The following is a 72,089-nucleotide window of genomic DNA, read 5'->3' on the forward strand; positions in this document are numbered from 1 at the left end:
CGCTGTTGGAGCTGACATCATCATGTGCACGATGACGTCAGTTCCATCAGGGCTACCAGCCAGTCAGAATTGAGCTCAAGGATCTCACATCATGCACACATTTCCAGCTGGCCTGGATGCTCAAATGCGAGAGGGAATGGCTTGGCAGCAATGGAGAATTTATGTTCAGGGCACTTGAACGGCAAATGGATTATCAAATGGCAGCAATGGAAACACTCAGCAGTACTTTAGGTTCAGAATAGTAGCAATGGATTATTTATGTTCAGGGCACTCGAACGGCAACAATGGATTAGTTATGGCAATCCGGCCAGAAAGAACTTGGCAAGTAAGAAACCTGGAGTGTGTGTGTGTGTGTGTGTGTGTGTGTGTGTGTGTGTGTGTGTGTGTGTGTGTGTGTGTGTGTGTGTGTGTGTGTGTGTGTGTGTGTGTGTGTGTGTGTGTGTCTAAATTTGTTTTCTGTTTTGCTTAGTGTTAAACATAGCATTTTATGCACTTATCAGCTCATACAATCAGTCTTAAAGTGCTTGGAAAAGTGTTAATATAGTTAAATATTACTGTGACACAGTGTTGCTGTACAAAGACTGTCATCAAAAGTTAAAATAACCTGTCAGTAAGAGGTGAACTGGAGATTATGTACGTATATTACTACTTAGAGCTTCTGAATGATATTTGGAAGTATATTAATGGAATTCCTTCTAAATGTGTATGCAATTTCATGCAGTATAGGCAGCACACTTTACAGAGTATCATAAGGAGGCATTTATCAAACTTGGAGTGTTGTTACCTGAATCTTTGCTATTTTTAACTGAGGATTAGTACCCTATTACACAGTTCTTTCTTCAGACAATTACTTATAGCACCTTACTATTTAAAGCTAAGCAAATCAGTGTGTGAAGCAGTTTGATAGATAATATAATATTTCAGGGATTGGCTACATAGAAGTTGTTTGAGGAGATGTAAAAATCTTGCTATGCTGACTATGGACAGTTTGATGTTTGAATGTGATAAATGCATATGTACAAATATATCTGCCTGATAATATTATATGAGATTGCTAAAATTCAAAAAATCTGAAATGAAATGGATAAATCTAAATGAGATTAAAGATGCTATTATTAAGTTGCATACTTATGCTAAATATGGTCATAGGAAAAAATAAACATGATACAGACAATGAGAGTCTAAAAGCAAATATGTGCAGAAGCTAATAGGTAGAGAATCAAATGTTAAAACTTCATTTAGACATATACTTGATTTTTTTGCAAGATATGGTCATGCTTATCAAGCCTGATAAAAGTTTAGCTCTCTCTCTCTCTCTCTATATATATATATGTGTGTGTGTGTGTGTGTGTGTGTGTGTGTGTGTGTGTGTGTGTGTGTGTGTGTGTGTGTGTGTGTGTGTGTGTGTGGAAAGATGGTCATGCTACTGGTTTGAGTGTGTGGGAAAATGGGCATGCTGCTGGTTTGTGTGCGATGAAAGATGGGTATGCTGCATGTGTGTGTGTGTGTGTGTGTGTGTGTGTGTGTGTGTGTGTGTGTGTGTGTGTGTGTGTGTGTGTGTGTGTGTGTAAAATCCCAAGGAGTCAAGTCCACAAGTTTCACAGAGTATCTGGAATATTTGGCTCATACTTTTGGTCTGTGTTTCTCTTATAATCTGTGATTGTCTGGCAAATCATTGAGAACTGAATTCACTAATTAATTATAGCTGTTTAAGTTTCAGTCCTGAGATCCCTCATGCAAGATTTTATTCAATTTAACAAGTGATATGTGTGTAAGTGTCTGAAATCTTTGTCAGTAGACTGCAGAATTCCCCAAAGTGTTGAAAGTTGTATTTTATTGGACTGCTGAACATTGGTTATTTATTCTTGATTTTTCAAGGGTCTTTCAAAAACCTGCCTAGGTACAGGAGTCTGTATTGAGCAGATACTTCATCTTCACATTGGTGGGTAAGCAGTGCAGTGAGTGGGCAAATAGTCTTTCACATCAGTGTCCTGGAGCTTGAGTAGCTCACATTTCTTCTTAGCACATTGCTGGTGGTTTGGCACTTGAAATGGGGAGGAGTCGGGCACTTTTTTTAGATTAACTGTGAAGACATGAGAATCAGTGAGTGGACTATTCCATTGTATGTCTTTCTCATTGCCAAATCATTCCTGGGTCCAAACTGACATGTGCTGCTACATTAAGGATGAATATTTATAGTAGTTTTGTATTGGTTTCATAATAAAATGTTTCTGAAGACTTTGACGTGTGTTACCAAAATCTGTGTTGTAGGTATTTTACAGCCCTTGAGTAGAAATAGATTCTTCATCTGGCTTCAAAAATAAGGCTTCTGGTTTGTCTTTTAATTCAGGATCAATTTATCCTTGCTTTTTAACCTGATTCCTCTGCTTGGTTAGTACACTGCTATAAAATGTAAAAATAAAATCTAAATAATCATTGTAGAAGTAAAGCAGTATGCAGATTAGTGTTTATGGTAAATGGGGCACAATAGCCAGGTAATGGGACATTGGAATGGCTGCAGGGGGAGTCTGGTGCCATATTTTGGTTGTCTGTTCTTTGTTTTATGTTTGAAAGTCGGTATCCCACAATTCCATTGGAATAGGCAGAGTTAAGTAATTATGTATGGAAATTTTATGTTAATCAGCATACAGATTTGTACCTATTTTTCATGGGCCTTGTCCAGATTGTTGATGTTTCCAGGTTGAGAGGTATGGTGGTGAGCCATGAAGAGCCTGTGTCGCACCTGTCCCATACAGTTGAGTTCATGCAATTGTAATGCTGCTGACATAATGCATGGGTGTAGAGTTCTGCATACCTGCCTGTCCGATCTGCAGGGGGATGTGTAGTCATACTATGACAACCATCCCACAGGAGGTCATAAGTGGCTTTCTTCACATATATGTCTGTATTGTCTGTAAGGGGGGGGTCATGCTGATAGTTCCAAATAAAATGATATGGTCCAGATTCCACCATTTAGGACCTCACAATGGGGGGCTGCAGTGGTCACCCATATTGGTAAACACATGACGCAGTATGTTGGTTTCCCATGTGGGGATGTTACGGCACTGCTCCAAGGCATTGTAGGTAAGGACCTGGACTATCCTTTGGGCAAGTGAGCCGCAGCAGGAGTAAGCAACATATGGTCTACATATTACACTTGCCTAATGTGTTTGTCTGTGCTCTGTCCAGACACATTTCATGACTCTCTTCCTGCAACATACTGGCATTAGCTTCAATGCTTACATGCACAGAGGACAACGACCATGTAGTGCAAAGCAGTGCCTCCAGATCTAGTCTTGTCACCTGAAATGCCATGATAGGGGTTAGCATGGATACATGCACTACCACTGTTGTACACCTACTGTCACTAGACCAAGCACTGTTACCTTTGCTGAAGGCCAGATTATGCCTACTGACTGTAGCTGGCAGAGCCCATTGACTGTTACACTTTGCAATGGATGTTAGACATAAATCTCACTCCACCAACCATGGTCTGACATAAAGTATGACAATATTATGCAAGACGGCCATGCTAGAAACAGTGTACATCATATACAGAGTGTTATATCAGCTGGTGGATAGGCAACTGTCTGACAGTTATACTCAGGGAACATAGCAGTGGAAGACCTATGCTTCATGACGCCAGTCACCAGTGGAGTTCATTACTGGTGTACCCCTTCTACCTATTCTCTCTCTGCAGTCACAGCCACTGTCACTAACCTCTGACAGAGTATATTAGCAGGTGAGTGCATATCAGGAGCTGTCACAAATTCCCACACAAAACCAACAGTTTTATGCAGGATGGCCTAAGAGACCGCTAGTTGTTGTCTGAGCCACTGACAATGACTAAATGCCAATGAATGCACAATACTATTTCATCCACCCCTGCAAAATATTGTAGTGTCTACACACCACACACTGTTGTGCCATTACACATGAAGTTATGGACACAGAGATTAATGTAGCCTTTGAATGTCACTCGTTGGAAATATGTGGATGCATTTACTGTTGTACAACCAATATCAACAAGTTTGGGATGTACATCCCAGACTGTCACTGGTATACTGAATCTGGCAGTCATCATACGTATCATTGTGTGCAATGGCATTCTTGCCATGTCACTATGCAGGTGTATTGTACAACTGTAGCAGCCACACAGGTTCCATGATACTCCAATACACAGTGTAGATAACATGTCTTATGGAGTCCATGCCATGACCGTACATGTGTAATCTGTCTCCAAAATGTTTTGGAGGGGATGTGCAATGCTTAATACAGGGAAGTGTCAGTTTTCACTGTGTACCTTCCACGTATCCATGACAGGACTAACACATGTTTCACCTGTTCTACACACCTACAACATCAATGTGGTATGCATAGTACATGCTGGTGAGACAGGTATGTAACACAAGCAGTACACCTTACATGAAACAGGCCTCTCCATGCATGTAAAGCAGACATTTGCTGTGACACACATCATTTGCAGGTTACACAGTGGGGTGCAGAAGATGACAATCATAACTATTGTTGGGCAACTGTTGGCACTGGAGACACAAGATATATGTAGATGGGTCATCTCCATCAGCACAGCTTGTAGATGTGTTAGTTCTCAAAACCCTGGTGGTACTTATCAATGGTAGTCTCACATATTAAGGATGCATGAGTACACTGAATGCTGCCATTGTCCTTGTTAGCCTCTTATACACATATGAACCTATGGAGCCATGCACTTATAGTGCTGTACCTTGCTGATGACATATTACTGCTGTGCTGTCATGCCATCCTGAACTGCTGTACTTCCACTGTAAATCCAGAGGTTATCCCAACACAGAAACATAAACATGCCCTTGACGCACTTGTCATTGGGTAACTGGTTACATTCAAAACATCTAAAACTCATAACATCTAAATTCAAAGCATCGAGGCCACAACATTTAAAACCCAAAACATTTAAAACCCATAACATTGAATTTCATAACATCAAAACTTTGGATCATAACATCAAACACTACAAATCCCATAAAAATAACATCTTCTCCACCTATAACAACACCAAACTAACAAACACACTTTTTATTAACTTTCTGCAGGAGGTGAAGCCCCCCTGACCACCACGTGGGGGTCTCTGCCCCCACGCCCCCCATAAATTAAATATACCAACTCCAAGATCACACAACATTGTGAAAAAATTCATTTCCTAACCCCACTGCATAGCGATCACCATAAAGAATGTACACATAATGTCTATATCACTTACCTGTATATCCTAAAAAAACACATACAGAGTGGAAAAATGAACACTATACAAATAGTATAAATTCCTACACTATATAAATAATAACTATATAAATAAAAACTACAACATCTCATACTGATACCACAAGAATAACATATTAAACTATAACATTTACATATTTCATGATACACTCTGCCATATTATACATTTTTGATGTTATGAAATTTGATATTATGGGTTTTAGATGTTTTGGGTTATAGATGTTGTGGTCTTGATGTTTTGAATTTAGATGTTATGAATTTTAGATATTTTGAAGTGTAACCGTGTAACCATACAACCAATACAACATCATACGACATAAGGTACACAAATGTATGTCGTGTACTCATGACAAATGCCAGCATACAGTATATGTCGGTAATCACTACAAGTGACCATGGCAAACCAACTCTGCATTACACAAGTACGTGTTAATTAATATAGTCACTCTGTGCATCACACACATAGCTTCATTTCCTTGCACCGATGGTGAGGATGACAGGGATGTGGTACAGGTATCATCACTTGAACAGTGTGTTGGGTGGGAGTGCAGGAGGCCTAGGCTGTTCTAAACTGTAGACAGCATGTGAGTGAGTCAGGAGGGGAGCATGTTAGATGGACCATGGAGAGGTGATGTGTGTGTCTGTAGGTGACCTGCATTTGACAGTGGTGTGTGAGTATGTGCATGTACACAGTCAAGCTCAGTGCTAGCACTAAAAGTGTGTATGGGGACAGCTTTGGACCATACATGGTAGAGTTGACAGTTCACCTGGCTCTACCAGGAGTTGCATTGGCACCTCCATGCCCAAGGAAAGAAGATGGACCATGTCCCCCAAGAGACCACCCAGGGCCACAAGCCCATGGCCTGCCATGTTATGGTGTGAACAGCACACTCTCAACTGTAGCTCTGGATGTACTGCCACTACAGAGGTGTGAGAATTCATGGGCATGTGGACCCTCAGCAGATGGGGTTGCTGACCTACGTCCACACGTCCAACTCTCAACTCCAAGCACACATTCCAGCACAGACAATGTGCGGCCCAAGACAGGCACTGTCTCAGACCACTGTATGTCCACTGCATCAGTGAAGCAATCCAGGATGTCCCCAGTGTGGTGGAGGTAGTCACTGATGTTAGACTCTGCTGCATCCATAACCCTAAGCAAACATCTGGTGTTCCATTCAAAATATGCCTGTGCCTCCATGATGGCCTGAAACATGTGTCGAGTGACCCATGATATAACACCTTCAACAGCTGGTGGATGGATAGCAGGCCTCCAGCAAGCACCCCTGTCAAGCTGCCTGTGTAGGACTTTACCAGCTCTCTAGCTATGGCCAGCATCTACACTCACTGGAGGCATAGTTGACACACATTCCTGTTCAATGTCCCCACCTTCTGACTGTCCAATATCGGTGGCCTCCAGGGACAGAGTATGTATGGGCATACAGACTGTGTGCAGCGACAAAGGGGGCAGAAGATGGATGTCTACCTCTGGGACAGATTCAGCCCCAACAAACCCACCTGTGCCTCACTGTGGCCACTATCTTCATCAGAGACCAAAGAGAAACTGACATCAGGTTGTGTAGGGGACAGACACCAAGCCCCACGGTCACCTGCAATAAGAAAGAAAAAAGCAGTACATTAATATCTGCACTATTGTGTACGAAAAGCCTGCAAGACTCCTAACAATGAAGACCCACAACTGGATTAGTGGTCAAACAACTTTCTTCTCCACTTTCATCCACAAAACATTTCCTCGGATCAAAATGCAAATTCAACTCAGGATCTTTGTAACAATCATTTGAAGTAAATCAAATAAGACATGACCAGTAATATTTACCTTTTAATTAATCAATATGAGACTATACTTGAAAAAAACAACACATAAAAACCCAGTACAACTTCCTTAACAAATATATGGAAATTACACATTTCACTGTCTAATGTATTTACCTTCAACCTGTTGTATTTTAAAAGCCATTTTCAATTAATTGCCTCATTTAAACCAGGCATCTTATCTGCTCTTAACTATAACTGCAAAAGTATATCTGTGCTGAGCTACACTCCTGTGAATACCCCTTCTCGAAGCCTTAGATACCTGTTCCAGACTGAAATGTAAAACCATTATATGCTGTTTATACACATAGTTATGTTTACATAGGGCATTAACTGTACTAGAATATAATTGTTCCTTAACAGAACAAGTGTCATGCTTACCAGGAGCAGGACCACCACCTTGAGCAATACCTGATGGACCTGTGAAAAGTTAATAGTGGGGTAATGTCAGTACCACCACATGTTGCAGCACAACAAGGTAATATGTCTAAATAACTCAAATTTACAGTAGCTACTGAGTTACCTGTATTGGTCACAATCTGTGCATGAGTGTATAACTGAGGTTAACTGCCCCCCCAAAGAACAAAGACCTGACACCCACATAAAAGGGGTCTGTATTATAACATCAAAGTTACAGAACATCGAATACAATATGGTCAGCACCATATTGTCAAAGTTCCGTAACTTCAAAAATGAAAAAAAAAATCAAAACTTTAAATTCTTACCCTAATGGGTTTAAGCAGGGGGGCAAGCCCCCTGCACCACCCATGTTGGGTGCTGCACCCCCCACACCCCCTGCTACTTAAATATACCAACTCCAAAACCGCACTACATTGCAGTAAATGGAAATCTCCCCTTACGGAAAGTTCCGTTTACATGCTTGAGATTCTGAGCATTCGATATTCTCGGGCAGACAATGTCAGATTCAACATTGTCTGCTTTCAAGAATATAATATAGACCCCATAAAAGTATCTACAGCCTGACACACTGACAGCTACAGTATTACAATGCTGATCTCAGTAAGCTTACCTGCATGCTCCTCAGCTGTGGAAACTGTGGCACCCACCTCCATTATGTATGGTGTGATGGATGCCTGGGAGCTGTTGTGTGTGCCAAGGTAGGCCAGGAATTCCTCAGTGTCTGAAAGTGGTTGGTCTACTGCAGGACCTCCAACAGTGACAGCACGATCCCTGGCTGCATCTGCTGTCCTTCGCCATGCAGCATTTATCATGTCAGTTGCCTGGTGTCAAACCTGCTCATATGTCCTGCCCTGCTGGCCCTTGCCATTCAGATTAAGGACAAGGTCATCCCACAATGCAGCCTGCTGTTCCTTGCTTTGTCTCCCCCTGGATAGTAGGATGTGATGATGTTGCCTTAGTGCTTGCAGTATAATTTCATTCTCTGCATTCAAGAAGTATGTGTGGCATCTATGGTACATAATTCCTGAAAGACAACAAAAAGGGAACACATTACAGTATTACATATTTGGACATACACTATGTACAGATACAGCAAGGCCAAAATGGCTGGCACTAACCACTGCTTGCTCACACATGTCATACTCCACAGTGTGCAAACAAAGTGTGTGGATACAACTGAGATAGTAGCAATAGTCAGGTATTCTCATGTGTGCCATGACAGCTACTGCTGTATTATTATACACCCAACACTTTAGGTCTTCTGTGGTGTGTCTCCTATGGGAAACCCCTTGATAATATGTCATCAGAGCAAAGCCACATGAATAGCAGTGTGCTATTACAACCACTATAAAGGGACAGTCACACAAGATCAGTGTGCCACAATGACAAAAGAGAAAGCACCCTTCATGTTTTGTACATCATGTGTAGGTGTAGGACAGCAGGAGGTCACTGGCATGTCATTATCACAGGTCTAAGACAGCCTTAATGCCATAATCACTAATCCCCATAAGTCTATTCACCATCTGCAACCTGTTGTACACAAAAACAGTTACATACCTGATGGAGTGTAGTACTCCTCTGTTGATATATGGTGATAGTATAGTTGCCACAGTGGTATGCTCTGTGTGAGTAAGGTCTCATACAGAATGGTTTCACATAGCCAGCTGCTTGCTTTTTAAATATGCTTCCCAGCAGCAGGTGATTACCTTTAAACCAATCTGTGGTTCTAAAATACTAATTGCAGCCAAGACAGCTGATTTGCACTATCATCAGCCAATGACGTGCAACCCCTGTAGAATATATAAGACCTTCATATAGATTAGGGCCCCTTTCTCATATGTTGTGCTGGACATTACTGGGGTGAGGAGATTGCATCATCTCAGAGGGTAGGTCTGCAGCAGACACCTTTACATACAGATGGGTGTGTTACAGGCTGCAGCTACTGATGCAGTAATAGGCATAGGCAGAGAATGTGAAGACTCTGGTGGACAACAAACTGTAGGAGTAACTGTGTGAGCTGTTTCAGCCTTGTTGTAGAGCCAGGCCCAGAGTGAGATTACCCTCCACACTCAAATGAGGGCATGTGTCTAAGGTAAAGTATGCTAGGTAACACTATCAATAACAGAGTACTAGGCAACATGTTTGGTGTGTCCTTGAGCAAGATGGAGTGTATATATATATATATATATATATATATATATATATATATATATATATATATATTATATTATATATATATATATATATATATATATATATATATATATATATATATATATATATAAAATGTGAGCTTAGCAAGGCTGTGAGACTAGGTGCACCACACAGCAACAGGCTAAAAAATATAAAGAAAAGAAAAATGGGGAGATAAGAAAGTTGCAAAATGGGGTGCAAGCAGGGGGAAAACATAGTATAATGCAGGTAGGAATGTGCAGCAAGGGTGTAGTAAAGAACCATAGTTATCCATTTCTTGTACAGCAACAAATGTGCACTTTGACAGAATATGTAAATGGATTTGAACTCTCACCCACAGAGAGAGGGGTGAGGACAACATAACTGTGTTGTCAAGCCAATTAGACCAAATTACGTGTGTCCAGTGAACACGTGGGTGAAATGGAGAGCTATGTATGGGGCGATATTGTTTCTTGGGACAGGTTCCCATTTTTTTAAGGTGTGAGTGGAATGTTGGGGAAGGGAGATAGATATGTGTGGTAGAGGTAAGCTGGGTAGGTGAGGATGCATTTGCAGGCAGACAAGACAGACAAGAAAGCAGACACAGGCAGTGTGTGATACATGAAGGGGCTTAACACCTTAGATAGGGAGGGTGTTGTAGAATCCAAGTCCCATTTGCCAGACAGCAGCAGTGTGATTCACATCCTCACACATGGGGCTGTTGACACTGCTCCTTCACTGCCCCGAGGTTGGCAGTGCTGGAGGCTGGGCACCGGAGTGAAGATGCCCCACCAGGTCGACCAGTATGCCCTCAATCTGGCACAGGCAATGGTCAAACCCACAGCAAACATTGGTAGCCTTTAGCAGAAACTACTACACATAAGGCCGTAACTCAACCCATTTGGCTACTTGCATGTTATGAAAACTAGTATACCTTCACATAAATTAATAGGTTACCTGTTAGCATTGCTGACCACCACACCTCTCCACACAAACATGTGTAAACAAACTTATAAAGAAATAATTAATTACATCCGGTTTCTATTTTTAGATGCCTGGCAGGTGTAGGCTAGGTTTGTATAATTGGTGCTCAGCTCTGCACCGGTCCACACTGGGCTGCGCAAATGGCAATTGTAAAAGAAAAATTACAAAGGAAAAATAAAATAATTAATTGTGATAATTGATTACATCCGGTTTCTATTTTTAAATGTGTAGCAGGTGTCAGCTGTCCATATGTAAGCATGGCCTGGCATTGCTGCACTCCATGCCGCACCATGCAAACATGCAAAAAAAAAAAAGAAAACCATATAACCTATATATTGTACATTTAACACAATTAACAGCATTTCAACAGTGGTTGGGTGCATTTCTTGGAGCCGCACCCTCTACATAATATCTGACCAGGCATCCACAACTATAGGTAACCTCTACACATCTCCCTTAACTGATTCAATATCCCTGTTCCTATGCTCACACTCAGCAGTGCATCATCATTAATATGCATGGTGTGTTGCCGAGGGGGAACTGTGGCTGTGTACACAGATGCTTTCCATGTAGGCTCTACACACTGCCTACACAGAGTTTATTAAACCTCGGGAAAAGTCTTTACATTCATATATTTTTTGCTGCACTTAAGATTTATTTTAATTGCCTTTCTTTTCTAATTATCCAAATTTTCCAGGGATAAATATACTAACATTCCCTCATTACATGTTCATACCAATCTTTTCTATTCTTTTGTACATTTTCTATTTTTAATTTCCATAATGATATCTTGTTTTGATACTATTTAGTCTCACTATTAGCATTTTTCTTCCATCTTTTTCCACATCTTAGACTTTCCCATACATCTTACTTATTTTTCAATATATCACTTATTATGCTTTTATTTTCTTATTTTATTCTGCATAATGCTTTATAGAAATTCAGTGAAGCTGCATGAACTATTGAATTTATTAATCCTAATCCTCCTTCTTCTTGCTTCACATACAGAACTCCTCTCCTCACAGGATTTAATCTTGCACCCCAAAAAATTAAATTATAATTGATATCAATTATTTTTCATACTTAAGTGGAATTATGTATACACTTGCTAAATAGGCAATCTTACCTCTCAAAATAAAATTTATTAAATATACCTTTTTAATATGATAAACTATATGATCTCTAACACATACACATTTCTTTCGGTTTTTGCATCAATCTTTCCAATTGTATTTTTTTCCTTATATTAAGCCCAAATGTTATTCCTAGAATATCTACTTCTTTGCTATTAAAATAAATACCTTCTAATTCACCTAAAAAAATTCCTTTACTTTAATCCTTATTAATGCTTAGACCAATCATACTCAAATACTTAATTAAGTTCCTAATTCTTTGTTCCATCCATCTCTTACTCTTAGTGATTAACACTACATGATCTGCATATGTAAGATTATCTGGAGCATATATTTCTTCTATTATTCTGTACCTTGTCACTTCCAAATCCCTATGTATTGTATTCTAATCACATTCATAACTAACACAAATAAGATACTACTTGCAGGACAACCTTGTCTTATCCCATATTCTAATTTTATTTATTTATTTAACCATCCATTTAAAATTATTTTTATCATGTTATTCTCTTATACTTATCTTATAACTTTTATTATTTTATCACTTATAATATTTTACTATATTTCACCACAATTCCTTATATTGTATTTTATCAAATGCTTTATCCATGTCTTCAACTAATATTTTGGCTTCCACTTTTTTATTTATAATACCATCTATTACCTCTCTTAATATCCAGAGTGAATCCTGACTTCCTTTCCCTTTTTTCCAAAAATCATAGGCTCCATCTACCTCTCCACATACTTCCCTAATTTTTTCTCTATTATTTTTATAAATAATTTATAATCTGTATTATTTAATACTATTGGTCTCCAATTCCTAAATATCTGATCTTTTCCCTTTCTTCCATGTGAATTCCATGACAACCATACATATTTCCTTGTTAGTTATCCCTTTTTCTAACCATTCATTCAGTACTTCTACAAAATATACCCTTTGCTATTCTTTCATGTTATAATACATATGAGATTCAGTTTGATCTATTCCTGTAGCTTTCTCCATATCTATATCTTTTAATATTTTGTCAAATTCTCCTACACTTATATATTTTCCATAATCTTATTTTCTTCTTTGCTTAATTTTTTTACCACCCATATTTGTCTCTATTTAGTCTCTATCTTCTTTAATGTATTTCTTATGTATTGTTCTATTACTTCAGCTATTTTTCTTGTGTATTTACTTTTTCTCATTCATTACTTTCCAGTTCTCTTATTACTCTCTCATTTTCTCTTACCATGTTACTCAAATATGGAGCCATGTCTTCCTTTTTTCCTTGCAGAAAGTATCTGTGGCTAAATAACATTTTTGTTATACTTTCTTGATTAATCTCATATATTTCCTTCTCCTTTCCATAAAAAAAAATCGTATTATTTCTTGCTATGTCTCTAAGTACTGTTTGACTTAGCCTATATTTCTTTTTTCTTTCTTTCTTTTTATCATCTGACACTCTAAAAGCACTTTTTATATTTTCTTTTAAAACTTAACCACCAGTCAGTCCAGTTTTCATAAAATATTCTCATTTTACATGATCTTCCCATAATCTATCCATTTTATTTCCTTCCTCTTCATCTAAATATTTTTCATTTAATCTTTTAATACCTCTACCTATCCTTATATATTCTTTTTCTTTTACTTCTACCCATATAGACAAATGACATGAGAAATATGTTTCCTTTGTTCCTTCTAAAATTTTTAAAGTATCAGATATTATAAAATAAGCAATCTCTATTTTATCTAATTTCTTTTATAAGTCCAATGTACATTATTCTGTATGCATAGTATTCTGCTTTCATTATTTCATATACTGTCCTCACATCATTCCCTACTTTTTTCCTTTTTGTTAAATCACAATTAAAATCTCTGACTAATATTATGTTTATATTCACTCCTACATAGTTTAGGATTTTTTTAAACATTTCTTCTCTTCCTTTTTCGTGACATATGAATATATTGCAATCATAATATATACATCTGTTTTATATCTTATATCTATTACTGCTATTCTACCCAACTCAACTAAGGTATAATATAAAACTGTAAACATTTCACTGCATAGCGCAGCAATTCCTGAACATGTATCTTTCCCCATGTTCTATACAGTAATCACATGCCATACATTTTCCATCTACTTCCTTTCTTCTTACATCAACATTCTTGTATCTTCCAAAATGATTACATGCATATCAAGTATCCTACACCATTCTACAACATGTAGTCTTCTTTTAACATTTTATGCTGTTAACATTTATTAATAAAACCTTCAGATTCTTTTAATTTTATTATTTTCTATCTTAACTGTTATCATTTTTTATTTTCTTTCATAATCACACTTTTACATTTTCTCTTCCTATCTCTCACTCTTCTCCCTATTGAACTTTTTCACTTTTATTTTCAACCTACTATCTTCCTCTTCACTTGTTTCCAGCACTGATTGTTCTTCATTTTTTATTTTCTTTATTCATCATGTTTTTATCTTTTTTCTGCACAATATTCTGTGTTTCATACTCATTTTCTACATTATTGTTTGCATCATCAACATGTTCTTGCCTCTGTTCTTTTAGTTTAACGTGTAAAGGTTCATTACAGTTAATTGAATCATGTCCCATTTTCCCACGTTTTTAACACTTCAAATCATATATCTTTGCTTCATGCCCCACTCCCCCACAAACAAAACATTTTCTGTTATCACAATTACTTATTAAATCATCATTTTTCTTGCACAAAAAAGAAAGTTTTCACTTGTCCCTTATATTTTACATATCCTCTATATCCCCCCACATTTATTACAGTCAGGATAATCACAATAGCATCATTTTCCATCTTCAAAACCATCCCACAATCCCATCCCCCAGTCCACAAGCCTCTTTCATCATATACTTTTGTAATGTCCAACACTTCTTTATAAATAGTTCTTAATAGTCTTTTAATGGTTCCATATCTACTTCAGTTTGAAATTGCATAGCAATCCTCTTTTTTGTTTCTCTATGTAAAGTCTGTGCCACATAACAGTTTCACAGACTACAGTCCTTCTTTTTTTCAATTTTTTTCTAAAAACATTCCATGTATTGCCAGTCTCAAATATAATATCACAGCAAGTCTCTCTATTAATATGAATGAAAGTTCTTACCTCATTAGGTAGTCTCCAAGGGTGCAATAACTGTGTCCAGTACCTTGTATCTTTCTAGTTCTTTTTCTTTTTTACCACTAATCTATACAACAAACTTCTTCTTTTGGACCTTGCTTCCTCCTTCTCTTTTTCCTTCTTTCACCATTGATGCATATGACTTTATTTCTTCCAAAATTTCTGTCATGTCTTCTTTCTGAATCCTGTCCATAATATCGCCCCATGATGCCTCTGCTTCACTCTCCAGTTCACTCTGCATTACCATTTCTTTTAAATAATCATCATGCAATCCTCCTGATTGGAGGGTTGTAACTACACACTCTAACCTACACCCAGAGAACAGATCTTTTTGGAACAAGTACTCTGAATCTTGTGAAGGTTTTATTACCTCCATTCCAGCATCCTCCTTCACTTCAGCTACCTTCTCCTTTTGCAGCAATTCAACCATTCCGTCACCTTTGATTTCACTCTGCAAACCATTTTCTGACTCCATTTCCTTCTGCGATCTTATCTCCTCTTTCTGGCACTTGCCAGCACAAATACTCACTGCCTCCATCTTCCTTCCAGTTTCTTTAAGCTGCCTTTGTGCTGGAATGTAATCTGGAAGTGTAGCAGAAAAATAGCATCTCCTCACTCTCTGAAAAGAGTAGGAGAAGTTCCTTGCTGCCCTGGCCAAATTTCCCCTTGCAGTACAAATAATACATTGGGAATCCCCTGAAAAGGGGCTTCCAACCTAGTGGGACTGATCTAGTCGGGAAAAAAAAAACAAAAAAATACTTGTTTTCCGCCTTTCTGAACTAGTATAGTCCAGTTTACAGGTTATTGCTGAATCCAGGGCTGTGTTACAAGTTTCTGTGTTGTCCATACTTTACTTGGATAGAAGGATGCTTCTGTGTTCACCTGTGAGAGAGGGGAGCTTTGAGCAGCCTATCTGTCCCTGGAGGAATGGTTTCAGCCCAGAAGTTAGTAGTTTATTGGCCAATTTGGGCTCATTTCTATCTCTTTCACCTCCCTGCTATAAAAACCGCATTTGCACAGTTTTTGTGCTTGTATTCTACTCAGCAAGTGCCTTCCAGGTATTCTGCAGAGTCTACAGCAGCAGACAGACAAAAGAGACCTTGGAGTGATTACGTATCATTTTCCTGCTTTTTTTGCTGTCTTTTTTTTTACCGTTTCTGTGTTTAAAAAAGTTGTGTTATGCTACATATTGTACTTATTTGTGCTGTGCACTTGAATTAAGTTTTTGTGTTCAAATAATCTGTTTAACATTTAAAGTGTTGTTTTGATTGTATCTGCTCTATTTTTTTGAAAATATATATACTTTTTTTGTTTCTTTCTTGACTAGTGAAGTCCAGTTTTCATTTTAGCTTAATTTTGATTGTATCTGCTCGCCTATCTGTCTGGGCATTTCTGACACTGGGAAATAAGGCACTCTATGAGCATCTGCAGGAATGCCTAAAGGGCCCATAACCATACCAGAAGAATGTAGGGTCCCATCAATCACTGACAGACATACAGCTTCAATGGGAAAACTCAGCCTCTCTACAGGCTACTTGCCCACAGAGTGGTGCACAGCAACAGTTCCCCCTCCATAAAAGGTGGAGCCATAGCGGACCCTGGGAACTATCACCCTATAAGCCTGACCAGCCCTGGTGTGCTATGCTATGGAGCCCATCATCATGGAACTCATACACAGAGAACCTGGGAACCTCCAAGCCTGGGAGTTTACCTTTCTTAAGGGCAGAAGGGCCTCTCTCCCCTCCTGGACTTCTTGGGTTTGAGACGATGGGTTGCCAACTGGCTCATGGATAGAACCCACATGTGAGAGTTGCAGGCTCTATGTCCCACTCGTTACAAATGGCGTCCCCAGGGCTCAGTCCTAGACCCCTCCTGTTGATGATATATACTTTTTTCAGGACATAGGAGGACTATGAGAGATGATGGACATTGATTCTCCGGCTGATACAGACACCCTCCAGAAGGGTATCACTGAGACAGATACCTGATGTCAAAATCATGGCCTCAAGCTAAATGCCAAAAAGTGTATAGTCATCCCCTTTGGAAAAAATAAAGTACCCGTGAACTACCACATAGGTGGTAGTCCCCTAAATACAGAAAATGTAATAAGGGATCTGGGGACCCAAGTAGATAGTAATCTCTCCTTTGATAATCATATTGCCAAGGTGGTTAGAAAATCCTTCTGTGTGGCCCACCTAATCACAAAAGGGTTCGCATCTAGAACAAAAGAGGTTATTGTGCCTCTCTACTCATCACTCATTAGACCCATCATAGAATACAACGTCCCATTTGGGATGTACCTTACAAGACACTTGCAACAGCTGGAAAGACCACAAAAATACCTCACCAAGAGGATTATTGGCCTCAAACAGATGCCCTATGCAACCTGACTCAAGAAACTCCAGCTGTACTCGGTTGCATACCGCTTACTCAGAAGTGATCTCTGCCTGTCATACAAGACCATGTCCAACCCAGAACTAATGGACATGCTCTACCTAAAAAAAAAACAAATCCCGGAGAAGCACACACTCTAGAGATATAAACCTCACCTCAACAATAAATAGGACATGCTGGAGGGATAGATTCCTGTCCCAGAGACTCCCCATGCTTTGGAACAGGATTACACTATACATCAGGCAGAGCCCCTCACTAACACTCTTCAAGAGAAACCTTGATGGGTGGATGGGAAACAGAAAATTTACCCCGGGGATCACTGCAGTGGCTCTGCAGGACAGTGGTGCAGGGAACTAATGGCTCTGCTGGACAGAGGCACAGGGAACTAATCTAAGGGGGAGGCAAAAGTCAACACATTCTGGCTAGGCTTATAGATGCCCTCGAGCAGATAGCCTAGTACTTACCTATGAACCTATTACAAAGAAGGTCAAGAGTGGATATGCAGGGCAGCACAGAGAAGTAATATGGACTGTGATGAGAAAATTAAAAAATAGTTGAGTTCTTCTATGATTTCAACATAACACAGTCAGAAGTAAAACCCTGAAAGGGAATTTGATAGTTTAACATTTTTCACACAGGGCTTAAATTCACTTCAATTATATTTAGAAGATTTTATGCAGATAGCTGTTTGATGTCCTCGCAGAATAAACATTTAGCTTTTTTAATAGCATTATTGGGACCACATCTAAGATACAGACGTGATATTGGCAGTATTGTTTTATTTTATTTAACATTTGATAACCGGGATAATCCGACTGGACATGTGTCCCTTTACAGCGGAGATCTGGGGAGAAAAGCTCCAATTCTTATACAGAAATAGCCAAGAGAAAAAAAAAAGTTCTACAAGGCTTATGTAGAATATCTAACAATGATTATAAAGATATTATTTTTACATACAAAAACTGTACCGCAACTTAACAATTAGAATCAACATGTTTTTACACGTCTTATATTTAAAAATAAGGATGAGGCATGCTTTGTACAATATTACAAAGAAAACAGAAAAAAATAGCAGGTAGCAGGTCATTTGTACGTTTACTGGTTTGAAGACAAGAGTTAGAGAAAATTTACTCAAAGAGTAGAGAATTACTAGCAGTGAGAGTTCCTGAAACTAGTTACAGAAACAACAGGATTTGCCTATTTTATCGATGTAGAGTGAGTTCCTGAGTGCATGGTGACACAGGAGATTGTATCTACAAAGTAATAAGTTGTTTTGAACATGTTCATTAAGTGAACCAGGAATTAAATAGGTGTGTCTTGAGATGCTTTTTGAACAGTAGAGCTGAAGAAGCTGAGGTCAGGGAAGTAGGGAGGTTGTTCCAGTTTCTAGCAATTTTGTGGGAGAAAAGAGCTTTTCCTGCAGAGTTATTAGCTTTTTCGATACAGAGGAGATTTTTTTCTGAGGAGCGGAGTGGGCGGTTTGCTGTGTACCTGGTTAGGAGTATGTTTACAGATGGAGTTGGATCTGTGCCCTCATAAACTGTCTGTTCTCATATTCTGTTGAAATAATTAGACATGCTGTTTGTTTCCTGTTTAGCTGCACTTACAGAGCTTTCTGTCTTCAACTGCTGCTAATTTCTCATCTCTTTGATTGTTTCATAGTTTCAACCCCACCCCTTCCAACATTACATTAAGTACTGCTCTCCCTGCAGCTGCCCCATGGTTACTACAGTAATCACAGTTCCCCTGCCCCCACTGTAAAAGTTAAACAGTTATTAAAAAGTTATACAGAGAGAACATTTGAAAAGGCTTTCTGTTACTCCTTTTTCCCTTTCAAAAAAAAAAAAAAATTTTATTTTGCCTGAATCTCCTTGTGTTCTGACTGTGCTTCTCAAACATTTTGGAAATATAGAGTATATTTCAGAGCATTTATTATAACTGTAATTGCCTTAATATTGTTACAACTCAAGTGCTCTAGGTTGCACTGCATCTGAAGTGTTTGTATGTTTTAGCTGCTTTTCTGTATATATAGACTTCTCGGTATATGCAGACTAGCTACTTATTCTGCTGTGTTACTTCCTCTTAAACTGTTTTTCAGTTGTGCACTTGCTTCATTTAAAAAAGTTTTAAATTGCAAATTTTGTAGAGTTTTAATTGCATTTACTGTCTAGGACTACACACTCAAGTGTGTTAGCCTTTTCTGTGTTTATTTACTGCATTATTGCATTGTTTAGCCTGTTTCAACAAAAAAATAAATAAATAAATACTATCTTGTTTGCTCGTTTCCCACCTTTTCTAGCCAGTACATATCCTAAGCTTTGCTTGTCTCAGGACTTTATTTTCTGTGCTCAGAGCTATCCAGACTTTGCATTGGTAGAGGGAAGTCCTACTGCCTACCAGTGGGACTGGTGAGCATTGTACTGCCTATCTAACGCTAGAGGAGTGGTTTCCAGCTCTGAAATTGTAATTTTATTAGCCTTTTGGGCTGATTTCTATCCCTTTCAACTTTCTGGCTTAAAAACGCGTGTGTTTCCACATCTTTCACATCGTGCAGCACTGCAAGGCTACATTTAAAGTATTCTTAAAGATCACTTAAAGTATTCCAGGTGCCAGAAAGTCTGCTCTTCAAATTTTCCCTTAAAACTAGCTGGTTTCTCAGTAGTAGCACTAAAATCTGAACCCCTGTCACTAGCACTTACTCTAGAACCTGCTGGAAAGCACTAGGAAGCCTGAAACTGATACAAGCACTCAGCTTGTCAATAAGGAGAAATTAATCATAGGCACTAAACAGCCTATAATTGCAAAGTACCTTGCAAAGGTAAGGGAAAACAGCTCTTAAACTTTATATAAAAGCACCTAAACATGCATGTCCAAGGGTCAGCTTCCGGTGATTTCTCCTGTCCACCTGGTGAATCTGGGCATACTGGGGCAATGTGGCAACTGCCTCATGTACACAGACAATCCTCTCCTCCTACCACCCAACACTACAACCTGCGAGAGATGCACTTACATAGCCAAACTGCAAGCAAAGCTCTCTCCGGCCAGGATTGTGCTAGACAGTCAAGAGAAGAAGGTTAACACCTGCATCACACCTCAAGCAACTCATAGCCCTTCAAAACCCACACCATCAACACCCACACATAGCAACACTAAACCCACATATGCGGAGGCTCTTAACATTAACCTGCCCAAGCAACAAGGACCTCCGAGCGAAACACAAACAAACACCAGTCACAACCAAAGTGACACGTAGCTCACAACACCAGTGTACCACCCAACAACAGCCCCTAAGGCAAGACAATGTACCCAACACTTTAGTCATAGGTGACTCTATAGTCAGGCACGCTGATGTCCCACTCACCAGACTGAACAAAGAGAAAATTACAGTCAGCTGCCTGTCGGGTGCCAGGATCCGCCACATAATGCATGCACTCAAGTCACTCCACAACAAGTACAGATATGGCTCTGTCATTGTCCATGCTGGAGTGAATGACTTGAGACGTACCTCCCTGGAGTACATGAAAGAGATATGGAAGAGCTCTTGGATCATGTGACCCAGGCAGGTATGACCCTAGCCCTGAGTAGCATCCTGCCTTCGCCCAGAATGATACCACAGTATAAGGACAAAATGATTGACTTCAACAATTGGCTAAGCTTCTGGTGTCATTCAAAGGGGATCCAGTATTTGTCTGCTGCCTGGGAAGACATGATCGACAAACCACGATGTTTTGCCAGAGATGGTCTGCACCTGCCACCCCTGGGATTCAGGTTACTGGCTAAAGCTCTTACCACCCCTATAGTGCCTTTTTTAGGCAAGGTTCAAAGGATAAAACCACCACTGTAACAGATAGAAGCAGGCAAATTCTGAAGGCAATGCTACTCAATGCTAGAACTCTAAACCTCAAAATGCACTCTCTTGAGGCACTCCTAAAATGGAGAACATCGATATCTGTGCAGTAACTGAGACCTGGTTTAAGGCTCCAGAGAGCACCCCTGCAATACCAGGCAACAATTCTTACCACACTTTTGGGCCACAAAACCAGGACCGAAACATTAAAGGTGGAGGAGTGTCCATATTCACCAAGGATATTCACACCTCCAGGCTAGTTGCCCAACACAATGCATCTGAAATTCTCCAGGTGCAACTAACACTAGGTAAGACGGCAATCCAAATTGTAGCTTGCTACAGATCCCCACCCATGCCCCAAGATTCTCACTACACCTTTCTAAACATACTGGAAAATATTAAGATACAACCAAACAAGTATTAACTGGGTGATTTCAACTACCCTGCCATTAATTGGGAAAACTACTCAGGTACCAACTCCTTTTCCCAACGGTTCTTGGAATTCATAAATTCCAACGCCCTGGATCAATTAATCCATTGTCCCACCAGGGCTCCAATATCCTAGACCTGGTCATTACCAACATGGGAGATAGATGCTCCACACCAGTGGTCACCTCCTCATTGGTCAGGTCTGACCATAAGCAAATTACCCTTGACATCCACATCCCACCGCCACCCCACAGTAAGGAAACCTCCTTAAAAAACTTCTCCAAAGCCAACTTCAAGCTACTGAAGTCAGAAGTGACAAACTTCACAACACCCACGCAGACGGGATCTGGAAGTTCGACTGCAGAATCCTACACTAAGGCGCTGTACGAGCACATCCACTCGTGCATGGATCGTGCCATCCCAAATAGAACCAAGATGCTCTTCTCCAAAAAAAGAAAGCCAATCTGGTGGTCCCCTGCTATAAACAAACTCTACAACAGAAGGAAGAAACTGTTGCAAAAAATAGGAAAATCCCAGGATGCAGAAAACTCCATCACCAGCCTCAGTAAGAAGATGAGATCCCTCATAAAATCCTCAAAAGCTAGTTACGAAAATAAAATTGCCAAAGATTCCAAAGACAACCACAAGGCATTCTATAGTTATGTCAAGAATCTAAATGGCAATGCTCAGATCTGCTCTGAGTTACAACAGAATGGCATTAAATATACTGATCCCAAGGATATTGCCAATATCCTGGCAGATCGATTTAGTGCCAACTTCACCCCACTCTCACCCCTAAAGGGCCCATCTCAATACCAAAAGATTGCCAAATTCCGATAATCATGGCCACACAGGTAGAAACCGCACTCTCCAAAGCTAAGAATACAACATCCATGGGACCAGATGACATCCCAGGTTGTGTACTACATGAACTACAAAATAAACTGGCACCTCAACTAAGTGTCATGTTTAATCATAGCCTCACCTCAGGCTTCATGCCCACTGAGTGGTGCACAGCTACAGTTATCCCACTCAACAAGGGAGGATCCACCTTGGATCCTGGGAACTACCGTCCCATCAGTCTGACAAGCCTGATTTGCAAGGGCATGGAGCACATTATCATGGAACTTATAAACAAAGACATTGGCAACCTTCAAACACTGGACCCCACCCAGTTTGGGTTTGTGAAGGGCCGATCTTGTCTCCTGAATCTGATTGACTTCTTCAAATCAGTCTCCAGAGCTGTGGATGAGGGTAAGGCAGTCCACACAGCCTATCTGGACGTCGCCAAGGCCTTTGACACCATCCCCCACTCTGGAATCATAGATAAACTTATTAAGCTGGGCATAAGTCCCTACATCACTCGATGGGTTGCTAACTGGTTTACTGACAGAACCCAGACAGTAAAAGTAGCTGACTCCAAATCCAGCTCCAGACAAGTGATAAGTGGAGTACCTCAGGGTTCAGTCCTGGGACCACTCTTGTTTGGCATCTACTTCGCTGAAGTACAGGCCAACACTAAGGGACTCTGGCTAACAAAGTTTGCAGATGACTGCAAACTGGGAGCCATTATTGAATCCCCAAATGATGTGGATATTCTACAAAAGGGCCTTACAGAAACAGATGCCTGGTGCCAGAGCCATGGGCTCAAGCTTAATGCCAAGAAATATATAGTTATCCCCTTTGGAAAAAAACATGTATCCATGAATTACCACATAGGTGGCAGGACACTAAACATCGAAAGTGTGATGAGAGACTTAGAGACACAGGTGGACAGTGGTCTCACTTTCGATAACCACATTGCCACAACAGTCAGGAAATCCTTCTGTATGGCACACCTCATTACTAAGGGCTTTTCATCCAGAAAAAAAGAGGTCATTGTCCCACTGTACTCATCCCTCATTAGACCCATTATAGAGTATAATGCCCCGTTTGGTATGTACCTCACAAGACATCTGCAACAGATGGAAAGGCCACAGAAATACCTCACTAAAAGAATCATAGGCCTAAAGGAGATGCCATATACTGACTGTCTAAAAAAACTTCAGCTATACTCTGTCGCATATCGTCTACTCAGAGGCGATCCCTGCTTAACATACAAGGCCATGTCAAACCCTGAGCTGTTGGATATGCTCCACTTAAAGAAATCCCAATCCCTCAGAGTCACACGCTCCAGGGATCTAAACCTTGTCATCACAATGAACAAAACATGCTGGAGGGATAGGTTCCTGGCCCAGAGACTCCCCATACTCTGGAATAGACTGCCCATACATATCAAGCAGAGTGCCTCATTGGCCCGCTTCAAAATAACCTTAATGATTGGATGGGAGATAGGAAATTCACCCCGGGGATCATGTCAGTCGCCCTGCTAGACAGGGGCCTGGAGAAGTAAATATTGTTGGAAGAAATATCCATGGAATTGTTATGGCTAGGCTTGCATGGGCCCTAGGGCCGATAGCCTAGTACCATCCTATGAACCTATGAACCTATGAAATGCTTGAACTTCTGGCATACCACAGAGTCATAGTGGTGAGAGAACCATGATTTGTTACAGTTTCTTAGTCACAGTGCTCCACTGGTTGGATTTATTTATTTATTTTCAGATTGGTTTCCTCTCTAGCTTGTCTCCCATAGCCTGATCTTAGCAAAGCTCACCCAATATCTTTCACTCTAGACTAAGCTAGCCTAAACATGCATGTCCAAGGGTCAGCTTCCGGTGATTTCTCCTGTCCACCTGGTGAATCTGGGCATACTGGGGCAATGTGGCAACTGCCTCATGTACACAGACAATCCTCTCCTCCTACCACCCAACACTACAACCTGCGAGAGATGCACTTACATAGCCAAACTGCAAGCAAAGCTCTCTCCGGCCAGGATTGTGCTAGACAGTCAAGAGAAGAAGGTTAACACCTGCATCACACCTCAAGCAACTTATAGCCCTTCAAAACCCACACCATCAACACCCACACATAGCAACACTAAACCCACATATGCGGAGGCTCTTAACATTAACCTGCCCAAGCAACAAGGACCTCCGAAGCCGAAACACAAACAAACACCAGTCACAACCAAAGTGACACGTAGCTCACAACACCAGTGTACCACCCAACAACAGCCCCTAAGGCAAGACAATGTACCCAACACTTTAGTCATAGGTGACTCTATAGTCAGGCACGCTGATGTCCCACTCACCAGACTGAACAAAGAGAAAATTACAGTCAGCTGCCTGTCGGGTGCCAGGATCCGCCACATAATGCATGCACTCAAGTCACTCCACAACAAGTACAGATATGGCTCTGTCATTGTCCATGCTGGAGTGAATGACTTGAGACGTACCTCCCTGGAGTACATGAAAAGAGATATGGAAGAGCTCTTGGATCATGTGACCCAGGCAGGTATGACCCTAGCCCTGAGTAGCATCCTGCCTTCACCCAGAATGATACCACAGTATAAGGACAAAATGATTGACTTCAACAATTGGCTAAGCTTCTGGTGTCATTCAAAGGGGATCCAGTATTTGTCTGCTGCCTGGGAAGACATGATCGACAAACCACGATGTTTTGCCAGAGATGGTCTGCACCTGCCACCCCTGGGATTCAGGTTACTGGCTAAAGCTCTTACCACCCCTATAGTGCCTTTTTTAGGCAAGGTTCAAAGGATAAAACCACCACTGTAACAGATAGAAGCAGGCAAATTCTGAAGGTAATGCTACTCAATGCTAGAACTCTAAACCTCAAAATGCACTCTCTTGAGGCACTCCTAAAAATGGAGAACATCGATATCTGTGCAGTAACTGAGACCTGGTTTAAGGCTCCAGGGAGCACCCCTGCAATACCAGGCAACAATTCTTACCACACTTTTGGGCCACAAAACCAGGACCGAAACATTAAAGGTGGAGGAGTGTCCATATTCACCAAGGATATTCACACCTCCAGGCTAGTTGCCCAACACAATGCATCTGAAATTCTCCAGGTGCAACTAACACTAGGTAAGACGGCAATCCAAATTGTAGCTTGCTACAGATCCCCACCCATGCCCCAAGATTCTCACTACACCTTTCTAAACATACTGGAAAATATTAAGATACAACCAAACAAGTATTAACTGGGTGATTTCAACTACCCTGCCATTAATTGGGAAAACTACTCAGGTACCAACTCCTTTTCCCAACGGTTCTTGGAATTCATAAATTCCAACGCCCTGGATCAATTAATCCATTGTCCCACCAGGGGCTCCAATATCCTAGACCTGGTCATTACCAACATGGGAGATAGATGCTCCACACCAGTGGTCACCTCCTCATTGGTCAGGTCTGACCATAAGCAAATTACCCTTGACATCCACATCCCACCGCCACCCCACAGTAAGGAAACCTCCTTAAAAAACTTCTCCAAAAACCAACTTCAAGCTACTGAAGTCAGAAGTGACAAACTTCACAACACCCATGCAGACGGGATCTGGAAGTTCGACTGCAGAATCCTACACTAAGGCGCTGTACGAGCACATCCACTCGTGCATGGATCGTGCCATCCCAAATAGAACCAAGATGCTCTTCTCCAAAAAAAGAAAGCCAATCTGGTGGTCCCCTGCTATAAACAAACTCTACAACAGAAGGAAGAAACTGTTGCAAAAAATAGGAAAATCCCAGGATGCAGAAAACTCCCTCACCAGCCTCAGTAAGAAGATGAGATCCCTCATAAAATCCTCAAAAGCTAGTTACGAAAATAAAATTGCCAAAGATTCCAAAGACAACCACAAGGCATTCTATAGTTATGTCAAGAATCTAAATGGCAATGCTCAGATCTGCTCTGAGTTACAACAGAATGGCATTAAATATACTGATCCCAAGGATATTGCCAATATCCTGGCAGATCGATTTAGTGCCAACTTCACCCCTCTCTCACCCCCTAAAGGGCCCATCTCAATACCAAAAGATTGCCAAATTCCGATAATCATGGCCACACAGGTAGAAACCGCACTCTCCAAAGCTAAGAATACAGCATCCATGGGACCAGATGACATCCCGGGTTGTGTACTACATGAACTACAAAATAAACTGGCACCTCAACTAAGTGTCATGTTTAATCATAGCCTCACCTCAGGCTTCATGCCCACTGAGTGGTGCACAGCTACAGTTATCCCGCTCAACAAGGGAGGATCCACCTTGGATCCTGGGAACTACCGTCCCATCAGTCTGACAAGCCTGATTTGCAAGGGCATGGAGTACATTATCATGGAACTTATAAACAAAGACATTGGCAACCTTCAAACACTGGACCCCACCCAGTTTGGGTTTGTGAAGGGCCGATCTTGTCTCCTGAATCTGATTGACTTCTTCAAATCAGTCTCCAGAGCTGTGGATGAGGGTAAGGCAGTCTACACAGCCTATCTGGATGTCGCCAAGGCCTTTGACACCATCCCCCACTCTGGAATCATAGATAAACTTATTAAGCTGGGCATAAGTCCCTACATCACTCGATGGGTTGCTAACTGGTTTACTGACAGAACCCAGACAGTAAAAGTAGCTGACTCCAAATCCAGCTCCAGACAAGTGATAAGTGGAGTACCTCAGGGTTCAGTCCTGGGACCATTCTTGTTTGGCATCTACTTCGCTGAAGTACAGGCCAACACTAAGGGACTCTGGCTAACAAAGTTTGCAGATGACTGCAAACTGGGAGCCATTATTGAATCCCCAAATGATGTGGATATTCTACAAAAGGGCCTTACAGAAACAGATGCCTGGTGCCAGAGCCATGGGCTCAAGCTTAATGCCAAGAAATATATAGTTATCCCCTTTGGAAAAAAACATGTATCCATGAATTACCACATAGGTGGCAGGACACTAAACATCGAAAGTGTGATGAGAGACTTAGAGACACAGGTGGACAGTGGTCTCACTTTCGATAACCACATTGCCACAACAGTCAGGAAATCCTTCTATATGGCACACCTCATTACTAAGGGCTTTTCATCCAGAAAAAAAGAGGTCATTGTCCCACTGTACTCATCCCTCATTAGACCCATTATAGAGTATAATGCCCCGTTTGGTATGTACCTCACAAGACATCTGCAACAGATGGAAAGGCCACAGAAATACCTCACTAAAAGAATCATAGGCCTAAAGGAGATGCCATATACTAACCGTCTAAAAAAACTTCAGCTATACTCTGTCGCATATCGTCTACTCAGAGGCGATCCCTGCTTAACATACAAGGCCATGTCAAACCCTGAGCTGTTGGATATGCTCCACTTAAAGAAATCCCAATCCCTCAGAGTCACACGCTCCAGGGATCTAAACCTTGTCATCACAATGAACAAAACATGCTGGAGGGATAGGTTCCTGGCCCAGAGACTCCCCATACTCTGGAATAGACTGCCCATACATATCAAGCAGAGTGCCTCATTGGCCCGCTTCAAAATAACCTTAATGATTGGATGGGAGATAGGAAATTCACCCCGGGGATCATGTCAGTCGCCCTGCTAGACAGGGGCCTGGAGAAGTAAATATTGTTGGAAGAAATATCCATGGAATTGTTATGGCTAGGCTTGCATGGGCCCTAGGGCCGATAGCCTAGTACCATCCTATGAACCTATGAACCTATGAAATGCTTGAACTTCTGGCATACCACAGAGTCATAGTGGTGAGAGAACCATGATTTGTTACAGTTTCTTAGTCACAGTGCTCCACTGGTTGGATTTATTTATTTATTTTCAGATTGGTTTCCTCTCTAGCTTTTCTCCCATAGCCTGATCTGAGCAAAGCTCACCCAATATCTTTCACTCTAGATTCTGAAGAACATGGTAAGCCTTGAGGAGTGAGATTTTTCATCAAAACTAGAAGAAAAAATGTATTGTTTCAACTTTTCTTGTATATTTCAGTTGCATTTCAAATCTCTTGTGACTTAATACTTATTGTGCCTTTAAGATATTTTGTTTGTTTTAACCTAGAAGTTGCTTGTCTGTAATTTCTGTTTGGTCCGGTGGCATAGTCCTATAGTTGTATTTGTAATAGTGGTTGAATTGTTATATATTACAGGATCTGTGCCTCATTTATACATTTACACATCTTCCACCGCATTTTTGTCTAGAACATTGTCAGTTTAAATGTGAGGCTTGAGTAACCTATGCTGAGAGGTGGGAAGTTGGCATAATGGCTAAAGTGTTTATCTTACAATCACAAGGTGCAGGGTTTGATTCTCAGATGGGTAAATGGCTAGGCTTAAAATGGCCCACAAAGGCAGTTAGCCTAGTACTAACCAATGAACCTATGAGTGAAAGAATATACACTCCGAGATGCAGTAAAGTCTGTCTAGGATATTTGTATATCCCAGCCTATGAAATCATTAATAAGTCTACCTAAACTAGCTTTTGCATCACAACAGCAACCCATCTCAAATCAGTTACAGATCCCCAGCACCTAAATTATTCTGTCTAAGCCATAGACCAGCACCTCCCCACAACTACAGTAACCAGCCTGATTAAGATGGTATTTTGAGACAATGTAAGAACTGTGTCATGCTTTCTGATGATCATGTAATACTCAAATAGTATAACACAGTGTGTAAGAGATGTTCATATAAAATGGCATTGAAGGATAAAATCTTACACAGAAACAACTGAGACATTGGGATCATTAGCAGTAGAACACACACTGCAAGTTTTAAAGATTAATTTGCCTAAACCTCAAAAACCTCCAAAATGCAACACAGGCACAAAGCACCCTCAGCAACACTATCCATCTATCTAGCTTACCACATCTCATAGCACAAGGGGTTTCAGAGTCTCAGATGCTAAACCCACATGGCAAGAATCCACTAAACCAAACATTCTAGTTATAGGTGATTACTTTGTAAGACATACAGATGTACCTTTTACTAGGCTGAACAAGGAAAGAGTAACAGTTAGTTGTCTGGCTGGTGTCAGGATCCATTAGCTCCCACATGCACTCAAGTTCTTGAACAACAAGTACCAGTATGATTCTGTCATAGTACATGTGGGTATCAGTAACTTGAGCTGTACCTCCCTGGACTGTATAAAGAGACATGATGGAGCTCTTAAACTATATGTCCCAGCCAAGCATTTAGCAGCAGTCTACTTTCTTTCTTTTTTTTTTTTTTCCAATAATCATTTTTATTGTTTTTCAAAACCATAATACAATTCACACACTATTTACATTATGTACAATATTGCTTCCAATATTTAGTTCCATTTCGAATTTCCACATTATACATTAAGAATAAATATCGTATTAATCAAGTACAGGAAAATGTAAAAATAAACATAAAAACATCTACTATAGACAATTATAAACCAACTCAAGCCAACAATCTGTATTATTTCTACATCTTCTATCTAGTCTAAGAATGTGTTTGTACACATGCAGAATGTCCTAAAAGAAAGTGGATAGGAACCTCTAAGCCAATATAATGTTAAAGATTTGTTCCCAAATTTTTATACTATTTATACTTTTCTTATTATTACTAATTAATAATTTGTGCGCTAAAATATGCTTGATCGCTAACAGCCTGAAATTTTGCCACAATGTCTGTGCTGGGTTCAACCAATTTGTGGCTATATATAATTTCATTAGTAAACTGATATTCATAATTACAATCTTTTTTGATTTGTCCAAATTCTCCGGTGGAATATGTAGAATCAAAAATTCCCAGGTGAGTGTTGAGTTTTGGTAACCCATTTTTTGTAGCTGCAACTTTAATGAGTTCCACAATTTATAAATGCACTTGCAACTCCAGAACATGTGTAGCAGGTCTGCTGTCTGATCTAAACACTGTGGACATTTAGGTGAATTTTTTGAATCAAATTTATGAAGAGTGAGATGGGTATAATACGCATTATTAAATATCATCAGTTGAGTAAAGACCAGTTTTTGAAGTGATACGGTTTTCAATGTTAAGTTAAACGCCTCTACTATCTTATTATCGTCTAGGGATACCAATTTCTCTTTCCAGTATTTCGATAACAGAATATAATTATTATATTTTCTCTCTTTTACCATTTTATACGCTGAGGATATGTATTTTCTGTCTTGTTGCAATGCTTCCCACAGATGATGCGAAATAACTAGTTCCTCTTTTTTGATTTCGGAACTATTAAAATAATTTATGGCAAGATCTTTTATCTGCCTCATTATAATTAAATAAGAAATGGGAAGATTCATCTCTTTTAAGATATCCTGTACCGCTACTCCTAGGAAGGGGTATAAGTCACTTACAGTTAAATCCTTAATAAATGGAAATTTCTTTAAGTCTATCAGTTGATTACCAATAGTCATGTTAGGATTCCCATGAAACAGTTGAAACATCATCATATATTTTAATAGGTCCAAAGAGGCAAACAGAGTTTGAGTTGCCATTGCCCATATCTTGATGTGCTCCATTAAATCATATTTGCTCAATGTTCGTTTATTTAAAAATGGTACAGCTTTAACATTAATTCCCGTTCCTTTTATATGTTTAGAATTTAGCAGCACCCATTTGGGTGTCCATTTTCTATTTTCACTGTCCAAGTAAGACACCCTTAAAATCCTATTGGCCTGAATCACTGTATAATACATCTCAAAATCCGGTAAATCCAACCCCCCCTAGTTTTAGGAGCCATCAGTTTCTCATAAGATATTCTCGTTTTTCTGGGTTCCCACAGAAATTTCCCCAATCCTATCTGAAACTGCTTAAAGAATGTTTTCGTGATTTTCAGTTGTGCTGCTCTAAAAATATAAAGCATTCTGGGGAGAACGTTCATTTTTATTATCGCTGCTCTTGCCATCATCGGTAGCTTCAACTTACTCCATCTTTTCAAATCCAATGTTATTCGGTCTCCAGTTGCCTTAATATTATTAATAAAGAATTCTCTATTTTCAGTTGAGAAATCAATCCCCAAATATTTTATTCTTTCTTCTGTTCTTACTTGTCCTATCAATGGTAGCATTGAAAAAGGTGTAGGTGTCTTTAGAGGGAATATTTTGATTTTTTTAAAATTTAGTTTGTAATTAGAAATTCTCTCAAAGTTTTGTATTGCTGTTAGTATTTTTTCCGTATCCGACACCGGTGTGGTACTGTATATATTTAGATCGTCTGCAAAAGCGGCCATCCTAACCTTTCTCCCAAGAAGTACAGGAAAGTTATAAAAAACATTTTGCTTCATATGAAGAAATAAAGGCTCCAAATACAGATTGAACAGTATGGGAGATAATGGGCATCCCTGTCGAGTTCCATTTTTAATTTGGATCCTTTTGGAGCATTCATGATTTATAGATAAATTAGTGTATGCATTATTATATAAGTTCCTTAACGTTGAAATAAAGACCTGAGGTATATTGAAATATGATAATATATCAAATAAATATGCCAAATTAACTCTATCGAATGCTTTTTGAGCATCAATTATTAAAGCATATATGTTCCTATTTTTATACTTCGCATAAGATATTAATGTATGAAGAGTTAATGTATTGTCCGTAGTCTGTCTCCCATCTATAAACCCCGCCTGTTCCTCTGGTATTAACAAATTTATTATTTTTTTTAATCTACTAGCTAGAATAGATGTCATGATTTTCATATCAATATTCAACAGTGATATGGGCCTGTAATTGTCTGGATTTTTGGGATCACTATTCTCCTTCAATATCAGGATTGTCCTTGAAGCATTAAAGTGAAGATCATTGCTGCCATTCAAAATGATATAATTATAAGTCTGTGAAAGTACAGTGCTCAGAATCACACTAAAAGATTTATAAAATTCGGAGATCATACCATCTGGTCCTGGGGCTTTATGGGGCGTCAATTTCTTAATTGCCTCCAAAACTTCCTCGACTGTAATCAGTGCAGTTAATTCTCCATGAGAATCTTTGTCAATACTGGGAAAATTAATTTTCTGTAAGAACTCTTTTCTCTCTTTATCATGAACGTGTGTTTGTTGCTCACCATATATCTGATTAAAAATTGATTCAAAAATCTTCATGATATCTGACTTATCAGTATATAACGTATTATTATGATTTATTTCAGTAATTAATCGCGTCGATTTCATCTGATTAATAATACGGGCTAATGCTTTCGAGGGAGTTTGAATGTGATTTGCATATTTAACTAAACTTCTTTGTTCATACAGTGTCAATTTTCTATTATGCATAAGAAACAGCTCTTTCTGACATCTTAACAACTCATTTTCTGTCTGTTCAGTGTAGTTCCTCATCAACTCCTGGTCCAATAATTGTATTTTGGTTTCCAAATCCAGTTGTTCTTTATTTTGCAGTTTTTTATAATATGTGGCTTTCTGAATAAATAATCCTCTTAACAAAGTTTTAGTTGTGGCCCATTCTATATCTAATGGATGTTCGTTACGGGGAATATTATATAATAATTGTTTAAGTATCTCCTTAACTTCCTGTACTATATCTTCTTTGGTCAATAGGTATGGGTTTAAGGACCAATTATATCCACAGTGACTTTTAGTTTTCAAAATATCGGTATTTAAAGTTAAAGTTATCTTAGAATGGTCAGAGAGCTGTCTAGCTTGATTAGAAACCCTAGGGTCAAGTGAAATGAATACTTCTGGAATTAAAAAAAAATCAATTCTCGACCACATTTTATGGCAGCTAGAATAAAAAGTAAAGTTTTCTGCCTTTGCTTGTATGTATGTGTGTTTAAAAGGGTCATACAGTTTGAAATCAGTTCCCAGTTCTTTCAACGCTACCATTGCCTGCTTATTAAAAGCTGTAGAAGCTCCCAATTTATCAAGTTTAGAATCTTGGTATGCGTTCCAATCCCCCCCCCCCATCACTATGTAACAGTTATTATATGACTGTAAAATGGAGTAAATTGAAGCTATAAAATAATGTTGGTTCACATTAGGGACATATACACATATAAGTACTATCGGTTTATCAAGACTGTCAGATTTGAGAACCACCAAACACCATCTGCCTTCGTTATCTATTTTGTCCTCCAAAATTTCTCCTTGAAAATGATTCTTGATTATAATTGCCACCCCAGCACTATTCGTAGTCTCTTCCGCCGTCACAATCTTCCTAATCCATTTCTTGTCCTTCATTGTTTCTCACTGGTCATTAGTCAATTGCATTTCTTGTAATAGAATAAAACCTGCTATTGATTTAAAAAACAGATGCAGAAACAGCTTTCTTTTTTTCATGTTCTGGAGTCCTTTAACTTTCCAGGAATCTATTATCCACATTCTAAGCTATGCATTGATGAATAATGGTATCTAGTTTTTGTTTTCCACCTTAAATTGACAAGTGTTGGTATTTTGTAAATTTTTTGGAAGCAAAACTGCCATCCCATCCCTACCCAGTGCCTATCCACTATTCCTCCGGACCAGGATGAACATAGGTTTTTCACATTGCTTAAAATTCCCCAAGTAGCTAATCTACTAATTCTATTAACTAAGAATAAAATATCATGCAAAAAACCTACACCAACTATATCTACGTCTACAAAGCCTAACCCAGACATTTCCTACTAAACACCGCACTCAAGTAACTACAGCTCTGTACATTTTCCCCAATATTCATATAAACTAATTGTACCTGACATGTCAAATAATTCACTTTTATCAAACTTTATATTCAGCAATAACATCTTAGCATTGTAATTACTTGTTCTAAAACCTTTTAACTAACAGTTCACATAATAAGCACACAGTTGTTATACATTTTGTTTAAAACAATGCAATTATTTTGGTCAGCTATTTTTCTCCAAAACAATCCTACAACATTACATGTTAATTTTTATAGATCATTGCAGTTAAACATAACTTATAATGCACATTTACTACTTCTGTTTACTGATTATGCTTTTTCTCTAAACTGATAAAATTTAAAAGATACTTATTTACAAGACAGAACACAGTAAAATAGAAGGCAAGCATGAAAAAGAAAAAAGAAATAAAAAAACATAGACTGCATTACCTTGATTTGCCACTAAGCCATAGGATCTTATACTGCAACAGCCAAACCATACATTTTAATCATTACCTGACACACTTGACCTCATTGATCGTCTTACAGTCATTTTACCATCAAATAAGTCCAAAAAAGCTTCGTTTTCGATCCTCAGCAGCTCTTCTTTCTTCCCAGCAGTTGCAGCAGTCCAGGCAGTTCTTTTTTCAAATCTTCACGCTCGCGACGGGGGAACCAATTCGCGAACGGACCTCTCAGCTGCACCACACTCAAAATGGTCCCCCTGCTTCCTTTACCTTGTTTCCTGTTGCCTCGTGGGTCAGAAGCGCTTGTTGGAGCCATAAAACATCGTAGAATCTTCCTGTTTTGGCTAGGAAAACGAGATAAGAAGATAAAACGGAGAATTACCAGGCCTGCTGAACAAACAAGAACAGACAAAGGATTTTAAAGCCTCGGATCCTCGTAAATGAAGTCTCCCATTCACTCTAATGCTGGAAGAAGCCTGGATGGACTGTTCAGTTTTCAGACGGTGGCAAAGCCTTAAAAAGCTTCAAAAAGGTAGGTCTGGCTTCTTTTTTTGTATTTACAGTGTATTTAATGCCATCAAGAGTAAAAATTAAACTGTTAGGATATTTCATTTGAAATCTAATGTTTTTGTCAATTAAAAACTTACAGTGTGGAGCCAGCATTTGTCTAGACTGCCTTATTTGTGTTGGTAAATCCTGTGTTATAGAAACTTTATAACTTTGCCACATTATAGATCCACCAGATTTTTTTATGGTTAGAAGTATTTTATTCACATCCTGGAAGTTTAATATTTTGACATACACAGGTCTGGGTGTATTTGAAGCTTGGGAATCCCTGTATGCTCTATGCACTCTTTCAATGACAATTTGCTGAAAAGCCACAGAGTCCTTAAGTAGTGTTTCAAATATTTGTATAATGGAAGTGGTCAGATCATTATATTGGATTGATTCTGGGATCCCTCTGATGATTATGTTGTTACGTCTCGATCTTGCTTCCAAGTCCAGAATTTTGTTTTGCATCATTTGAATATCAGCCTCATGTGATTCAGTTCTTTTAGTGAGCAATGTTATATTGTCTTCATTTGCTGCTATTCTGGTTTCCGCTTTCTCCATTCTTGCTAGAATCCGATTACATGTATCACTAAATGTTTGTGTTTGGGATGTTAGGTCTTTTAAAGCATCCTTTATAGGTAATAATGCAGACTTAATTTCTTCCATTGTAACCTGTTGATCAGATTTCGTTGATGCCCCTGTTTTTGCAGTCTCTTGCTGTTTAACTGTTTTCTGTCTCTTAATTATAGATTCCTTCTCTGGAGACTGTAATGCTGACAGTTTAGTTTTAGTAGTTGTAGTATCCATATTTTTATCTTCTTTTGACATTTTGTAATGCTACAGATAGAGATATTTGCCAAGGAAAAGTTTCAGTAGTGAGGTAGTTCAGTCTTTTGTTTGGTGCTCTGTTCAGAGTCAACCTAGCAATCAGTTCCAATCCTGTTGTCACCAAGTATTTTTTTCCAATTTTTTCCCCTCAATAAGATCGCTGACTTCTAGTAGTTTATTAATTGCTGCCAATTAGTTGATTAACTCCAAATGTACATCCGCAGGGTTGATTTTTTTCTCTGGTCTTTGGAGAGCTGAAGTACTGCAGTGCTTATAGAATAGCGGCCATCTTTGAATCAGCAGCAGTCTACTTTCAACAAGGATGCTGCTACACTATGAGCAAAATATAACTGACTTCAGTAATTGGATTAGCTGATGGTGTCATTTGAAGGAGGTATGTCACTTTTGTGATGGTACACAAATAAACAAGTCTTCTTGGGTTCTGTTTAAGTAGCTTTATTCTATACCAACGCATCACTATAGAGGCTTACTGACTATGACTTAAGTAACTTATAGCCAAACTAAAAACTACGATTATACATGCTCACTCTCTGGCTGCTTCTACGAAATGGCACTAGGGATTGCACGTGTCTGGAGTTTATATATGCACACACAGTCTTGCATGCTTCTTAAAGATATAGCACACACATGTTGCACTCTGATCTATAAGGTCCAATATATATCAGCCTAGGAGGATGTGATCAACAGATCATGCTGCTTCAGTAAGGATGACCTGAACCTGTCCTCTCTCAGATTTAAATATAAATAAAGACATTATCCCCCCTACAGTTCATTTTTACACAATGCCAGCCAGATATACCTACCAATATAATGAAATAAACAAAGGAAAATATGAAGGTATTACTGATGAATGCTAGAAGCCTAAACAAGAGATTACACACCTGGAAGAGGTAGATGTCTGTATTGTGATTGAAACACAGTTAAAAATGGTAGGAAGTACTCCAGCTGTGCAGGGCTATAATGTCTTCCACACTTTTAGACCAGCCACTGTGTGAGAGAAAAAAGTGGAGGTATCTCAATCTTTTTTGGCATAATAGTTAAGGTGTTTACCTTACAAACACAGGGTACAGGGTTTGATTCTCACATGGGGTAATTGGCTAGTCTCAAAATGGCCCATGAAAGCAGTTAGCCTAGTACTAATCTATGAACCTATGATTAGCTTACCTTTATGGCTCAGTTTACAGGAGCTTCTCTAGGACTGGTGTGTTCTCTCTGATCTGTGGAGTGAAGCCAAGCAAAATCTAAGGCATCCTTTGAAATCTACAGAAAAATAAACATTTTTATTCACTGTACTGCAGTTTTAAACTGTGTGTTACTTAATTGCAGCCCTCAGTTAATTATTTTTATCTGTTTTATCTGTTTTCCTGTTTCACTGTTTCAACTGTTTGCTGTTTGAGACTGTTTTCCTGCACTTTTTATTTTCTAGTGATTGCGTATTTTATACAATAGGCTAGATACAGATTTGTTGAATCTACAGTGTTTGGCATTATCTGAGCACTGGAACCAACCATATTATATTAAGAGGGCCCCATGCACCCTTGTGGCAGAAGAGTGTAATGAGGGACCCATCTGGGTTGGAGATTATTGGTATAAGCTTCAGTATTGAGCATTTCCATTGACCATTGTTTGAACATTGCTTAATCTAGCTTGTACTTAGGCATCACATTTGCAACTGTTGTCATTAAAGTAAGCAAATGTACACCTAGTATTAAGGATGGCCAGTTCTGCTTCATTTCTCCTGCCAGCCTGATTGACGTGGGTATCCTGAGGCAGTGTAGCAATTGCCTCATGTACATTGACAACCCATTACTCCTAAACCACTCAAGTTCAATGTGTAAGATATGCATATGCACTAAGAATATGGAATCCTTGCTCTGTCCTTCACAGAACAGTGACACTGAACAGTTTGTCAGCCCACATAATATACCTCCTGCACAAAAAGATGCTCTCAACACATAAACCATCATACGTGGAGGTACTCACCAGAAATTTACCTAAATACTAGAGGCCCCCAAAACACAAACATGCTACACCTAATACAATCCCTGCAGAACTCAGTGCACATAAAATCACAAGCACAACTGTCTTACCAAACAAGCCACTAAGGCGAACGATATCTAAACCAAATTTCTTGTCATAGGTGACTCTACAGTGAGACACACACATGCCCCACTCACCAGGCCAGACAAGGAGAAGGTTACGGTCAGCTGTCTGTCAGGTGTGAGGATCCACCAGATCATACATACACTCAAGTCTCTCCACAACAAGTATCATTATGACTCCATCATAGTTCATGTTGGTGTAAATGACTTGAGATTTACCTCACTGGACTATATGAAGAGAGACATGACTGAGCTTTCTGAAAATGTGTCCAAGGCAGATAGGTATCTCCCTAGCCTTGAGCAACATACTACCTTCACCTAAGATGATACCACAATATAAAACAAGAAATCTTGTAATTCTGCATGTTAATCTGAAAGCAATTAGTGGGGGACTTAATCAGCCAAATTCATAAGCCTCAAGCAAACTCTTATTCTCACATTTAAAATAACTAGAGAAGTGGGAAACATAAGTCTAGCCTATCAGATATTTACACTTTGTTGACTGAATTAGTATTACTAAGCAAGTGGCATCTTTTCAGCTGAGGCACATGGTGGTATTCTTACTGATCAGGGGAAATTTTGCTAGGATACAGTGAACTCCTCAACTCTTTTCTTTTTAATAAATGCCATGGAATCATTTACATTAATCTGAGCTGCCGTGACCTCAGGCAGATGCGAGTCAGAACTGAACATGTCATCTAAAGGACGGCACACTCTGGAACACAGCACCCCATGTTGCAATGCAGCATAAGCATTAGAAAATGAATCCAGTGAAGTTACCTGTAATCCAGTATCTAAAACCCTGTATCTATGCAAACATGACCAGTCCATATAAACTATCAGTATAGTTTACCAAAGTTACACATTTTAAACTCTAGAAGCAATCTCCTTTCAGGAAACAAAATGTCTTTCAGTTATTCATATCAAGCCAATCACTTTTGCCCAAACCACTTGGTTTCAGTAAAAATGTATCAGAAACAGTCACAGTCTTGCTATTTATTCAAATCCTGTAATTAATACAATTTAATCATTAATCTTCAATGACTTTGGTAATTATCCTTAGAAATGATTTACACACACACACACACACACACACACACACACACACACACACACACACACACATATATATATATATATATATATATATACACACACACACACACACACACACACACACACACACACACACACACACACACACACACACACACACACATATATATGTGTGTGTATGTTTGTGTGTGTGTGTGTGTATATATATATATATATATATATATATATATATATATATATATATATATATACACACACACACACACACACAGATGTCTATCTATCTATCTATATATATATATATATATATATATATATATGTGTATATATATATGTGTGTGTGTGTGTGTGTGTGTGTGTGTGTGTGTGTGTGTGTGTGTGTGTGTGTGTGTGTGTGTGTATAAATATATAGATTTATAGATATATATGTAAAGAGAACGGAGAAAGAGAAGTACTACTAATGGTTGAAGATACCTAACATTGTCTGGCAAAGCATCATTACCAAATGATGTTGTTTGTGCCATATTTCTTGCCATTGCCTACTCACATTGCACCATAAGAAAAAAATAGGCATTCTTGTTGCTAGTACAAATCATTTCTTTCAGTTACAATCCATCATAGTCATCCAAACTACTTCTGATTCTGCAAGGAGGTTACCAAGCTTAAACGGTAGCACTCATCTATGATGCAGGGAAACAAGAAAGTAGCGAGCTCTGCTCCTAAACCAGATGTTTGTATTCATGTTTCATTCGTGAAATTAGGAGAGAGTAAGGAGTACTGCACTCTTGAAGTACCATTCTTTGGATGAGACACTAAACAGGCCCCATCTGTTTGTGCTGAGAATAACTCAGGATGATCGTAAACATTAGGTGCCTGCAATTGAATTACACTAGAGCATTTCTCCTGGGTCCTTGTCAGTGTACCATAGCCATTATAAAGAAAGCATAATTTCTCCAAATAAACAGGATTTAGGCCTTTTAGGATTATGCTGAACAACACACAGTAAGTAAGTAAATATGTACCTCTATAAGCCTTGCTCGGATTAGCATGTTTATTGCAATACTAAAAATCAAATTACTTGAGTAAAATTGTAATCATTGTAAAATATAAGCTGTCTCTCAATAACTTTCTGAATTCTAAATACTTCATCATCTTTATTTATATGTCATATGTTATTTATTGAGTTTATTTAGATTTTTTTTGTTTGTTTGCTGATTCACAATATTTTTTAGCTGGGTAGGGAGAGTTCTTACAACAGATACCTATACAAAAACATAAAAAAAAAATCTAACAGCTTACACAAACAATACACAGTTAGCACACGTCTAAATGGATATGTTTTTTAAACCATTAGTGATAATTTTGCAAGTAGTATGAAAAATATCAACTCTCTTTTTTCGTTGCTTGAAAGTAAGAGTGACTTAGTTTTCGGCTCCTTGGGGAGAGTTAAGGAAAGAAATCTATCATTTCATTAGAATAACTTTTATCATTTCATTAGAATAACTTTTATTTCAAGTGACATTTATGATATAATTAAGCTAAAAGAATTAGTAGCACTCTTTGCAGTTGCTAACACTAGTATGTGTATGTGTGCCGTCTACTTCTTACATTTGTTTCTGTTGCTTATCAAGTTTTCCATTATTCTTCAATTCTTCTCTGAATGCAGATGAACAATACCTCCTGTGCACAAATAGACACACAGTTGTGTGGGACCTCCTGTGTCTACGCATTTATCTCTCTCTCTCTCTCTCTATATATATATATATATATATATATATATATATATATATATATATATATATATATTTATATATATATATATATATATATATATATACATATATATATCCAGGATGGAATACCTGAGTCACAGTATGGATTAGGTGATTTGCTTATCATGGAATAGCTGGGTCAGAGTATGGAATAGGTAGATTTGTGCCAAATCTCAGTAAACTTTGATGTGATCATTTTGATTATTAGGGAATAGTTGTGTCAGAGTAGGGATTAGATAGTTTTGTGCCAGACCTCAGGAAATGTTAATGTAAACATTTCAAAAATCATGGAACTGCTGAGTCAGAGAACATATATGGTAGATGTGTGCCACATCTCAGTAATGATTGATGTATTCATTTTGATTATCATATGTGTGATGCCCGAACACTGGCCCAGTAATCAAGGAGCTGCAATCCTCACCACTGGCAACAGTGCGGGACGTACACACTGAGAGGATGACAAGTACATACACAGTAATGTACAATTTCCCTTAAGAGCACACAGAGATCACTGTCAGTCTGGGGCTAGTTTCCTCCTCTTCCTCTTTCTCCAGATTTTAATAAGACTCCCTACTGGCACAGCTATAAGGCTGAGATCTCAGCTGAGTGGCCAAACTAAGAACTCCTGCATCCTCTCTGTCCAAGCAGTGCTTTTTGTCCCTGCCCTAGTAGCTGACACACACACTTTGAGGTTTGATTTATACACACACACACACACACACACACACACACACACACACACACACACACACACACACACACACACACACATGCACACACACCTGGTAAAGGCTGGCATATGTTTACTAGCCATGACCCCTTCTGCCCAGACTATAAGGTAGTTTCCACTGCCACCAGCTACTACTTATCAGCTACTTTAAGGGCCATAGCAAAGGGTGTCCAGTCTTGCTGTATAAGGTTATTATTAATCCAAATGGTAGTTTGAATAAGAGCGAGGCTATTAGGAGTGGCCTATACAGTGTCACCAAATAGATATGCAAGTACTCTAAGAGCTTAAATATCTCTAGACAGACCAGTCAAAATTGGAAGGTTTAAATATATTTAATAATAAATAATAAAAGAACAAGACAATATTAAGTATGTATTCACAGTGACTTCAGAGTTCATAATCATAGGAAATATTTAAAACAGCATTGCAAGACAGTCTCAGATAAATATAGAAAACACCTAAACTAATCTTTATTATATTCTTTATTAAATCTAAAAGACATTACTGCACCCTAGTTAACTTTCTTACAGCAAGGCAAGATAGAAGTGATGAGTGGATGCCGTCAGATCAAAGACAAATACAAAATGCCCTGTTTCTCCCTCTTAGAGAGTTCTTAAATTAATATCAAATATTACTGCTGGGATACTTGCAGTATGACATCAATTTTTGTCACCTGACTTTTGCTCTCAAGCTAAACCCCCCATTGTAGCATTTAGCATCTCCCTGTGAAAATGCATAGACAAAGGCTTTTGTTCAGAGCTGTGCAGCTGTTGGAAGTCATAAAGCAATAAAACACTTCCACATCTCAAGCCTAGTAATTACTTCTCTTTCAAGACAATACAAAAAACTTCTATCTCTAGCATATATGCTACTGCACTGAAACTGAGAGATAACATGTTTTGTTTATGACCCAGCAATAAAGTACTTAAATCTCAACTATTCTTCAGCTTTGCAAGTTAATCTCCTTTTAAAAGACATACCTCTAAACAATTACAATATTGTATAAAAATATCTCAACACATATGTCTATACAATATGACATACAGTTCTAATACATTTGTATCACAAGCATATGAAGCATGTTGCTATACACAAATGACACATAACCATTTATAAAATTCCAGACAGCTGTGCTGGCAGTATCTCCTTCTGTCACACTTATATATAAGTTATATTAATATTTACAAATGACATATAATAATTTACAAAATTCCAGATAGCTAGGCTGGCAATATTTCCTTTTGTGACATCATGAAATAGCTGAATCAGAATGTGGATTAGGTAGATTTTTGTCACATCTCAGTAAACTTTGATGTAATCATTTTGATTATCAGGGAATAGCTGGGTCAGGGTATGGATTGGATAGATTTGTGCCACATCTCAGTAAACCTTCATATAATCATTTTGATTATTAGGGAATAGATGAGTCATAGTATGGATTAGGTAGCTTTGAGACTCATATCTGTAAACTTTGATATACTAATTTGATTGTCAATTGTCTATATTTAACAGTGATATTGTAAAATAATACATATACATATATTTTCTTAGAATTTTCTAGTTTTTAAAATGTTTGATTGAAATAAAAATCCCCAGTTCTTACATACAGATTTTTACATGTATTTTATTTTATATTTTATTCTATGTTTGTGTGTGTGTGGAAAGCTACTTTCAATTTGTGTAATGCATAATCTGATTAAAGGTTTTCATTTATCTCTGGACTGCTGTGATAAATGCATCTATATTACATATTTGGTAGACTTACTGAATGCATTAATGGGAACTAGACATGATATGTTAGCATAAGAGTTCTGTAACATAGATGATATCAGGTCTTCACAGGAGTCAAGCATGACTCAACTGATTTAAGAAAGAAGGAGTAGGGCATTGGAAGCAGAATGTGAAATGGGACAGTCAAGGGAGAATGGTCATAAAGAATCAGTTCTAATTCATAATATTTAAAACAAAGTATATTAGACATTAAACATTATGACCATGAGTAGTCTAATGGAACAATTTCTCCAGTAAACTGACAAGGTTATCATGAAGGTATAGAAGACATATCAGGTTGTTGTTGTTGTGTCTTTCGGCTTTTCCCGGTTAGGGGTCGCCACAGCGGAACTCCGGTCCGCTAATGATTGGCAGTAGATTTTTACGTGCCAAATTGCCGGCCCTGATGCACAACCTTCAATGAAGGTACTCCCATTCACGCATGTCTCCACACAGAAGATGCTCTAGCTGAGAATCGAATAGGACAACGTCGTACTGTGAGGCGACAATGCTACCGCAGTACCACCACCACATACCACATAAATTAGATATTAAAATAATGTACAAACTTAGGAACACCTCTGGTAATAACGGAGACCACAATGAAATGCTGAATGCCTTAATACCATACACACACACACACACACACACACACACACACACACACACACACACACACACACACACACACACACACACACACACACACACACACACACACACACACACACACATACACACACACGCACATACACACACACACACACACACACACACACACACACACACTTACACAATCCCTAGAAAATGACAGTTTCTATTTACCACAGGACACCAAGAACACTCTCTGTATGCTGGAAAAACAAGGAATTCACTGGAGTGATGAAAACACAATTTATTCCATGATGTGATACAAACTCCACAGCATTAGCAACATATACAAAATAAAATGTATACTCCACAGTAACACAGTATCCACAGTCAAGCGCTTTCATCCATCCGGACTTCTTCAGAACCTTTCTTTCAGTCTTCTGTTCATTTTACCTACATAAAGTTTACTGCAGGTTTTGCACACTGCTAGGTAAACTCGTGTGTTGAGTGTTCTTGGTGTCAGTTTGTTTCTCTCTGTGCCGGTTTTCATTTCATATTTACCACAGGAGTCAAAATCTAGACATCAGAAAGGTCTTAACAGATGCATTAGTAGCAAATAACAAAAACAGAATGTGTAAATGTTTGTGCCAATGGCAAATAATATTGATGGATTACAGAATGAAAAAAAATAATAATGCACTTCTAGAACTTGACGACATTAGAAGGAAGTTTAACATTTGTATAATTATTTTATTTTTTCTACATACTTCTTAGGATTAGCTGGTGCAATCAGACAGCTAATATGACTACTGAGTCACGGGATGTTGCAGTAATAGGTGCTTACCTCAGCCTGTCAGATATTGTATCTCTTTTTAGTGGCAAATGTATGATTTTCTGAAGATGGACAGTTCCTAATTTCACCAGATAAAAACATGTTAGCCCAACACATAAGGATAATCCATTGTTTTAAAAGCCTGTATGTGGAATAGTGGGCACTAGGTTAGCCTATAAAAAATTTGAACAAAGGTTTTGCTTTTTTATATACAAATGCAAAATGCATATACAAATGCACAAATTCTTTGAAATTTAATAATTCAGAATTAGAGATTATAATGAGAGAAAAAACTTTGAATTTGGCATTATATGCATATCCTCATATTGAAACCTGTATTTCTATTAGAAAATCACTGGTTATAATTTGTTTGTTATTATCATTGAATCTGAATATACAGTTGGCCAGCATCAAAATATTTTAGTAGAAAAAAATGAAAAAAAATGAAGAAGAACAGGAATATGTCTAGTTCCAACCTCACTAACACAAGTTTTGAAAAAAATAAATAAACTGAAAAAATAAAAAAAACAGAACTTTCTGTGAATACTTGATGGAGTACGATTCATTTGAATGCCCCTATCTTAAAATGATGGTGAAATCTTCAGCAAGTGGTAACTGTAACACTGAAAAACTAATATATAGGGCTAAATGTAATGACGGGGAATGGGGAAGACTATGAATAAACTCAAAAGGAGGATTTCAGGTCATCTTTCTGACATCAGATGTAAGTGCCAGAGGAAAGCCTTATCCAAACACTTATTAAAAGCAGCAGACATTCTGGTTTTAAATTTATCATTCTGGACTGTGTGGAGATGGATGAGCTTGAAGGGGACATCAGTGGTGTTTTGGAGAAAAAAGACTTATTCTGACAGCTGAAATTAAATGCATTCATTAAATCATGACTTAACTACTATTGCTCTATTAAGAGTGTGTTGAATTTCAGTAACTTGCCACACAATCTGTAAAGGTTTTTTAGGGAATTTATGAGGAAATATTTTGATGTACTAAAGGTACCAAACATACTAAAAATAATAAAAATGATGTGTAGAATGTGTATATATCTATATCTTCAATTATCTTAACCCCAATTCTGATTTGATTAGAATTAGTACACTTTTGCATCACACCAGAAATTTAAACGGTAGATTCAAAACACACATTTTTTTCATGCCACTATTACCATAAAGTTTTGGTATAATTCCCAAATTTAGCATATTGGTGCACGCTTATGCACACTCATGCAGACACCTGCACACTTTTGTACATTACTAGTTTACTTCATCCATTGTTTTCTGTACTTTTGTGTGGTTTATCTACCGGTTTTCATTGTATAAACATTTTTGAGGTGCTATAAACATGAAAACTGTCATGACAGTTTTTTTTTTCTCTCAACTGCAAAGCACTGACATTTTCCCTGAGCTGTAAATAACTTTTTTATGCACACTAATTCATATGGCCGGATGCTTATTAGATATTATTACAGATATATATATTTATATTTATAGTGTTCTAATTAGATAATACTTATGGTTAGATAGCTATGCTTTTGTGTGTGTGTGTGTGTGTGTGTGTGTGTGTGTGTGTGTGTGTGTGTGTGTGTGTGTGTGTGTGTGTGTGTGTGTGTGTGTGTGTGTGTGTGTTTTTCTTGTATCCATCTAGTTAGCTGTTTTTACTTATCTACCTATGTGTATGATTTTAGTTCTTGTCACAGACCTGATGAAGGCTTTATTGCATTAGTTAGCTGAAAGTGATGTTAGATAGCAGTCTTTTTACATGCATGTTATGATTTTCTTAATACCTGATCTTGGAATATTGGTTGCAAATAGATCGGATAGGATTTAGTTTGAACTAATCATTATTCATGTGTGAGAGTGGGTACTTGCTGTTCTAAAATGCACTTTTACAGCCCTGTTTATATTGTTTGCCATGAACAGTCCGGCTTAAAATTAAACAATACAGTAAACTCTCAGTTAACCAGAACTCAAGCAACCAAAACTCTCAAGCAAACAGAAAAAAATAGAAGAAATACAGTACAATTTTCATGTGTTGCATGTTCTGCCCCCCCCCCCCCCACACACACACACACACACACTCCTGCAGAAAAATACATTACATTTTTAGAGTTGTAAAGTTTTAAAAATCAAGCTAGGAATACATTCTCTCTCTCCCCAATCTAAGAACAAGTCAAGCCAAACATATAGTATAAGGTACAGTATTAGTCAGCCCTATTTTTATAGTAACTCTTAAGCAACCAGAAACTACAGTTATCCGCCATCTACTAATCCCCATGGGTGCCGACTACCTGAGAGTTTACTGTACATATATTTTTTGCATCAACTTCTAAGCATATAAAAGCTGATATAGTTAACATTATAAAGTATTTCTGATATTTTTGTTACTGAGGATCACTTTTCTGTGACAAATAAAGGCTTGTTGCTTTGGAACACTACCTGGGATTCATAATTTTTGGAAATTACTGGGACTGAGTTCATCAACAAAGTTTTTAGACCACTAGTTTCTCTGTTTTTTTATTTTTATTTTTAAAATATTTTAGTAGCTTATCAGATGCCATTAAACTTTTAAGAGAAGTGACTGCACCTAGCAGTGCCTGAAAGCTAATTTAAGAAGTATGCTGCAATTAGATTTTAAGTTATTTAAGACAAATCACATTTCCTTGGTGGACAAAAGCTCTTTTCAAAAACTGCTTTATTTTTGATAGTTAGAAATCAGGAAATACAAAGGCAGACATGCAGAAATGCTTGACAAATTAATCTTGATAGAGGAGAGAGAAAATGCAAAGGTAAGTAACTCAAACAAATAATTAAGAACCAGAGGCAGCCAGACACTAAGAGGGTCCTGGTTTTTGGAATGGCACAATCTAGGAAATCTTTGCTACTATATAATTTCCCAGTAGCAGTTTTTAACTTCCTTCAATACCTCTTGCAGGCCCTCAGAAAAAAAAGTGCCTAAAATGTAACAATATTCTATTGCCCAGGTGATCAACTGAAGAGTTTTTAGGCTAGGATATATCATACAATACCAATCTTGTGTGAATAAATCCAGTTTGTGGGGAAACCTATGGTAAAGGTTCTTGGCCAGTTTCAGAAGAAAAAAAGATCACTGTTACCTGGACCAAAAAAGGGGCAATCACCACAATCTTTGGACATCCCTTCTGGATCTTTCAAAGAACCCTATATATCAGTGGAAAAGCATACAAGAACATTCCTTACATGGGAATAAGAAGGCAACTGCCTTCAAGGAATATGGCAGCAGAATTTGTTTAGCTGGCCATTCTGATAGGAAGCAAAATTTCCAACAGTTGGACCTTTTCTAGAAAGAATCCAGGGTGAAGTTTCCATCCATGAAGGTCTGCCTTGCTCCTGCTTAGCCTGTCTGCTGAAATGTTTTGATCTGACATGCATCACATCCCTGTGACGCTGACTGTGAAATCTTAAAGAGGTCCAGGTGACCAGAGATGATATATGGCTTTCAAAGCATTTATTACTCCTAACATGTCTTTGACATTTATGTGCTTTTTGTCTGTCTTATTTATTGCACATAGCTTGTACTTTCTCCCATTTTCAAACAACTCCCCATGCAAATTCTGAAGTGTAGGTGGAAGAGAAAAGGGGAGACCTCCCTTTTTACAAACTCCAAAATAGGGATCTGAAAAGATAAAGGGCAAAGATATTGAGTCCAGAGTGACCTGAGACATCACTGAATTGTTCTCATGTGAAGTCTGCCAGTGGAATCATAAGAATCATAGAAGACATGTAGCCCATAATCCAAAGAAATTCCTTAGCAGATACCTGGTTTTAATTGTGAAAAAAAGATGGGAATAATGTTTGGAACATCTCTACTTTTTCTGGAGGTTGAAATGCTCCTCCAAAGATAGAAACTAACAGACATCCTAAAAACAGTTCTGCACAATGGGATGAGAGAAAAAATTTCTATAATTTCACTTGAAAACCACAAATTAGTAGAATATTCTGAACACTTTCTGATGAGTCTTGTCAACTGAAAAAAAGAGTTTGCAGATGTAAGACAATTGCCCAGATAAAGAAAAATGTGCATGCCTTGTAGTGTGGTATAAGCAACTATGGGTCTATATCAGCTTATTGAAAACTGATAAGAGCGAACGCTCTTTGATCGAACCCTAAATGTCAAGCAACCTAAATAGCAAAGACATGGAACAGCGATTTTTTTCCCAGTGAAAAAAATCGCTGGGCCATTTTTGGGAGTTTGCCATTTCCTCCACTGTGGTGCGATCTCGGAGTTGGTATATGTAAGTAGAGGGTATGGGGGCACAGCCCCCCACATCGGGGAATTTGGGGGGTAAAGTCCCCCACTTTATGCTGTGTTTTAATTTTTTTTTTTTTTTTTTTTTTGCGGAATGATTTCTTTTCCCTGGGAACAAAATCGCTGTTCCATGTCTTCGTTATTTTGGTTGTTCAACATTTTGGGGTCAATCAAAGAGCATTCACTCTTATCAGCTTTCGATAAGCTGATATAGACCGAGGAAATACTGAAGCCAGACACTTTGAACTATCCTTGTATTAGATAATCCAAAACCTATGACAGAGAACTGATAATTTGAGCTAAATACAGAAAAGCTTAAGAAATATCTGAAATGTTTTGCAATAGGAATGTGATATATAGGTATCTTTTAAGTCAAGCTTAACTATGAATGTTAGTAAGGGGACAAGACGTAACTATTTCCGAAACTGAAAACATTTTGAACTTTAGGACCTTGCCAAAAAGATTGAAAAAGGAGTGGTCTAGCCCAGGACTCCAAGTCCCTTCTTTCTTTGGCACCACAAAAAAAAAATGACTAAAACCCTTAGCTCATCTGGCAGGTAGACACTAATTTTATAACTCACTGAGACAGCATCTGTTCAAGAACTGGAGGGAATGGGGACAATTGGTTTACTAGTGAAGAAGGAATGTTCTGGAAGACAAGTAGGGACCGCCATTGCCAAATTTACTCCTGCTGAATGACTTTGAAAATCCATTTGTCTAAAACAATCTAGTACCATCTATAAAAAAAGAGCAAAGTTAGAAGGAAAAATTGTATTTTTCTTAAAAAATGAAGGCTACAAGATATTGGTCAACCCTTGAAACAATTTTTCACTCTTAGTAAATCTCTTTAAGCACCCCATCTACAGAGAGATTAAACAAAACATACTTTTTCAGGAGAAAATTTAAATCTCAGTTTTAGCATTGTCAGGAAGATTTTTGAGGAATAAACCAAACAAATCTTCTCATGAGTGACCTAGAAACACCAGAGCTGGAGGTAGTATCTGCAGCATCATAAGGACAATTTAAGGCATGCTTAATTACATGAGAAGCAGGCAGTAAAGAAACATTCAAAGAATGTTTCACATCAGAAAGAGGGAATGTTAACAGTTAACTTTTTCATGTTCTCAAAAGTAAAAAAAAGTAAAAACTTTAATATCCGTGCCTAGAAGTTTAAATTTTTAATGTTAAAGTAGACAAACTGTAAACTTTCTTCCCAAGTTTGTCAAATGTTTTCTGTCCTTATCAGAAGGGATGGAAATAGCATTAGAAATCTGTCTAGCAAAAGCAATTTTGAATATGGAAATCACTGCAGGATCTCCTTTTATGTTTGTAAACAAGTATTTTTTGAGTCTGAGTTACCTTGTTTAATTTGTCATGTTCCCTAGGGCAGAAGGTTGACTTGAAGGTAAATTGCAAGCTGTGAGAAAAGCATTCTATAAAGCAGATAAAACAGGAGGAACAGCTGCAGATTTAGGAATATCCAAATTCAACAATTCATAATACATTTATTGGGAAATAGGAATTTCATTGTGATCCTACTAAAAAAATCTCTTTCACTTTAGATAATGTTTCAGGAAAAAGAAAGCTTGTCTCAAAGGAAATTTGAAGAAACACTTTTCAGAATTAGAACCTTGAGTCTGAGATGAAAATTCTGAAGGACTACATTTACACTCTACTTCCTGCTCTTCTTACTGTATTTCAGAATCAAAAAGTGAGGAAACATTTTTCATTTCTTTTCTGAAGAGAAAATGGGAACAGTAAAAGCAGAAATTAACTCCCTATCAAATTAATGCAAATATACACTGACCAAAGAAAGAGAAACAGAAAAAGCCACATTTTTATGTTTCTTTTCCTGGGAGACTGCCTAGAAAAAAGGATGGACCAAAGCACACACAGTCTCATAGGTCTCAGGCTCCCATTTACAGCTGTTGTATTTCACTTGCCCCTCCCTTCTGGGGCCAACAAGATTTGTTCTCTGTTGTCCATGGTGATTATCCCTACAGTCAAAGAGGACTTGTCTATCTCCCGATCCTTAGTGGTTGTAGGTGTAACACCATAGGGACCAAGGGAAAAAGATGAGTTGTCTGCAGAACCTAGACCAACCACAGCAGTCACTCATTAGCATCTGAAGCACACTCAGATCTGTCTTGAGACTCAAAGACTCCCTGACTACTTTCTTCTTTTCATGGACAGGGGAAGGATGAAATCTGGAGACTGGTTACTGCTCCATATGTTCAGCCAAGATTGAAGCAATTAAAATGGGTAATAGAGATTAATAAGGTTAGTAAAGTTTTAAACATCCAAAACATGGTTCTGAGGTAAGAAAACACAAGCAGACTATCCTATCCATAACACAAAAAACATATAAAGCCTACAAAAACCTGTATGAAGAAAAGTAAAAAAAAATAAATATTCTACGCATTTTTTTAACAGAAGCATTGATACAAAGTATTTCTCCTAAAAGGAATGACAATCCAAATGCTCTATTCTTCCATATAAAAAAATATGTCAGAAAAAACACAAGTTTTTCTCAGAAAATTATATATGCGGAAGATTTTTTCCCCAACAGGAGACTTAGTTGCCCATCCTTGAAGTATAATTAGCTGACCAACAGTTCTGCAACCTGCTGAAGGAGTATACTTCAGCAGCAAGAAAGCTCAGAGGTAGAGTGAATGGTGCCCTTAAGATTTGAAAAGCTGGATGATGACAGGAAGTAAGAGGTAAGACCCATGTAGCTTAGGCTGCTGCAACAGTGATCTTACATCTATTGTTGAACATTCACTGTTCCACAGAACTGTAGATCAGTGGATGACCTGATATAAAAAGATTTAACAATCAAAGGGGCAATGCTGGACATAATGTACAATTATGAAATTAAGGGATCTAAAGTCATATAATCCACCAGACTGTATCTTGTGAATTTCAGTCAACATTATCTGATTTAGCTACACTGGTTCCCAGCAGGAATAAATCTTTGATTACAGCCCAAGCAACAAGAGTTCAATTAATGGCTTGTGCACTTGGTGTAGGATGGACAGATGAGTGTGCCCACCCTGTGTAGATTTGGGGGATCCTGTCTGTTTCTGACCGCAGAAATTGCCTGATCTAGATCTTAACAGTTAATGAGCATACCTATAGTGCACTTCAGTGATTCATATTTATTTGATTCCTGTGGGTCTGTCTATATGAAACACTGATGTAAATTTGAGTTGTTCTAGACATAACTTCATAAAATACTGATGTAAACGTATATGGAAAATTGCTGGTTTGCTGAATCTGGGATTCTATCATGGAATAGGTTGATACCATGACTAAAACACTCAATTTGGATTAAGATGTTTAGAGAGAGAATATGTGCCTATTCTGGTTACAAAAGTGTATTATATGGTAATGTTCAGACATTCTGGAATATTTATTCCTTGTCTGAAAAAAAATGTAAGGAGGTACCCTTGTATGCAGCCAGGACAACAGAATACAGGAAAAGAAAAGAATGAAGAAGAGAAGGCTAAAAAGGAAGGAAGATGGACCATAGGAATAAAATCTGAGAGAACCTTGCATTTCCCTAGGGTAGTCAAGGATGTATTGTGAGTTTAAACAGTAATCTACCTGACCCTAGCTACCATAACAAACACTCATTGACCCTTCTTTCAACTCCAGCATTGATAAAGAATCAGACCTATAATGACTAATTACTTTTATCTAAGTTAAAATGCAAAACAGTGCAACTATATCATCTACTCTATATAAAACTGTAGTCCCATACAAAAACATAGTAAAACACTAGAAAAGAAGACTTCTTGGATGGAGGAAATATGCCCCTCCCATACCCCTGGTCTCAATATATGTCACATCATGGGCACACAAACTCTGAGAAATGTGCAAAAGAATACAAAACTCACTATTTCTTACTTCTCTGATTCTTGTGACCTTGAAACAAAGAACAGAATTTGTAATAAATGAAGATATGATATGTTATTGCACTAAGGGTATCCCCATTTGAACATCTACAATATTTAGAAATACAATCAAACAAAACAAAATCAACTGTTGTGGTCAAAAAGTCATAGTTCATGGACTCTGTCAGACAGTGATGCTTGCCAACTACCTAATACATCAGGCATAACTAAGGAAATAACTAAGTGTTCACAGCTACTGCTAGGTCCAATATGAGGCTTTAGTCTGTCTGAGAAGTATGAGGTAAAAGGATTCATGTCCATGTGTCTATATAACAAATATGGACTTCTTTGTGACCAAAAGCATGGCTTCAGAAATGGTTTTAACACAACAGTTTTATATACTGTGACAGACACCATACTGAGATATATAAACAAATCAAAAAGAAAAAATATTTGCATATTTATAAACATAACTATGGCTTGTGAGAGAGTAAATCATAATCTGCTCCTCCACAAACTAACAAAATTTAAACTGCCCCAGTAGTCAGTTGGATTGAAAATGCTCTGCATAACAGAATCTTTCATGTACCTGTAGAAAGCCCTCTAGCTAATCCTGCTAGGACAAATACAGGGGTACCTCAAGTCCCAGTCATTGTTCTGCTACTATTTTCTCTGGGGGGGGTCTATATTAAAATCGCAAAGAGGCATTACATCAAACGCCTCTTCAGCGACACATAAAGACCAAACGCACTAAACTGTGAATGGTCAAACCAGCGATTTCTTTCTCAGGGAAAGAAATTGCTAGCAGCAGACACAGACACACACACAATTTAAAACATAACTAAGTGGGGGTCTTTGCCACCACACCCGCCCCCCTAACTAAATATACCAACTTTGAGATCGCACTACAGTGGGGTAAAGGGGAATACTACAGCTCAGGCCAAGTGATTTTTTTTCCCTGGGCCTTTGCTATTTTCAGACTTCAGGCTATATGTGTCGGCAAAATGGCATTCACTATACTGCCGTTTTGCCAATTTAATATAGACCCTTTTCTCTGTTTACTAATGACTTTATCACCTACTACTGACCTTTCACATCTGAATATAATTATGTAGGCTGGTTTTGTCGTGTTGCTTGAATCCTGCAATCTCATCACTCACCTCAAGAAAAACTCCAGTCAAGCTTTTCTATAGTGTGGCCTTGGAGACAGCATAATAAACTGCAAATCAGTCCACTCAAATCCAATGTCATAGTCTTCAGGACTCCTCACAAACTCCCTAAAACTTCATCTGTTAAAGTATCTCACCAAACAGGAAACCTTCTACACCCTGACCAGTGAACAAACATATCTTAGATTAACCTTAGATCCTTCCCTAGTCTTAACAAAACATACTGACAATATTATTAATAAAACCCTCCACCAACTAAAGCTTTACTATACACTCTCCTACAGCCTTACTCTCTCCACTCACAGAGCCATAACAAAAAAAAATCCTTATCCCCAAAATTGAATATTGACTCCCCTACTACCATACTATTCTAGTGTAAACACAAATAAAATTCAAATTTCTATAAATAAAATTTGCAGATTTGCTCTGCTCACTGGTCAGCCTCATTATTGCCATCTCCTTCAGTGTCTCTACTGGCTGCCTGTAAATAAAAAAGCAACACTTATATTTAACATACAGATCTATAAATTAATAACAAAGGGGTTACTGCCCTCCCATAAAACCAAAATTATTCTCTGAGGGATTGGCAGGAAGATGACCTGATACTCATCAAAATACATTTCAAAACAGCTATAGGTGAATGGGCCATTCTATATTATATATTCGAACACTTAACTGTTTGAATCGCTAAAGAATGAAATGTAGTGATCGAACAGTTAAATGTTCGAATATATTAAAAAATAATATTTAAAAAAAAAACAGAAAGCAAAGGGCACACCCCCCGCTACTTAAATATACTACCTCCGAGATCGCACTTCAGTGTGCTGCTGTGCGGAAATGGAAAATTTCTCATTTCTTTCACTGTAGTGCGATCTTGGAGTTGGTATATTTAAGTAGCTGGGGGTGTGGGGAGTGCATGGGGGCTTGCCCCCCTGCTTACACCCTTTAGTTTTTTTTTTTGTTTGTTTTTTTTTAAATTTTTTAATATATTCGAACATTTAACTGTTCGATCACTAAAGTTCGTTCTTTAGCGATTCGAACAGTTAAGCGTTCAAATATATAATATAGACCCAAAAGGGCCATAGGTAAACTGGGTCTAGCATCATGGAATCATGATCCATCAGAGATGAGAATAAAAACCACATTAGAAAAGTGCAGAGCTTAATTAAGGCATTTCTTACACAAAGCATCTAAATGCAGATGCTATAAACAGGGTTAATCTACATAGATTATGTTCAAATCGTTCAGATGCCATGCAATGTCTCAAATATCATGCTAAACTGATTGTTACTACATGCTATCTACTTTATACTAACAATACTTGCTGTAACCTATTAGCAAAGCTTTTCCAGTCTTAACAACACTTGAATTTCTAACACTATGTAACAACTGTGAATAATATAAATGCCTCAAAACCAGCTCACAAAGCAGAGCCTATTGTCTGCTTGATTGCATTAAGTTTATCAAATGCGAACATTTGTATACAACTGCAAATATTGTACATATACATTATCAATTTTCAGCTACACAATCCTCTGCTAATTTATATATTAATGTCATGCATTTTATTTTTGTTCTTTCTATATACAACTAATTAATTTGCTAATTTGCTTTGTCCTCTGTACATTGTTTGTTGTCAACAACTTGTTTACGTCTTAAATTCTGGTATGTTATTTATGGCCTTGGGATGGGGCTTGGCTGAAAAGGGTCTGCCAACCAGTCCACTCATCCAGTAATAAAAAAAAAAAAAAAAAAAAATATTTCATGTTGTCGGGATGATGTGATCGAGGTTTCAAAAATCCAAAGTTTTTGAATGGAGATTACTGTGAAGTGAGGATCGGGGAATTTACACTTTTCCCCACTGTAGTGCAATCTCAGAGTAGGAATATATACGGGGGGAGGTGAGGTCCAGGGGTGCTTGCCCTCTTGCAAAAAGTAGAAAAAAGGTAGTTTTTTTTGAAGTTCAAATTATTATTTATTAATTTATTTGTCTTTTGTTAACTGGGTTAGTCCACTGGGCTGGGGGAATGTGAAGAAGAGTAAAGACAGAGACAGATAATATTTATGAAAAGAGAGAGGGGTGTTGGGAAACTGAAGTAACTAAGGGAGGTAAATGAAGAGATTTAAGTATAAAAATGGTCAGTGACATTGCTAAGGTGCCATAGGACTAGTTATTATAAAGTTACATAAAAGTATGGTGGGGAATTTGTTGTAATCTGACAGTTGGGAGAGAAAATGTTAGGTAGGGTGGTGACAGGTGTAGGAGGGGGAGTTAGCAAGGTAGTTTTTTAATTCTTTTTTGAAAAGGATTTAAGATTGCATAGAATGCATGTTAGTTGGGAGTTTGTACAAGTTTGAGATATGAAGCATTTATAAAGTGATATGTCTTTTATTTTGTTAGGCCTGCAGGTGGTAAGTAGCAGTTGGTCAGTGCTACAGAGAGATTGTGAAGGTTTGTAAAGGACCAGCAGGAAAATGATTGTCTGTGGGACCTGGGTATTTGTAAAGGAGAAAAAAAATGATGAAAAAAGCAGGCACTCGTGGCTGAACTGAGCAAGCTTTAATCACCAAACAATAATTAAGACAATAAAAATCGTACACAAATAAGTGCTTTTGTCTTGTGACAATACCAAGACTTCATCAGACAAATATACTTAATTATTAAATTAGTTGTTGTGGTTCCCCTCTTTCCAAATATTGTGATGGCATATTGGGAAAGAAAATTTGTGTTAAGTAGTGAGTTTAAGGACAACTTAAGGACCTACACATGATATTTGGATGATATATTTATTCTCTGGGAGAGGAGTGAGAATGACCTAGCTAGGTTTGAGGAGTACATAAATAGTACTAAAACCTTCTTGAATTTCACTTATCAAGCAAATAGAGAAATGATAGCGCATTTGGACATCGTGTTGGAAAAGGACTTTTGCAATAATGTATACACAGCATGCATATGCAGAAAACCTACATATTATAGGTTCATAGGTGTGTGCTAGGCTAATGGCCCTGGAGCCTTTACAAGCCTAGCCCATAGAAGTGCCCTGGCATCGTGCCACCTGATTTAGTTCCCAGTGCCTCTATCAAGTAGAGCCACTGGAGTGATCCCTGAGGAGAACTTTCTATTACCCATCCACTCATCAAAATTTCTCTTGAAGAGGTGCTTTGCTTGACATGTATGGGAAGTCTATCCCAGAGCATGGGCAGTCTCTGGGTGAGGAACCTGTACCTCCAGCATGTTCTGTTGATTGTGATAATGAGGCTGAGGTCTCTGGAGCGTATGGTGCGTAGGGATTGGGATTTCTTTAGATGTAGCATTTTTAACAGAGCTGGGTCAGACATGGGTTTGTATATCAAGAAGAGATCACCTCTAAGTAGGCAATATGAGACAGAGAATATCTGGAGTATTTTGAGTCAGTCCATGTAAGACATGTGTTTAATGCCTATGATCCTCTTCATATTGTACTTCTGTGGCCTCTCCAGCTGTTGCAGGTGTCTAGTGAGGTACATGCCAAATGGGGCATTATACTCGATGACTGGTCTAATGAGGGAAGAGTAGAGAGAGACGATGACCTTTATCTTCCTGGATGCAAAATTCTTGGTAATGAGATGTGTCACATAGAAGGACTTTCTGACCCCAGTGGCAATGTGGTGGTTGAAGGAGAGGTTGCTGTCATCCTGCGTCCCAAGATCTCTTATAATGCCTTCAGTATTCAGTGGGCTCCCATCGATGTGGTAATTAGTGTGAACTGAGTTTTTACCAAAGGGGATGACGACACATTTTTTGGCATTAAGCTTAAGGCCATGGTTTTGACACCAGTCATTGGTCTCAGTGAGGCCTTTCTGTAGTATGTCAGCATCACTTGGGGAGTTAATAATGGTTCCTAGCTTGCAGTTATCTGCAAACCTGGTCAGCCAGAGCCCCTTTGTGTTGGCCTGGACTTCTGAGAAGTAGGTGCTGAACAGGAGAGGACCCAGGACCGATCCCTGTGGGACTCCACTCGTGACTGGTCAGCAGTCTGACTTGGAGTCCGCTACTTTCACACTGTGTGTTCTATCTGTGAGCCAATTTGCATACCACCTAGTGATATAGGGGTTGATGCCTAGTTTGGTGAGTTTATCAATAACTCCTGAGTGAAGAATGGTGTCAAAGGCCTTGACCAGATTAAGGTAGCCTTATCTTCATCCAGCCCTGGTGACTGACTCAAAGAAGTCAACCAGGTTAAGCAGACATGATCTCCCTTTCATAAAGCCAAATTGCGTGGGGTCTAGAGTTTGGAGATTTCCTATATCTTTGTTAATCGGGTCCATGATGATGTGCTCCATAGCTTTACATATCAGACTCATCAGTCTAATGGGGTGATAATTCCCAGGGTCTGCAGTTGCTTCTCCTTTATGGAGAGGGATGAATGGAGCAGTGTGCCATTCAGTAGGGACAAAGCCTGAGGTGTGGCTTTGACTGAACAGGATACACAGATGTGGTGCTAGTTCACTTTATAGTTCATGTAGAACACAGCCAGGGATATTATCGGGTCCCATGGAAGCTACATTCTTGGCCTTGGACAATGCAGCTTCAACCTGTGCTGCAGTAATGCTGTTTGCCTGTTATTCTTCCGGTATTTTGATTGGTCCCTTGGGGGGAGACAGGGGTGAAGTTGACAGTGAATTGGTCAGCCAGTATGTTAGCAATATCTGTTGGCTGAGTATAGGAGGTACCATTGTGCAGTATCTCAGAGCAAATCCAAGTATTGCTGTGGAGGTTCTTGCTATAGCTATAGAAGGCATTGTGATTGTTTTTAATGTCTGCTGCAATTCTGCCTTCATAGCTGGCTTTAGAGGATTTGATGAGAGATCTCAACTTTTTGTTGAGGCTAATAAGGGAGTGTTTCCAGTCTTGAGACTTCACCTTTTTCTGCAACAGTTTCTTCCTTCTTTTGTAGAGTTTATTAATGGCAGGGGACCACTAGATTGGCTTTCTTTTTTGGAGAAGAGCATCTTGGTTCTGTTGGGTATGGCTAGTTCCATGCATTTGTGTATATGTTTGTACAGTGCTTTGGTGTGTGATTTGGCAGTCATGCAGCTATTTTCCATTGGCATGGGTGCCGTGAAGTTAGCCACCTCTGTTTTTAGGAGTCCAAAGTCAGCTTTGAAGAAGTTTTTCAAGGTGGTTACCTTTGTGGGGGTGTGGGTGAGATGTGGATTTCCATGGTGATTAGTTTATGGCCGTATCTGACCAGGGAGGTATTGACTATTGGTGTAGGGCAACAGTCGCCCATGTTAGTAATAACCAGGTCAAGGTTGTTGCTTCTTCTTGTGGGGGTCAGAATGAGCTGGTCCAGGGCATTGAAACTGAAGAATTCTAGGAAGCGTTGGGCCAGTGTATTGGGGTTTGAGTAGTTTTCCCAGTTGTTGGAGGAGTAGTTGAAGTCTCCTAGTAAGAGAGTGTTAGGTTGGACCTTGATATATTTTAGGGTGCTTAGGAACATGGAGTGAGAGTCTATGGACATGGTTAAGGACCTATAGCAGGCTATTACCTTGATCGCCATCTTCCCGAATGTTAGTTGTACCCGAAGTATCTCAGATGCATTATGCTGGGCTACTAGTCTGTAGGTGTACATATCCTGTATTAATATGGAGACACCACCACCTTTGGAGCTTCGGTCCATGTTTCGGGGCTGAAAGGTGTGGAATGAGTTATAGCCTAGTAGTGTAGGGGTGCTTTCTGCCGCTTTAAACTAGGTCTCCGTTACAGCACAAATGTCAATGTTCTCCAGTTTGAGGAGTGCTTTGAATGAGTGCATCTAGAGATTTAGACTTCTAGCATTGAGCAGCATGACCCTCAGCTTGCATTTATTTATAGCTGTTATGGTGGTAGTTTGGTCTTTGGATCACAGCCTAAAAAAGGCACTATGGGGTGGCAAGAGCCTTAGCCAGTACCCGGAAACCCAGGGGTGACAGATGCAGGCCATCTCTGGCAAGGCATCAATGTCTGTCAGTCATGTCATCCCAAGCAGACAGATACTGGATCCCTTTAGAATGACACCAGAAACTTAGCCAATTGTTGAAGTCAATCATTTTTTGTTTGTACTGCGGTATCATTCTGGGTGATGATAGGATACTGCTCAGGGCTAATGTCATACCTGCCTGGGTTACATAATCCGAGACCTCCACCATGTCTCTTTTTATGTAGTTCAGGGAGGTGCATCTCAGGTCATTCACACCCACATGGACAATGACAGAATTATACTTGTACTTGTTGTGGAGTGACCTGAGTGTGTGTGGAGTGACCTGAGTGTGTGTGTGTGTGTGTGTGTGTGTGTGTGTGTGTGTGTGTGTGTGTGTGTGTGTGTGTGTGTGTGTGTGTGTGTGTGTGTGTGTGTGTGTGTGTGTGTGTGTGTGTGTGTGTGTGTGTGTGTGTGTGTGTGTGTGTGTGTGTGTGTGTGTGCGTGTGTGTGTGTGTGTATTATGTGTCAGATCCTGGCACCTACTAGACAAATGACTGTTTCCTTCTCCTCATTCAACCTAGTGAGTGGGACATCTGTGTGCCTCACTATTGAGTTACCTATGATTAGTGTATTGGGCAAGGTGTTTAGCCTTAGGTGCTTAGGTTGAGGGGCACACTGTGGAGGTGAGCTATGTGTCCTTTGGTTTGTGCTGTGTTGTGGTGGTTGAGTGTGTTTCTGTCTTGAAGGTTTCTGCGGTTTGGGTAAATTTCTATTGGGAGCCTCTGTGAAGGTGGGTGTGTGGTTTGTGTTTTTATTTGAGAGTTGTGATAGTGGGTGTTCTGGAGGGCTATGTGTTCTATGTGGTGTGGTTCAGATGTGACCTTCTCCTCTTGACCAGCTAGTCCGGTCTTGGCTGGAGTGTGCATAGCTTCCAATTTGGTGATATAAGTGCACCTCTCACAATTCTGAGTGTTGGGAGGCAAAAGGAGAGGGTTGTATGTGTACATGAGGCAGTTGTTGCACTGCCTCAGAATGCCCAAGTGCACCAGGTTAATAGGAGAAAGCACAGGGGACTGCCCTTTAGTCATGCCAGGAGGGGTAGTCATAACTATTAAGTACTGGAGCTATTTCCATGATGAACAGCTAGTGCTGATGTGTGCTTAAGTGTGCTACAATAATTGCTACAAAAACCTGTTAAAGTGCAAAGTGATTAAGCTATTTGAAGTGCAAGAGAAAAAGAACTAGCAAGATCTAAGGGAAAACTGAAGAGTAGACTTTCTGGCACCAGTACTGCAAACCCATGTAAATGCAGGCTTTTAAACCAGAAAGTTGAAAGGGATGGAAAAAACTGCCCAAATGGCAAATAAACTACAATTCTGGGCCAGAATCCACTCCTCTTGTGGTAGATAGGCTATTAGAGCTTACCACTCCCACTGATAAGCCAGATGGCTTCCCTCCAACACAGAAAGGCTTGGGGGACTCAGAGGCTTGCAAACAGGCCTGAATACAGCAAATCTGTATCTGGACTAGACTTGTTACAGGAAAGGTGGGAAACAAATAATAGTTTTCTATACTTTACTAGTACACACCCATTTATTCAAAAAAGATCTGTAGTAAATGTACAGTTTGTGCATGCTGCCAGAATGATAACAAGGAATAATGATTTTTTTAGATGAATGTGAGAACTTAAAGTCTTTATTCTTGAGTATAGGGTACCTGCTTGCAAAGGTTAACAACTTAAAAACAGAAGTGGTAAACAAAAAACTTGTAGGACATTTTCAACCTATCATAAGTAAAGAGGAGCAGAATATGGATAGAGAAACTTCCCTGTTAAAACTAGGGATAGTTATAAAAATATGTGTGTTTTACGTTTAGTTTAGAAAGTGATATGCTTAAGGAAATTTTATTAAAAATGGAAAATTATAAAGGAAGAAACTGATTTTTGGGAATAATTTGACTATTGCCCCCATATTATATACAAAAAGGTCTAACTTTAAAAACTATCTTAGAGAGACAAGCCGTGAAGCCAAAAACAGCATTATTATGTAGGACGAGATGCTGTCAACACTGCAATTATTGTAAATATATTTTACTGGGTGAGAAAGTGACAATAAGTGAATTCAATACTTATTTTAAGTATAGATATGATTGGTGTATAAAGGGGGTAGGGTATGCTGCACTATGTCAAAAGTGTTCATTATTTTATATAGGTAAAATGGAATGTTCCCTTAATGAACTTATTTATGAGCACTGTTATGATATTAGAAAAAGTGAAACTAACAATGCACTTTCTAAGTATATCATGGCTCATGTTAAGCACTGGTTTAAATTTGTTGTGCTGGAAAAGATCAAACAAACTGAAAAGGGAGGTCCTTGGGCAATTCTACTTGAAAAGAGGGAACTGTATTGGCAGTTGTGGTTGAATTCAACAAGTTATCCTGGTTTGAATGAAATGGTGCCAATCACTAGTATTATTAGAATGAAAGCTTTAACAAGATGAGGTGTTAAAATTTAGTAGCTCAAAGGTTTTTAACTTTAGTTTTTTAAGAATTATGAGGTCATTGTTTTATATTCTGATATTTAAAATAAAAGGAAAATATAAGAACTGCATACAAATAAGAGGGATGGGGTGTGGTAGTTTTTTGTGACTACTTATTGGTCAAATCTACTTGCTGATGTTATTGTTCTGGGTATTAAAACTGATTTAATGATTAAGCATATTTGTCTGATGAAGTCTTGGTATTGTCACAAGATGAAAGCACTTACCTTTGTATAATATGTATTGTTTTAATTATTGTTTGGTGGTTAAAGCTTGTCCATTCAGCCACAAGTGCCTGTTTTTTTCCATCTGTTTTATTCTAAGATTGTTGTATCGGGTTTCGGTTTTCAGGGTTTGTAAAGGGATAGGAGTGTGGACAGGGAGAGACAGTCTGCAGGTTTGTAAAGTAGAGAATGTGCCATCTGTAGCTATGGAAGTTGGAGCAGTTGAGGGATTTCGAGCCCTTGTAGTTGTTTAAAAGAGAAGCAGTGATGCGGTCTGTAAGGGAAGTTACAGACAAACCTGGGTATCTGGTTGTAAGTCTGTTCAAGCTTGATTAAAATATTTGCTTGGAGATGGGTAATTATAGAGGAAGCATAGAGTAGACAAGGGAGGAGGTAGGCTTGAGCTAGTGAAGTCCTTGAAGTGACAGATAAGAAGGTTTTGTTACTATACAGTAAACCGAGTTTTTGATTGTTTTTTTTTGCTGGATTGTTGGATATGAAGGTCAAAATTCAGTTGATCATCAATTGTGATTCCTAGAAGTTTGGTATGGTAGTCCACATGAATGATGGTGTTGTCTAGGGAAGAGAGACTGAAGGAAGTTTTAAAGTTGGACATAGATTTTGGATGGAAAAGAAGAAACTTAGTTTTCTTTGGGTTAAGGATGAGTTGGTGATCAATTAACCAGTGTTCAGTGGTGTTAAAAGAAGTCTATGTGAGGGAGTGAAGGTCAGTAGGTTTGTCAGAGAGGTTAATAAGATTAGAATCATCGGTGTATTGGATCAGTGCTGAGGTGCAGCAGGTGGAACACAGATCATTAGTAAACATATTAAAGAGAGGGGGGGCAAGTAAGGATCCTTGGGTGACACCTGTTTGGATAAGTAAGAAAGATGAGTAGGAAGTCTGCCATCTAACCAATTGCTGTCTGTTGTTAAGATAACTAGAGAACCAGAGAATGGTGGATGTGGAGAAGTTTAGTTCAGTTAGTACAGTGTGATGAGCTTTGGGTGGGAAACAGTGTCAAAAGCTTTGGATAGGTCAAGGAAGGAACATGACACTAGTTTATTGTCACCACTTGTGTCTGCTGTAGTCTGGATGAAAGAGAGAAGGGCTGTGAAAGTGCTGTGATGAGATCTAAATCCATGTTGAGAGGGGGTGAGGAAGTTTTCCTGAAGTAGATAATTAAGAAGTTGTCGGTGAATGCATTTCTCTACAATTTTTGAGAGAGGAGAGATGATGGCTATCATCTGGTAATTGGAAGAGCTGGTGGAGCTACTGCCTTTGTGAAGTGGAATTGTATACAAGGATTTCCCAATTTCAGGGACTGAGGATTCTTTGATAGAATGGTTGATAAGGACTGAGATGGGATAGTTTATAGAACTGGCTACAAGTTTGAAAAACTAGGGGGTAGGTTGTTGAAGGAGGGAAAACATGGCTTACGTTTCTGCAAACAGGATTTTATATAGGCAGTGGAAACAGGTTTCAAGGAGAAGGCTGTCTGGAGGCATGTAGTAGAGGGGGGTTGTTTGTGGTTGTTGTCAGGGAGAGTTAGTTTGCTAATAGACTCTATGAAGTACTTGTTTAGTAGAGTAATGGTTTCAACAGGTGTTTTATTAGGGAATGGGCTCAGGGTAGAATGTTTCCCTGGATGGAGAATATTGTTCATAGTGTGCCAACATTTTTTGGAGTTTAGAATACTGGATAGTTTGGGCTTCTTGTCAGAATTTTATTTTGTCCTGCATAATAAGTTTTTAGTAAAGTTTTTTAGTTATTTGTATTTAAGGAGGCGAGGAGACGATTTTGACTTTATACATTGTTTCCAGGTGTTGTCTCTAATTTTCACAGTAGAAAGGGTATCTTTAGAGAGCCAGGGAGCATGATTAGATTTGATCCTAATTTTCCAGATGGGAAATGCTAGGGCATTTAGTATGTTTAGGAAAATATTGTTAAACTCAAAAACAGCATCATTTAGAGGAGGTTATATAGATGAGACCAATTGACAAGGGATAGTTAGTTACAGAAAGTTTCTGCATTGAAGCTAGACAGGTTGCAGCAGTTTCAATAGCGGTGGGTTTTTGAGGTTTGAGAAGGTAGTCTTAAATACTGAGATAGGGAGGTGATCACTTAATGAGTCAGATAAAGTGGTCGGGTTATGGTATTGATTGGGTTGGAGGTTAAGATCCCATCAAGAGTGGAGCTGGAGTTTTTGTAGATGTGAGTGGGAGAAGAAATAAGTTGAGTGAACCTGAAAAGGTTAATACTAAGGCAAGGGGAGTTGGGGGAGAGTTTATTCCAATCACTATTGATGTCACCTAGTAGGATTGTCTCATATGATATATGTTAGGAGATCCATGATAATATATATTCAAGAACTGAAATATTGTTGACAGTAGGTATATAGATAGATTCTATGGCAAGTTTTTTGTGTGGGTTAAGGTGACAGTTTAGAAAGATAAGTTCTGCCGGGGAGAAGCCAGGGATAGGTGGCGGGGGGGATTAAGCTGTTCTGAGGATAGAATGGTGACACCTCCCCCTTTTTTCGAAAGTCTGTCTTGCTGGAAAATGTTATAGCCAGGAGGAAGAATTTCTGAGTTTATGATACGAGGTTTGAGCCAGGTTTCTCAGGGAGTTACAATGTGGGAAGAGTGGTGGGCAACCCAAGCATGACATTCTGTTATTTTGTTTGTAAGACTTTGTAGGTTTATGGAGTATATTGACAGGTGTTTAGCTGGGGAGGTGTGGAGTTGGTGCCCTATAGCTGAAGTGGAGGTGGTAGAGTTGGTGGAAGGGGATGGACCAGGACTGAGGTGGATGTCTCCATAAGGTAGGAGTCTTATAGGAAGTAAATAAGGTTTAGAGAAGAAAAAAGTAGGTAGAGGGATTGAGCTTAAATTTAGGGGACGAGAGAGAAACAACACAAACCAAAAAGAATCACTGTTCCAATGTTCACCAAAACACCAAAAATACAGAACAGATGGAAGAGGCACAAATTCATAATCCACACGAATTCCTTTATTAAAATGACTCTTCAGTCCAATAAAACGCAGAAACAATAAGTTTGACTATACAGTCCACTAACGCGATTACACCAGCACAGCATTTTTGTTTAAACCACTTCATCAGATGGAGACAAATGCATCCCTACACAAAAAACACTCCTTATATATTCATCAAAATAATTAAACAATTAGTTAATTAAAGGGAACAAGATACTTAAACATTTAAAGGGGTAAGACTTATAATGCATACAACACATACATTAAAATATATTATAATGGATTCCCCCCACACTAACCTGATACATTAATGGATTAATAAATTAATATTATTATCAAAATTTAATAAAAACTTTATAATAACTCAATCTAATAAAACAAACTAAATTCTTTAATACAACCAGCAAAAGCATTACAGCTTGTGGTATCCTATACTACCAACACTTTATAATGTAAACTGATTTTAATACACATTTAAAATAAGATAAATATAGAAAAAAAAATAATAAATAAAAAAACATAAAATGAAAACACTTAAAGTTTAGCTGATCTCAGCTTGAGTACAGGTGCTAAAGAGATGACATCATTTAGACCTGGAGGTTTATTCGCCTCCAAGGAAAGCTGCCACAACAGCTCTTTATACTCAATTGAAGTTTTCCATAGCCCACCTCTTACATCCTTTTCCACTACTTCCAACACAAAGAAGCTAAATTTAGCTTCCTGGCAAATTAATTTATGTCGGTATAAAGCATTATTAGTACATTTTGTTTTTATCTCATAGTAATGCTCATAAATTCTATTTTTTAACTTTCTTTCCGATTTCCCTATATAAAATGCATCACAATGATCACACAAACCTAAATAAACTATCCCAGAGGTGTGACAGTTCGCAAAATATTTGCTCTGGATCAGTCTGTCCCTGCTCTCTAAAAATTGTTTGCTTAGTACAAATAAATGGGCATTGGGAACACCTTCCACATTTAAAGGTTCCTAGTTTCCCTTCCTTAACTTTTTTCATACCATATTTACCCTCCAGAATAGTCTTTAAGCTTTTGCCCCTTCTATATGTACATTTCAAAGGTTCTTCAAAGATACATTTCAAATCCGAAATCTGACCAAACCTACACCATTCTTCCTCCAAAATCTTCCTAATTCTAGGTGCACTACCATTATAATCAACTACAAAATTGCCTGTACCCTCACTGTTAAGCTTTGTAGATTTCATCTCATTCAAGACAAAATTTGAACCCAAAATGGGTTTAAATTTGTCATATCTACCTTCCCTAACTTCTCTTTCTATAGGCTCAATAAGATCTTTAGGATAGCCTCGATCCATAAACATATTGTGCAAAATCTTACATTCATCCTCAAAATCACTCTCCCTTGATGTCATACGGATACCCCTCACATACTGTCCCTTAACAATACCTTTTTTCTGATGGTAAGGGTGAGCACTATTAAAAGCCAAATAAGAATTCGAAAATGTTGGCTTTCTAAAAATCTTAGAATAAAAACAACCCTCACTTTTGCCTATAGTAATATCCAAATAATTAAAAAATTATTTATCCTTATTATAAGTAAATTTTAAAAAATCAGTGGACTCTGAGATATACTTAAAAAATTCTAAAAATTCATCCATCGTGCCCACCCATAAAAGCACATATCATCCAAGAAACGCTTGTAAAATTTCCAATTATGGGCATATTTTGAATTAATAATAAATTTTTCTTCCAAAGCTGTTAAAATAATATTAACATATGTGGGGGCACATCTTGCACCCATCCCTACTCCCTGAATCTGCTTAAAAAATTCTCCCTCATAATGAATAAAGTTGTTGTTTAAAATTAATTCCATAAAAACTAGGATCAAATAAAATTCATTATTATTAAATTTACCATAATTTATCAGGGCTTCTTCAAACCACATCATCCCCTCATTATGGGGCATAGATGAAAAAAGGTCCACTATATCAATAGTTATAAAAGTAATATTGTCATCATACAAATCCTGAGTTGTACTACACAAGAGGTCCCAAGAGTCTTTAACAGTCCCCTGGCCTCCCATAGACAAAGACTTTAGCTTTACATCCAATCATCTCACCAGTGGTGCAGTAACTGAGCCCTCCGAAGCAACAATAGGTCTCAAAGGGGGGTCTTCCAAGTCTTTATGTACTTTTGGTATCCCAAAAATAGAGGGGACCTTAGGTTTCTCGACGTGAAGGTATTTAAAAGTTTCAACATCAATTGAGCGTTCCATAAGCAAGTCATTTAAAACCACATATATTTTTATTACCTATATTAATCTCATTTAAAGAGGCTCTGACATATTTGTCTAAATCATCTAAAATTTCCATCATCTTAGCTTCATATAAAATATTATCCATAATAACAGAACCTCCACCTTTATCTGGTTTCATAACTCTCACTGTAGTGTCCTCCCTAAATTCCTTTAATAACCCATATTCTTCCTTAGTAAGGCCTCAAAATTTCTTAATTGTGGGTGTAAAGGTGGGTTGAACAAACTTTTCCTTTTTAAAACCTCACATTTCTCCCCAGTACTAGCATGTCCCTGAAAAAAAACAGTTCTAAATTTTTCTTTCTTAAAAATAACTTGAGGTCAATCAACACCTTACTAATATCCACCTTTGTGTTAGGAACAAATTTAAGACCTTTTGATAGTAACGAAAAATGTGCTTTATTTAATTCATATTTACTATAATTGTAAATAGTATAACCCTGATATTTATTGATGCAGCCTTGGGAAAAAATAAAATCTGTGTTGATACAATTGCTAAACATATATTCTTCTATCAATTCCACTGCTGAAATCTCTTGTTGCTGCTGTTGTAGTTGTTGTTCTGCATGCCCCTTGCCCCTATATACCCCCCATACTCGTGTTTTTTTTTTGCTGGTAATTTCTTATTCTCTCTGACCTCCTTAAAGGGGGGTATTCATCCAAATTATTCAGATCACATACTTCATCTTCTCCATTTGATACAAAGTGCTCATTCCCTCTCCTATCCATACCAAAATCATTATGGTTTCTGTACGAAAAATATCTTGGTTTGGGATAACACACTTTGTCCTTATATTCTTTAATGTCTCTATCTAACTTCCTACTTTTCCTAATATATGCTTTATTAATATTATTATCAATCTTCTGCAACATATCGTAATACTGTCTCTGCCCTTCCTCTACTAAAAATAACAAATCTTCTGTAATTTTCTGATTAATACCTTCAATTTTACTAGATAGAATTTTCATTTCCCTTTCATTTTCTCTAATAATGGCTTTTAATATTTCAAACCCACAATTATCAAACATTTCTAACAATTCCTGGTGAAAAATACTTCCTTCCTTCACTTTATTAGGATATTTCACCACCCTCAAGCCTTTAGGCACAATTTTTAAACGTAAACATTCCCTCAGGTATGCATTCTCCATATCATAATTTTTGTATTGAAAAAAAACATCATCTAACAATTTTATATTATAGTCAAACTTCATTTCATAATCTCCCTCATGCTGTGAGGGTAATTTAAAGTCCTTAAAACAATATTGCTTTTGAAAAAAACTTTTTAAATCAATTTTGCGACTGTCACCAGTCTCTTTGTGTCCATTACTATTATTTGTCCTTTCGTTGTTAGAGCCAGCACCCACAGCGTGTTCTGACCTAAAAAACATTGGTACATCCGAACTGATATCACCATTAATAACGCTTGCATGAGATTTCTGTGTTCTGTTACGCCCGTTAGCGAAAGAGACTCCTTTCACTCCATTCTCGTGCTTCGACCTAGTGAGCATTTCCTGGTTCCCTGGAACACCAGGAGATGATGTCAGAAAGGGCTGGCTTGCAGGAGTCAGCAGCTCAATAAGCTGCGATAACTGGTTCGAAAGCATGTCAAACTTGTCAGATTCCACGCCCCTCCGCTGAGGAGCTTGCCTAGAATTTGTAGCCTCTTCAGATTCCATATAGACAACAACACAAACCAAAAAGAATCACTGTTCCAATGTTCACCAAAACATCAAAAATACAGAACAGATGGAAGAGGCACAAATCCGTAATCCACACGAATTCCTTTATTAAAACGACTCTTCAGTCCAATAAAACGCAGAAACAATAAGTTTAACTATACAGTCAAGTTCGCACCTGTACTCAAGCTGAGATCAGCTAAACTTTAAGTGTTTTCATTTTATGTTTTTTTATTTATTATTTTTTTCTATATTTATCTTATTTTAGATGTGTATTAAAATCAGTTTACATTATAAAGTGTTGGTAGTATAGGATACCACAAGCTGTAATGTTTTTGCTGGTTGTATTAATGAATTTAGTTTGTTTTATTAGATTAAGTTATTATAAAGTTTTATTAAATTTTGATAATAATATTAATTTATTAATCCATTAATGTATCAGGTCAGTGTGGGGGAAATCCATTATTAATGGTGATATCAGTTCGGATGTACCAATGTTTTTTAGGTCAGAACACGCTGTGGGTGCTGGCTCTAACAACGAAAGGACAAATAATAGTAATGGACACAAAGAGACTGGTGACAGTCGCAAAATTGATTTAAAAAGTTTTTTTCAAAAGCAATATTGTTTTAAGGACTTTAAATTACCCTCACAGCATGAGGGAGATTATGAAATGAAGTTTGACTATAATATAAAATTGTTAGATGATGTTTTTTTTCAATACAAAAATTATGATATGGAGAATGCATACCTGAGGGAATGTTTACATTTAAAAATTGTGCCTAAAGGCTTGAGGGTGGTGAAATATCCTAATAAAGTGAAGGAAGGAAGTATTTTTCACCAGGAATTGTTAGAAATTTTTGATAATTGTGGGTTTGAAATATTAAAAGCCATTATTAGAGAAAATGAAAGGGAAATGAAAATTCTATCTAGTAAAATTGAAGGTATTAATCAGAAAATTACAGAAGATTTGTTATTTTTAGTAGAGGAAGGGCAGAGACAGTATTACGATATGTTGCAGAAGATTGATAATAATATTAATAAAGCATATATTAGGAAAAGTAGGAAGTTAGATAGAGACATTAAAAAATATAAGGACAAAGTGTATTTTCCCAAACCAAGATATTTTTCAGACAGAAACCATAATGATTTTGGTATGGATAGGAGAGGGAATGAGCACTTTGTATCAAATGGAGAAGATGAAGTATGTGATCTGAATAATTTGGATGAATACCCCCCTTTAAGGAGGTCAGAGAGAATAAGAAATTACCAGCAAAAAAAAAACACGAGTATGGGGGGTATATAGGGGCAAGGGGCATGCAGAACAACAACTACAACAGCAGCAACAAGAGATTTCAGCAGTGGAATTGATAGAAGAATATATGTTTAGCAATTGTATCAACACAGATTTTAATTTTTCCCAAGGCTGCATCAATAAATATCAGTGTTATACTATTTACAATTATAGTAAATATGAATTAAATAAAGCACATTTTTCGTTACTATCAAAAGGTCTTAAATTTGTTCCTAACACAAAGGTGGATATTAGTAAGGTGTTGATTGACCTCAAGTTATTTTAAGAAAGAAAAATTTAGAACTGTTTTTTCAGGGACATGCTAGTACTGGGGAGAAATGTGAGGTTTTGAAAAGGAAAAGTTTGTTCAACCCACCTTTACACCCACAATTAAGAAATTTTGAGGCCTTACTAAGGAAGAATATGGGTTATTAAAGGAATTTAGGGAGGACACTACAGTGAGAGTTATGAAACCAGATAAAGGTGGAGGTTCTGTTATTATGGATAATATTTTATATGAAGCTAAGATGATGGAAATTTTAGATGATTTAGACAAATATGTCAGAGCCTCTTTAAATGAGATTAATATAGGTAATAAAAAAATATATGTGGTTTTAAATGACTTGCTTATGGAACGCTCAATTGATGTTGAAACTTTTAAATACCTTCACATCGAGAAACCTAAGGTCCCCTCTATTTTTGGGATACCAAAAGTACATAAAGACTTGGAAGACCCCCCTTTGAGACCTATTGTTGCTTCGGAGGGCTCAGTTACTGCACCACTGGTGAGATGGTTGGATGTAAAGCTAAAGTCTTTGTCTATGGGAGGCCAGGGGACTGTTAAAGACTCTTGGGACCTCTTGCGTAGTATAACTCAGGATCTGTATGATGACAATATTACTTTTATAACTATTGA

This window comes from Protopterus annectens, chromosome 7.part0 (genome assembly GCF_019279795.1).
Source record: "Protopterus annectens isolate FY-2018-M chromosome 7.part0, PAN1.0, whole genome shotgun sequence".
Taxonomy (NCBI): Eukaryota; Metazoa; Chordata; order Ceratodontiformes; family Protopteridae; genus Protopterus; species Protopterus annectens.